Source organism: Carcharodon carcharias, chromosome 8, assembly GCF_017639515.1.
Source record: "Carcharodon carcharias isolate sCarCar2 chromosome 8, sCarCar2.pri, whole genome shotgun sequence".
NCBI lineage: Eukaryota > Metazoa > Chordata > Chondrichthyes > Lamniformes > Lamnidae > Carcharodon > Carcharodon carcharias.
This window is the reverse complement of record NC_054474.1, coordinates 98006727-98077879: the sequence shown is the minus strand read 5'-3', so window position 1 is coordinate 98077879 and position 71153 is coordinate 98006727.

Genomic DNA, 71153 nt, shown 5'->3' with positions numbered 1-71153 from the left:
TATCAATCTCTGCTCTGACTCCCAGCGCCTGCTCTTTTCAAATCTCCAATCTTATTCTCAGCTCCCACTCATTTTAAAACTCCACTCTGTCTCTCAGCTCCTGCACTTTTAAATATCCACTCTGAAACTCAGCTCCAGCTATTTTTAAATCTCCGCTCTGACTCTCATCACCCACTCTTTTTAAATCTCTGCTCTGACTCTCAGCTCCAACTCTTTTTAAATTTCCGCTCTGAATCTCAGCTACTGCTCTTTTTAAGTCTCGGCTCCGACTCTCATCTCCAGCAGTTTTAATTCTCCAATCTGACTCTCAGCTCTCCCTCTTTTTAAATCTCCGGTCTGACTCTCAGGTCTCCCTCTTTTTAAAAGTCCGCTCTGACTCTCAGCTGCCGCTCCCTTTAGATCTCTGCTCTAACTCTCAGCTACCACTATTTCTAAATCTCCGCTCTGACTCTCAGCTCCCGATGTCTTTTAATCTCTGGTCTGACTCTCAACTCCCACTCATTTTAAAACTCTGCTCTGACTCTCAGCTCTTCCTCTTTTTAAATCTCTGCTCCCACTCTCAGCTCCCGCTCTCTTTAAATCTCTGTTCTGACTCTCAGCTTCTACTCTTTTTAAATCTCCATTCTGACTCTCAGCTCGCATCATTTTTAAATCTCCACTCTGACTCTCAGCTTTCGCTCTATTTACATCTCCACACTGACTCAGCTCCTGCTCTTTTTAATCACTGCTCTATCTCTAAGCTGCAAGTCTTTTTAAATCTCCAATCTGACTCTCAGAAATCTTCTTTTAAATCTCCACTATGAATCTGTATCCCTGCTCTTTTTAAATCTACGCTCTGACTCTCAGCTCCCGCTCTTCAAAATCTCCACTCTGACTCCCAGCTACCACTTTATTTAAATCTCCGCTCTCACCCTCAGCTCCCGCTCTATTTAAATTTCCGCTCTGTCTCTCTGTCTCTGCTCTTTTCAAATGTCCGCTCTGACTGGCAGCTCCCGCTCTTTTTAAATCTCTGCTCTGACGTTCAGCTCCAGCTCTTTTTAAATCTCCATTCATACTCTCAATTCCCACTCTTTTTACCTCTCGGCTCTGACTCTCAGCTCCAACTCTTTTTAAATCTCCGCTCTGACTCTCAGCTCCTTTTTTTAAATCTCCGCTCGGACTCTCAGCTCCTGCAGTTTTTAATTCTGCGCTCTGACTCTCAGCTCTCCCTCTTTTTAAATCTTCGCTCTGACAGTCAATCCCTGCTCTCTTTTGATCACTGAACTAACTCTCAGCTCCGCTCTTTTTAAATCTCTGCTCAGGCTCTCAACTCTCCCTCTTTTTAAATCTCCGTTCTGACTTGCAGCTCCTGATCTCTTTAAATCTCTGGTCTGACGCTCAGCTCCCGCTCTTTTTAAATCTCCGCTCTGACTCTCAGCTCAGCTCTTTTTAAATCTCAGCTCTGACCCTCTGCAGCTGCTGTTTTTAAATCTCCGCTCTGACTCTCATTTGTCCCTCTTTTTAAAACTCCACTCTGACTCTCAGCTCCCGCTTTCTTTAGATCTCTGCTCTAACTCTCAGCTCCCGCACTTTGTAAATCTCCGCTCTGACTCTCAGCTCACATCATTTTAAAATCTCCACTCTGACCCTCAGCTCCCACTCATTTTAAAACTCTGCTATGACTCTCAGCACTTCCTCTTTTTAAATCTCTGCTCCCACTCTAAGCAACCGCTTTCTTTAGATCTCCGCTCTAACTCTCAGCTCCCGCTCTTTTTAAATCTCTGCTCTGATTCTCAGCTCCCACTCTTTTTAAATCTCCGCTCTGACTCTCAGCTCACATCATTTTAAAATCTCCGCTCTGACTCTCAGCTTTCGCTCTATTTACATCTCCACACTAACTCTCAGCTCCAGCTCTTTTTAATCACTGCTCTGTCTCTTAGCTCCCACTCTTTTTAAATCTGCAATCTGACTCTCAGAAATCTTCTTTTAAATCTACACTATGACTCTCTCTCCCTGCTCTTTTTAAATCTCCGCTCTGACTCTCAGCTCCTGCTCTTTTCAAATCTCCGCTCTGACTCTCAGCTGACACTCATTTTATTTCTCCGCTCTGACACTCTCTTCCTGCTCTTATTAAATCTCCACTCTTTCTCTCAGCTCGCGTTCTTTTCAAATCTCTGTTCTGACCCTCAGCTCTCACTCTTTTTAAATCTCTGCTCTGACTGTCAGCTGCCACTCTTTTTAAATCTCCGCTCTATCTCTCAGCTCCCACTCTTTTTAAATTTCCGCACTGACTCCCAGCTCACGCGATTTTTAAATCTCCGCTCTGACTCTCTCTTCTTGGTCTTTTTAAATCTCCGCTCTGACTGTCAGCTGCCACTCTTTTTAAATCTCCACTCTGACTCTCAGATCCTGCTCGGTTTAAATCTCTGCACTGATTCTCAGCACCCACTCTTTTTAAATCTACGCTCTGACTCTCAGCTTTCGCTCTTTTAAAATCTCCTCTCTGACTCCCAGCTTGCGCTCTTTTTAATTCTCCGCTCTGAATCTCAGCTCCTGCTCTTTTCAAATCTCCGCTCTGACTCTCAGCTCTTGCTCTTTTTAATTCTCCGCTCTGACTCTCAGCTGACACTCAGTTTAATTCTCCGCTCTGACTCTCTCTTCCTGCTCTTATTAAATCTCCACTCTTTCTCTCAGCTCGCGCTCTTTTCAAATCTCTGTTCTGACCCTCAGCTCTCACTCCTTTTAAAACTCCGCTCTGACTCCCAGCTCCCTTTTTTTTAAACTCTCCACTCTCACTGCACTTGCGCTTTTTAACTCTCGGCTCTGACGTTCAGCTCCTGCTCTTTTTAAATCACTGCTCTGACTTTCAGCTCCCACTCTATTTAAGTCTCTGCTCTGACCCTCAGTTCCCATTCTTTTTAAATCTCCGCTCTGATTCTCAACTCACGCTGTTTTAATTCTCCGCTCTGACTCTCGGCTCCGGCTCTTTTTAACTCTCTGCTCTGACTCCCAATTCCCTTTTTTTTTAAACTCTCCACTCTCACTCTCAGCTTTCACTCTTTTAAAATCTCCTCTCTGACTCCCAGCTTGCGCTCTTTTTAATTCTCCGCTCTGAATCTCAGCTCCTGCTCTTTTCAAATCTCCGCTCTGACTCTCAGCTCTTGCTCTTTTTAATTCTCCGCTCTGACTCTCAGCTGACACTCAGTTTAATTCTCCGCTCTGACTCTCTCGTCCTGCTCTTATTAAATCTCCACTCTTTCTCTCAGCTCGCGCTCTTTTCAAATCTCTGTTCTGACCCTCAGCTCTCACTCCTTTTAAAACTCCGCTCTGACTCCCAGCTCCCTTTTTTTTAAACTCTCCACTCTCACTCACTGCACTTGCTCTTTTTAAATCTCGGCTCTGACGTTCAGCTCCTGCTCTTTTTAAATCACTGCTCTGACTTTCAGCTCCCACTCTATTTAAGTCTCTGCTCTGACCCTCAGTTCCCATTCTTTTTAAATCTCCGCTCTGATTCTCAACTCACGCTGTTTTAATTCTCCGCTCTGACTCTCGGCTCCGGCTCTTTTTAACTCTCTGCTCTCACTTGCCGCTCTCGCTCTTTTTAAATCTCCTCTCTGACTCCCAACTCGCTTTTTTTTTAAACTCTCCGCTCTCACTCTCAGCTTTCGCTCTTTTTAAATCTCCGCTCTCACTCTCAGATCCTGCTCGTTTTAAATCTCCACACTGATTCTCAGCACCCACTCTTTTTAAATCTACGCTCTGACTCTCAGCTCTCGCTCTTTTTAAATCTCCACTCTGACTCTCAGCTCCACCTCTTTTCAAATCTCTGCTCTGACTCGCAGCTCTCCCTCTTTTTAATTCTCCGCTCTGACTCTCAGCTGACACTCATTTTAATTCTCCACTCTGACTCTCTCTTCCTGCTCTTATTAAATCTCCACTCTTTCTCTCAGCTCGCGCTCTTTTCAAATCTCTGTTCTGACCCTCAGCTCTCACTCTTTAAAAATCTTTGCTCTGACTGTCAGCTCCCACTCTTTTTATATCGCCGCTCTATCTCTCAGCTCCCACTCTTTTTAAATCTCCGCACTGACTCCCAGCTCACGCTATTTTTAAATCTCTGCTCTGACTCACTCTCCCTGCTCTTTTTATATCTCCGCTCTCAATCTCAGCTCCCGCTCTTTTTAAATCTCCGCTCTGATTCTCAGCACCTGCTCTTTTTAAATCTCCACTCTGACTCCCAGCTCACGCTATTTTTAAATCTCTGCTCTTACTCTCAGCTCCCGCTCTTTTAAAATCTCCGCCCTTACTGTCCACTCTCGCTCTTTTTTAATTTCCACTCTGACTCTCCCTTCATGCTCTTTTTAAATCTCCGTTCTGACTTTCAGCTCCTGCTCTTTTTAAATCTCTGCTCTGACATTCATCTCCCGCTCTTTTTAAAACTCCACTCTGACAATTAGCTCCTGCTCTTTTTAAATCTTTGCTCTGTTTCCCAGCTCTCACTCTTTTTAAATTTCCTCTCTGGCTCTAACTCCTGCTCTTTTCAAATCTCCACCCTGTTTTTCGTCAAATGCTCTTTTTACAACTCTGCTCTGACTCTCATCTCCTGCCCTTTTTAAATCTCCGCTCTGATGCTCAGCTCCCGCTCTATTTAAATCTCTGCTCTGACTTTCAGTTCCCACTCTTTTTAAATCAACGCCCTGACTCGCAGCTCTCGCTCTATTTAAATCTCCGCTCTGACTCTCATTCCGCGCTCTTTTTAAATATCCACTCTATCAGAACTTGCTCTTTTTAAATCTCCGCTCGGACTCACTCTCCATGCTCTTTTTAAATCTCCGCTCTCAGTCTCACCTCCCGCTATTTTTAAAACTCCGCTATGACTCTCAGCTCCCGCACTTTTTAAATCTCTGCCCTGATTCCCAGCTCTCGCTCTTTTTACATCTCCGCTCTGATTCTCAGCAACTGCTCTTTTTAAATCTCCACTCTGACTCTCAGCTCTCCCTCATTTTAAATCTCCATGCTGACTCTCCGCTTGTGCTCTTTTTAAATCTCCACTCTGACTCTCAGCTAATGCTCTATTTAAATCTCCACTATGATTCACAGCTCTCGCTCTTTTTAAATCTCTGCTCTGACTCTCAGAACTCGCTCTTTTCAAATCTCCACTATGACTCTCTTTCCCTGCTCTTTTCAAATATCCGTTCTGACTCTCAGCTCCTGCTGTTTTTAATCTCCGCTCTGACTCTGAGCTCCCGCTATTTTTAAATCTCTGCTCTCACTCTCCGCTCCTTTTTTTTTAACTCTCCGCTCCCACTCTCTGCTCTCGCTCTTTTTAAATCTCCGCTCTGACTCTCAGTTCAAGCTCTTTTTAAATCTCCGCTCTGACTCTCAGCTCTAGCTCTTTTTAAATCTCCACTCTTATCTCAGAACTCGCTCTTTTTATATCTCCACTATGACTCTCTCTCCCTGCTCCTTTTAAATCTCCGCTCTGACTCTCAGCTCCTACTCTTTTTAAATCTCCGCTCTCACTTTCCACTCTCGCTATTTTTAAATCTCGTCTCTGACTCCCAGCTCCCTTTTTTTTTTAAACTCTCCGCTCTCACTCACTGCAATTGCACTTTTTAAATCTCTGCTCTGACTCTCAGCACCTGCTCTTTTTAAATCTCCGCTCTGACTCTCAGCTCCTGCTCTTTTTAAATCTCCGCTCTGACTCTCAGCTCTCCCTCTTTTTAAATCTCCGCTCTGACTCACAGCTCATACTCATTTTAAATCTCCACTCTGACTCTCAGCTCGCGCTCTTTTAAATCTCCGCTCTCACTTTCTGCTCTCGCTCTTTTTAGATCTCCGCTCTCTCAGCTCCCGCTCTTTTTAAATCTCCGCTTTAACTCACAGCTCGCACTCATTTTAAATCTTCACTCTGACTCTCAGCTAACGCTCGATGTAAATCTCCGCTCTGACTCTCATCTCTCGCTCTTTTTAAATCTCTGCTCTGACTCTCAGAACTCACTCTTTTCAAATCTCCACTATGACTCTCTCTCCCTGCTCTTTTTAAATCTCCGTTCTGACTCTCAGCTCCTGCTGTTTTTAATCTCCGCTCTGACTCTGAGCTCCCGCTATTTTTAAATCTCTGCTCTCACTCTCCGCTCCCTTTTTTTTTTAACTCTCCGCTCCCACTCTCTGCTCTCGCTCTTTTTAAATCTCCGCTCTGACTCTCAGCTCCTGCTCTTTTTAAATCTCCACTCTGACTCTCAGTTCAAGCTCTTTTTAAATCTCCGCTCTGACTCTCAGCTCTCGCTCTTTTTAAATCTCCACTCTTATCTCAGAACTCGCTCTTTTTATATCTCCACTATGACTCTCTCTCCCTGCTCTTTTTAAATCTCCGCTCTGACTCTCAGCTCCCAATCTTTTTAAATCTCCGCTCTCACTTTCCACTCTCGCTATTTTTAAATCTCATCTCTGACTCCCAGCTCCCTTTTTTTTAAACTCTCCTCTCTCACTCACTGCATTTGCTCTTTTTAAATCTCTGCTCTGACTCTCAGCACCTGCTCTTTTTAAATCTCCGCTCTGACTCTCAGCTCATGCTCTTTTTAAATCTCCGCTCTGACTCTCAGCACTCCCTCTTTTTAAATCTCCGCTCTGACTCACAGCTCAAACTCATTTTAAATCTCCACTCTGACTCTCAGCTTGCGCTCTTTTAAATCTCCGCTCTCACTTTCCGCTCTCGCTCTTTTTAGATCTCCGCTCTGATTCTCAGCTCCTGCTCTTTTTAAATCTGCACTCTGACTCTCAGCCCTTGCTCTTTTGAATCTCCGCTCTCACTCTCAGATCCTGTTCGTTTTAAATCTCCGCACTGACTCTCAGCACCCGCTCTTTTTAAATCTCCGCTCTGACTCTCAGCTCTCGCTCCTTTAAAATCTCCACTCTGACTCCCAGCTCTCGCTCTTTTCAAATCTCTGCTCTGACTCTCAGCTCTTCCTCTTTTTAATTCTCCGCTCTGACTCTCAGCTGCCACTCGTTTTAATGCTCCACTCTGACTCTCTCTTCCTGCTCTTATTAAATCTCCACTCTGTCTCTCAGTTCGCGGTCTTTTCAATTCTCCGCTCTGACTCTCAGCTCTCACTCTTTTTAAATCACCGCTCTGACTGTCAGCTGCCACTCTTTTTAAATCTCCGCTCTATCTCTCAGCTCCCTCTCTTTTTAAATCTCCACTCTGACTCCCAGCTCACGATATTTTTAAATCTCCACTCTGATTCTCAGCTCCTGCTCTTTTTAAATCTCTGCTCTAACTCTCAGCTCCAGCTCTTTTTAAATCTTCACTCTGACTCTCTGTTCGTGCTCTTTTTCAATATCCACTCTATCAGAACTTGCTCTTTTTAAATCTCCGCTTGGACTCACTCTCCCTGCTCTTTTTAAATCTCCGCTCTCAGTCTTAGCTCCCGCTATTTTAAAATCTCTGCTCTGACTCTCAGCTCCTGCTCTTTTCAAATCTCTGCTCTGACTCTCAGCTCTCCCTCTTTTTAATTCTCCGCTCTGACTCTCAGCTGCTACTCATTTTAATTCTCCGCTCTGACTCTCTATTCCTGCTCTTATTAAATCTCCACTCTGTCTCTCAGTTCACGCTCTTTTCAATTCTCCGCTCTGACTCTCAGCTGCCACTCGTTTTAAATCTCCACTCTGACTCTCTCTTCATGCTCTTTTTCAATATCCACTCTATCAGAACTTGCTCTTTTTAATTCTCCGCTAGGACTCACACCCCCTGCTCTTTTTAAATCTCCGCTCTCAGTCTCAGCTCCCGCTATTTTTAAATCTCCGCTCTGACTCTCAGCTCCCACTCATTTTAAATCTCCACTCTGACTCTCAGCTTGTGCAGTTTTTAAATCTCCTCTCTGAATCTCAGCTAACGCTCTATGTAAATCGCCGTTCTGACTCTCAGCTCTCGCTCTTTTTAAATCTCCGCTCTGACTCTCAGAGCTCGCTCTTTTCAAATCTCCGCTCCTACTCTCAGAACTCACTCTTTTTTAAATCTCCACTATGACTCTCTCTCCCTGCTCTTTTTAAATCTCCTCTCTGACTCTCAGCTCCGGCTGTTTTACATCTCCACTCTAACTCTCAGCTCCCGCTCTTTTTAAATCTCCGCTCTCACTTTCCGCTCTCACTCTTTTTAAATCTCCGCTCTGACTCCCAACTCCCTTTTTTTTAAACTCTCCGCTCTGACGCTCTGCTCTTGCTATTTTTAAATCTTCGGTCTGGCTCTCAGCTCCTGCTCTTTTTAAATCCCTGCTCTGACTCTCAGCTCCCGCTCTTTTTAAATCTCGACTCTGACTCTCAGCTTTCGCTCTTTTTATATCTCCACTCTCACTCTCAGATCCTGCTCGTTTTAAATCTCCGCACTGATTCTCAGCACCCACTCTTTTTAAATCTCTGCTCAGATTCTCAGCTCCTACTCTTTTTAAATCTCTTCTCTGACTCTCAGCTCCTGCTCATTTTAAATCTCCGCTCTGACTCTCAGGTCTCCCTCTTTTTAAATCTTGGCTCTGACTCTCTGTTCGTGCTCTTTTTCAATATCCTGTCTATCAGAAATTTCTCTTTTTAAATCTCTGCTCGGATTCACTCTCCCTGCTCTTTTTAAAACTCCGCTCTCAGTCTCAGCTCCCACTATTTTTAAATCTACGCTCTGACTCTCAGCTCCGTCTCTTTTTAAATCTCTGTTCTGACTCCAAGCTCCCGCTCTTTTTAAATCTCCGCTCTGACTCACAGCTCCCACTCATTTTAAATCTCCACTCCGACTCTCAGCTTGCGCTCTTTTTAAATCTCCACTCTGACTCAGCTAACGATCTATGTAAATCTCCGCTCTGACTCCTAGCTCCCTTTTTTTTTAAACCCTCCGCTCTCACTCACTACACTTGCTCTTTTTAAATCTCCGCTCTGACTCTCAGCTCCTGCTCTTTTTAAATCTCTGCTCTGACTCTCAGCTCCTGCTCTTTTTAAATCACTGCTCTGACTTTCAGCTCCTGCTCTTTTTAAATCACTGCTCTGACTTTCAGCTCCCACTCTATTTAAATCTCTGCTCTGGCTCTCAGTTCCCATTCTTTTAAAATCTCCGCTCTGATTCTCAACTCACGCTGTTTTAAATCTCTACTCTAACTCTCAGCTCCGGCTCCTTTTAAATCTCTGCTCTCACTTGCCGCTTTCGCTCTTTTTAAATCTCCGCTCTGACTCTCAGCTTTCGCTCTTTTTAAATCTCCGCTCTCACTCTCAGATCCTGCTCATTTTAAATCTCCGCACTGATTATCAGCACCCACTCTATTTAAATCTACACTCTGACTCTCAGCTCTCGCTCTTTTAAAATCTCCACTCTGACTCCCAGCTCGCACTCTTTTTAATTCTCCGCTCCGACTGTCAGCTGACACTCGTTTTAATTCTCCGCTCTGACTCTCTCTTCCCGCTCTTATTAAATCTCCACTCTTTCTCATAGCTCGCGTTCTTTTCAAATCTCTGTTCTGACCCTCAGCTCTCACTCTATTTAAATCTCTGCTCTGACTGTAAGCTGCCACTCTTTTTAAATCTCCACTCTATCTCTCAGCTCCCACTCTTTTTAAATCTCCGCACTGACTCCCAGCTCACGCTATTATTAAATCTCTGCTCTAATTCTCAGCTCCTGCTCTTTTTAAATCTCTGCTCTGACTCTCAGCTCCTGCTCCTTTTAAATCTCCGCTCTGACTCTCAGATCTCCCTCTTTTAAATCTTGGCTCTGACTTTCAGCTCACTCTCTCTTTAGATCTCCACTCTAACTCTCAGCTCCTGCTCTTTTTAAATCTCCGCTCTGACTCTCAGCTCCTGCTCTTTTCAAATCTCTGCTCTGACTCTCACCTGACACTCGTTTTAATGCTCCGCTCTGACTCTCTCTTCCTGCTCTTATTAAACCTCCACTCTATTTCTCAGCTCGCGCTCTTTTCAAATCTCTGCTCTGACCTTCAGGTCTCACGCTGTTTAAATCACCGCTCTGACTCTCTCTTCCTGCTCTTTTTAAATCTCCGCTCTGACTGTCAGCTGCCACTCTTTTTAAATCTCCGCTCTATCTCTCAGAGCTCTCTCTTTTTAAATCTCCACTCTGACTTCCAGCTCACGCTATTTTTAAATCTCCGCTCGGATTCTCAGCTCCTGCTCTTTTTAAATCTCTGCTCTGACTCTCAGCTCCGGATCTTTTTAAATCTCTGCTCTGACTCTCATGTCTCCCTCTTTTCAAATCTTGGCTCTGACTTTCAGCTCAATCTCTCTTTAGATCTCTACTCTAACTCTCAGCTCCTGCTCTGACTCTGTTCGTGCTCTTTTTCAATATCCACTCTATCAGAACTTGCTCTTTTTCAAATCTCCGCTTGGACTCACTCTCCCTGCTGTTTTTAAATCTCCGCTCTGACACCCAGCTCCCTTTTTTTTAAACTCTCCTCTCTCACTCTATGCTCTTTCTCTTTTTAAGTCTCTGCTCTGACTTTCAGCTCCTGCTCTTTTTAAATCTCTGCTCTGACTTTCAACTTCCGCTCTATTTAAATCTCTGCTCTGACTCTCAGTTCCCATTCTTTTTAATTCTATGCTCTGACTCGCAGCTCTCGCTCTATTTAAATCTCCAACCTGACTCTCTAGTCGTGCTCTTTTTAAAATTCCACTCTATCAGAACTTGCTCTTTTTTAAATCTCCACTTGGACTCACTCTCCCTGCTGTTTTTAAATCTCCGCTCTGACCCTTAGCTCCCGCTCTTTTTAAATCTCCACTCTGACTCTCAGCTTTCGCCCTTTTTATATCTCCACTCTGACTATCAGCTCCTGCTCTTTTTAAATCTCCACTCTGACTCTCAGCTTTCGCTCTTTTTAAATCTCCGCTCTCACTCTCAGATCCTGCTCATTTTAAATCTCCGCACTGATTCTCAGCACCCACTCTTTTTAAATCTACGCTCTGACTCTCAGCTCTCGCTCTTTTAAAATCTCCACTCTAACTCCCATTCGCGCTCTTTTTAAATCTCCGCTCTGACTCTCAGCTCTCCCTCTTTTCAAATCTCCGCTCTGACTCCCAGCTCTCCCTCTTTTTAATTCTCCACTCTGACTGTCAGCTGACACTCATTTCAATTCTCCGCTCTGACTCTCTCTTCCTGCTCTTATTAAATCTCCACTCTTTCTCTCAGCTCGCGCTCTTTTCAAATCTCTGCTCTGACCCTCAGCTCTCACTCTTTTTAAATCTCGGCTCTGACTGTCAGCTGCCACTCTTTTTAAATCTCCGCTCTATCTCTCATCTCCCTCTCTTTTTAAATCTCCGCACTGACTCCCAGCTCATGCTATTTTTAAATCTCCGCTATGACTCTCTCTTCCTGCTCTTTTTAAATCTCCGCTCTGACTTTCAGCTGCCACTCTTTTTAAATCTCCACTCTATCTTTTTAAATCCTTGTTCTGACTCCCAGCTCTCACTCTTTATAAATTTCCTCTCTGACTCTAACTCCTGCTCTTTTTAAATCTCTGCTCTTACTCTCATCTCCCGCTCTTTTTAATTCTCCGCTCTGATGCTCAGCTCCTGCTCTATTTAAATCTCAGCTCTGACTCTCTTTTCGTGCTCTTTTTAAATATCCACTCTATCAGAACTTGCTCTTTTTAAATCTCCACTCTGACCTTCAGATCCTGCTCTTTCTAAATCTCTGCTCTGACTTTCATCTCCCCGTCTTTTTAAATCACCACTCTGAGACCCAGCTCAAACTAATTTTAAATCTCCACTCAGATTCTCAGCTCCTGCTCTTTTTAAATCTCTGCTCTGACTCTCAGGTCTCCCTCTTTTTAAATCTCGGCTCTCACTTTCACCTAACTCTCTCTTTGGATCTCCACTCTAACTCTCAGCTCCTGCTCTTTTCCAATCTCCGCTCTGTCTCTCTGTTTGTGCTCTTTTTCAATATCCACTCTATCAGAACTTGCTCTTTTTAAATCTCCGCTCGGACTCACTCTCCCTGCTCTTTTAAAAGCTCCGCTCTCAGTCTCAGCTACTGCTATTTTTAAATCTCTGCTCTGACTCTCAGCTCCTCCTCTTTTTAAATCTCCACTCTGACTCTTAGCTCCCGCTCTTTTTAAATCTCCACTCTGACTCTCAGTTTTCGCCCTATTTATATCTCCAGTCTGACTATTAGCTCCTGCTCTTTTTAAATCTCCACTCTGACTCTCAGCTTTCGCTCTTTTTAAATCTCCGCTCTCACTCTCAGATCCTGCTCATTTTAAATCTCCGCACTGATTCTCAGCACCCACTCTTCTTAAATCTACACTCTGACTCTCAGCTCTCGCTCTTTTAAAATCTCCACTCTAACTCTCAGCTCGCGCTCTTTTCAAATCTCCGCTCTGACTCTCAGCTCTCCCTCTTTTTAATTCTCCGCTCTGACTGTCAGCTGACACTCATTTTAATGCTCCGCTCTGACTCTCTCTTCCTGCTCTTATTAAATCTCCACTCTTTCTCTCAGCTCGCGCTCCTTTCAAATCTCTGCTCTGACCCTCAGCTCTCACTCTTTTTAAATCTCCGCTCTGACTTTCAGCTGCCACTCTTTTTAAATCTCTGCTCTATCTCTCAGCTCCCTCTCTTTTTAAATCTCCTCACTGACGCCCAGCTCACGCTATTTTTAAATCTCCGCTCTGACTCTCATCTCCCGCTCTTTTTTAATCTCCGCTCTGACTCTCAGCTCCTGCTCTTTTTAAATCTCTGCTCTTACTGTCCACTCTCGCTCTTTTTTAATCTCGGCACTGACTCTAATCTCCTGCTGTTTTTAAATCTCCACTCTGACTTTCAGCTCCTGCTCTTTTTAAATCTTTGCTCTGACTCCCAGCTCTCACTCTTTATAAATTTCCTCTCTGACTCTAACTCCTGCTCTTTTTAAATCTCCACCCTGTTTTTCGTCTCCTGCTCTTTTTAAATCTCTGCTCTTACTCTCATCTCCCGCTCTTTTTAATTCTCCGCTCTGATGCTCAGCTCCCACTCTATTCAAATATCTGCTCTGACTCTCAGTTCCCACTCTTTTTAAATCAACGCTCTGACTCGTAGCACTCGCTCTATTTAAATCCCGCTCTGACTCTCTTTTCGTGCTCTTTTTAAATATCCACTCTATCAGAACTTGCTCTTTTTAAATCTCCGCTCGGACTCACTCTCCCTACTCTTTTTAAATCTCCGCTCTCCGTCTCAGCTCCCGTTATTTTGAAATCTCCGCTTTGACTCTCAGCTCCTGCTCTTTTTAAGTCTCTGTTCTGACTCCCAGCTCCCGCTCTTTTTAAATCTCTGCTATTATTCTCAGCACCTGCTCTTTATAAATCTCAACTCTGACTCTCACCTCATGCTCTTTTTAACTCTCCGCTCTGACTCTCAGCTCCCGCTGTTTTTAATCTCCGCTCTGACTCTCAGCTCCCGCTGTTTTGAAATCTCTGCTCTCACTCTCCGCTCCCTTTCTTTTTAACTCTCCGCTCTCACTCTCAGCTCACGCCATTTTTAAATCTCCGCTCTGATTCTCAGCTCCTGCTCTTTTTAAATCTCTGCTCTGACTCTCAGCTCCTGATCTTTTTAAATCTCCGCTCTCCCTCTGTTCAAATCTTGGCTCTGACTTTCAGCTCAATCTCTCTTTAGATCTCCACTCCAACTCTCAGCTCCTGCTCTTTTTAAATCTCCGCTCTGACTCTCTGTTCGTGCTCTTTTTCACTATCCACTGTATCAGAACTTGCTCTTTTTAAATCTCCGCTCAGACTCACTCTTCCTGCTCTTTTTAAATCTCCGCTCTCAGTCTCAGCTCCCGCTATTGTTAAATCTCCGCTCTGACTCTCATCTCCCGCTCTTTTAAAAAATCTGTTCTGACTCCCAGCTCCCGCTCTTTTTAAATCTCCACTCTGACTTTCAGCTAACGCTCGATCTAAATCTCCGCTCTGACTCTCAGCTCTTGCTCTTTGTAAATCACCGCTCTGACTCTCAGAACTAGCTCTTTTCAAATCTCCACTATGACTCTCTCTCCCTTCTCTTTTTAAATCTCCACTCTGACTCTCAGCTTTCGCCCTTTTTATATCTCCACTCTGTCTATCAGCTCCTGCTCTTGTTAAATCTCGACTCTGACTCTCAGTTCTCGCTCTTTTCAAATCTCCACTCCTAGTCTCAGAACTCACACTTTTTAAATCTCCACTATGACTCTCTCTGCCTGCTCTTTTTAAATCTCCGCTCTGACACCCAGCTCCCTTTTTTTTAAACTCTCTGCTCTCACTCTCTGCTCTTGCTCTTTTTAAATCTCTGCTCTGACTTTCAGCTCCTGCTCTTTTTAAATCTCTGCTCTGACTTTCAACTCCCGCTCTATTTAAGTCTCTGCTCTGACTCTCAGTTCCCATTCTTTTTAATTCTACGCTCTGACTCGCAGCTCTCGCTCTATTTAAATCTCCACCCTGACTCTCTTGTCGTGCTCTTTTTAAATATCCACTCTATCAGAACTTGCTCTTTTTAAATCTTCACTCTGACTTTCAGATCCTGCTCTTTTTAAATCTCTGCTCTGACTTTCATCTCCCAGTCTTTTTAAATCTCCATTCTGACTCCCAGCTCACGCTATTTTTAAATCTCCGCTCAGATTCTCAACTCCTGCTCTTTTTAAATCTCTGCTCTGACTCTCTCTTCCTGCTCTTTATAAATCACCACTCTGACTGTCAGCTGCCACTCTTTTTAAATCTCTGCTCTATCTCTCAGAGCCCTCTCTTTTTAAATCTCCGCTCTGATTCTCAGCTCCTGCTCTTTTTAAATCTCTGCTCTGACTCTCTATTCGTGCTCTTTTTCAATATCCACTCTATCAGAACTTGCTCTTTTTTAAATCTCTGCTCGGGCTCACTCTCCCTGCTCTTTTTAAATCTCCGCTCTCAGTCTCAGCTCCCGTTATTGTTAAATCTCCGCTCTGACTCTCAGCTCCCGCTCTTTTTAAATCTCTGTTCTGACTCCCAGCTCCCGCTTTTTTTAAATCTCCACTCTGACTCTCTGCTAACGCTCGATGTAAATCTCTGCTCTGACTCTCAGCTCCCACTGTTTTTAATCTCCGCTCTGACTCTCTGCTAACGCTCGATGTAAATCTCTGCTCTGACTCTCAGCTCCCACTGTTTTTAATCTCCGCTCTGACTCTCAGCTCCCACTCTTTTTAAATCTCTGCTTTCACTTTCCACTCTCGCTCTTTTTAAATCTCCACTCTGACACCCAGCTCCCTTTTTTATAAACTCTCCGCTCTCACTCTCTGCTCTTGCTCTTTTTAAATCTCTGCTCTGACATTCAGCTCCTGCTCTTTTTAAATCTCTGCTCTGACTTTCAGCTTCCGATTTATTTAACTCTCTGCTCTGACTCTCAGTTCCCATTCTTTTTAATTCTACGCTCTGACTCGCAGCTCTTGCTCTACTTAAATCTCCACACTGACTCTCTTGTCGTGCTCTTTTTAAATATCCACTCTATCAGAACTTGCTCTTTTTAAATCTCCACTCTGACTTTCAGATCCTGCTCTTTTTAAATCTCTGCTCTGACTTTCATCTCCCAGTCTTTTTAAATCTCCACTCTGACTCCCAGCTCACGCTATTTTTAAATCTCTGCTCAGATTCTCAACTCCTGTTCTTTTTAAATCTCTGCTCTGACTCTCTCTTCCTGCTCTTTATAAATCACCGCTCTGACTGTCAGCTGCCACTCTTTTTAAATCTCCGCTCTATCTGTCAGAGCCCTCTCTTTTTAAATCTCCACTCTGACTTCTAGCTCCTGCTCTTTTTAAATCTCTGCTCTGATTCTCAGCTCCTGCTCTTTTTAAATCTCTGCTCTGACTCTCAGCTCCTGATCTTTTTAAATCTCCGCTCTGACTCTCAGCTCTCCCTCTTTTCAAATCTTGGCTCTGACTTTCAGCTCAATCTCTCTTTAGATCTCCACTCTTACTCTCAGCTCCTGCTCTTTTTAAATCTCCGCTCTGACTCTCTGTTCGTGCTCTTTTTCAATATCCACTCTCAGTCTCAGCTCCCGCTATTGTTAAATCTCTGCTCTGACTCTCAGCTAGCGCCCTTTTTAAATCTCTGTTCTGACTCCCAGCTCCCGCTCTTTTTAAATCACCACTCTGACACTCAGCTAACGCTCGATGTAAATCTCCGCTCTGACTCTCAGCTCTTCTCTTTGTAAATCACCGCTCTGACTCTCAGAACCAGCTCTTTTCAAATCTCCACTATGACTCTCTCTCCCTTCTCTTTTTAAATCTCCACTCTGACTTTCAGCTTTCACCCTTTTTATATCTCCACTCTCACTATCAGCTCCTGCTCTTGTTAAATCTCGACTCTGACTCTCAGCTCTCGCTCTTTTCAAAACTCCGCTCCTAGTCTCAGAACTCACACTTTTTAAATCTCCACTATGACTCTCTCTCCCTGCTCTTTTTAAATTTCCACTCTGACACCCAGCTCCCTTTTTTTTAAACTCTCTGCTCTCACTCTCTGCTCTTGGTCTTTTTAAATCTCCACTCTGACTTTCAGCTCCTGCTCTTTTTAAATCTCTGCTCTGACTTTCAGCTTCCGATTTATTTAAATCTCTGCTCTGACTCTCAGTTCCCATTCTTTTTAATTCTACGCTCTGACTCGCAGCTCTCGCTCTATTTAAACCTCCACCCTGACTCTCTTGTCGTGCTCTTTCTACATATCCACTCTATCAGAACTTGCTCTTTTTAAATCTCCACTCTGACTTTCAGATCCCCGTCTTTTTAAATCTCCACTCTGACACCCAGCTCACGCTATTTTTAAATCTCCGTTCAGATTCTCAACTCCTGCTCTTTTTAAATCTCCACTCTGACTCTTAGCTCCCGCTCTTTTTAAATCTCCACTCTGACTCTCAGCTTTCGCCCTTTTTATATCTCCACTCTGACTATCAGCTCCTGCTCTTTTTAAATCTCCACTCTGACTCTCAGCTTTCGCTCTTTTTAAATCTCCGCTCTCACTCTCAGATCCTGCTCATTTTAAATCTCCGCACTGATTCTCAGCACCCACTCTTTTTAAATCTACGCTCTGACTCTCAGCTCTCGCTCTTTTAAAATCTCCACTCTAACTCCCAGCTCGCGCTCTTTTTAAATCTCTGCTCATACTCTCAGCTCGCGCTCTTTTCAAATCTCCGCTCTGACTCTCAGCTGACACTCATTTTAATGCTCCGCTCTGACTCTCTCTTCCTGCTCTTATTAAATCTCCACTCTTTCTCTCAGCTCGCGCTCTTTTCAAATCTCTGCTCTGACCCTCAGCTCTCACTCTTTTTAAATCTCGGCTCTGACTGTCAGCTGCCACTCTTTTTAAATCTCCGCTCTATCTCTCATCTCCCTCTCTTTTTAAATCTCCGCACTGACTCCCAGCTCATGCTATTTTTAAATCTCCGCTATGACTCTCTCTTCCTGCTCTTTTTAAATCTCCGCTCTGACTTTCAGCTGCCACTCTTTTTAAATCTCCGCTCTATCTCTCAGCTCCCTCTCTTTTTAAATCTCCTCACTGACGCCCAGCTCACGCTATTTTTAAATCTCCGCTCTGACTCTCATCTCCCGCTCTTTTTTAATCTCCGCTCTGACTCTCAGCTCCTGCTCTTTTTAAATCTCTGCTCTTACTGTCCACTCTCGCTCTTTTTTAATCTCGGCACTGACTCTAATCTCCTGCTGTTTTTAAATCTCCACTCTGACTTTCAGCTCCTGCTCTTTTTAAATCTTTGCTCTGACTCCCAGCTCTCACTCTTTATAAATTTCCTCTCTGACTCTAACTCCTGCTCTTTTTAAATCTCCACCCTGTTTTTCATCTCCTGCTCTTTTTAAATCTCTGCTCTTACTCTCATCTCCCTGCTCTTTTTAATTCTCCGCTCTGATGCTCAGCTCCCACTCTATTCAAATATCTGCTCTGACTCTCAGTTCCCACTCTTTTTAAATCAACGCTCTGACTCGTAGCTCTCGCTCTATTTAAATCTCCGCTCTGACACTATTTTCGTGCTCTTTTTAAATATCCACTCTATCAGAAGTTGCTCTTTTTAAATCTCCGCTCGGACTCACTCTCCCTACTCTTTTTAAATCTCCGCTCTCCGTCTCAGCTCCCGTTATTTTGAAATCTCCGCTTTGACTCTCAGCTCCTGCTCTTTTTAAATCTCTGCTATGATTCTCAGTACCTGCTCTTTATAAATCTCAACTCTGACTCTCAGCTCATGCTCTTTTTAACTCTCCGCTCTGACTCTCAGCTCTCCCTCTTTTTAATCTCCGCTCTGACTCTCAGCTCCCGCTGTTTTGAAATCTCTGCTCTCACTCTCCGCTCCCTTTCTTTTTAACTCTCCGCTCTCACTCTCAGCTCACGCCATTTTTAAATCTCCGCTCTGATTCTCAGCTCCTGCTCTTTTTAAATCTCTGCTCTGACTCTCAGCTCCTGATCTTTTTAAATCTCCGCTCTGACTCTCAGCTCTCCCTCTTTTCAAATCTTGGCTCTGACTTTCAGCTCAATCTCTCTTTAGATCTCCACTCCAACTCTCAGCTCCTGCTCTTTTTAAATCTCCGCTCTGACTCTCTGTTCGTGCTCTTTTTCACTATCCACTGTATCAGAACTTGCTCTTTTTTAAATCTCCGCTCAGACTCACTGTCCCTGCTCTTTTTAAATCTCCGCTCTCAGTCTCAGCTCCCGCTATTGTTAAATCTCCGCTCTGACTCTCATCTCCCGCTCTTTTAAAAAATCTGTTCTGACTCCCAGCTCCCGCTCTTTTTAAATCTCCACTCTGACTTTAGCTAACGCTCGATCTAAATCTCCGCTCTGACTCTCAGCTCTTGCTCTTTGTAAATCACTGCTCTGACTCTCAGAACTAGCTCTTTTCAAATCTCCACTATGACTCTCTCTCCCTTCTCTTTTTAAATCTCCACTCTGACTCTCAGCTTTCACTCTTTTTATATCTCCACTCTGTCTATCAGCTCCTGCTCTTGTTAAATCTCAACTCTGACTCTCAGCTCTCGCTCTTTTCAAAACTCCGCTCCTAGTCTCAGAACTCACACTTTTTAAATCTCCACTATGACTCTCTCTGCCTGCTCTTTTTAAATTTCCACTCTGACACCCAGCTCCCTTTTTTTTAAACTCTCCGCTCTCACTCTCTGCTCTTGGTCTTTTTAAATCTCCACTCTGACTTTCAGCTCCTGCTCTTTTTAAATCTCTGCTCTGACTTTCAGCTTCCGATTTATTTAAATCTCTGCTCTGACTCTCAGTTCCCATTCTTTTTAATTCTACGCTCTGACTCGCAGCTCTCGCTCTATTTAAACCTCCACCCTGACTCTCTTGTCGTGCTCTTTCTACATATCCACTCTATCAGACCTTGCTCTTTTTAAATCTCCACTCTGACTTTCAGATCCCCGTCTTTTTAAATCTCCACTCTGACACCCAGCTCACGCTATTTTTAAATCTCCGTTCAGATTCTCAACTCCTGCTCTTTTTAAATCTCCACTCTGACTCTTAGCTCCCGCTCTTTTTAAATCTCCACTCTGACTCTCAGCTTTCGCCCTTTTTATATCTCCACTCTGACTATCAGCTCCTGCTCTTTTTAAATCTCCACTCTGACTCTCAGCTTTCGCTCTTTTTAAATCTCCGCTCTCACTCTCAGATCCTGCTCATTTTAAATCTCCGCACTGATTCTCAGCACCCACTCTTTTTAAATCTACGCTCTGACTCTCAGCTCGCGCTCTTTTTAAATCTCTGCTCTTACTCTCAGCTCGCGCTCTTTTCAAATCTCCGCTCTGACTCTCAGCTGACACTCATTTTAATGCTCCGCTCTGACTCTCTCTTCCTGCTCTTATTAAATCTCCACTCTTTCTCTCAGCTCGCGCTCCTTTCAAATCTCTGCTCTGACCCTCAGCTCTCACTCTTTTTAAATCTCGGCTCTGACTGTCAGCTGCCACTCTTTTTAAATCTCCGCTCTATCTCTCATCTCCCTCTCTTTTTAAATCTCCGCACTGACTCCCAGCTCATGCTATTTTTAAAACTCCGCTATGACTCTCTCTTCCTGCTCTTTTTAAATCTCCGCTCTGACTTTCAGCTGCCACTCTTTTTAAATCTCCGCTCTATCTCTCAGCTCCCTCTCTTTTTAAATCTCCTCACTGACGCCCAGCTCACGCTATTTTTAAATCTCCGCTCTGACTCTCATCTCCCGCTCTTTTTTAATCTCCGCTCTGACTCTCAGCTCCTGCTCTTTTTAATTCCCTGCTCTTACTGTCCATTCTCGCTCTTTTTTAATCTCGGCACTGACTCTAATCTCCTGCTGTTTTTAAATCTCCACTCTGACTTTCAGCTCCTGCTCTTTTTAAATCTTTGCTCTGACTCCCAGCTCTCACTCTTTATAAATTTCCTCTCTGACTCTAACTCCTGCTCTTTTTAAATCTCCACCCTGTTTTTCATCTCTTGCTCTTTTTAAATCTCTGCTCTTACTCTCATCTCCCTGCTCTTTTTAATTCTCCGCTCTGATGCTCAGCTCCCACTCTATTCAAATATCTGCTCTGACTCTCAGTTCCCACTCTTTTTAAATCAACGCTCTGACTCGTAGCTCTCGCTCTATTTAAATCTCCGCTCTGACACTATTTTCGTGCTCTTTTTAAATATCCACTCTATCAGAAGTTGCTCTTTTTAAATCTCCGCTCGGACTCACTCTCCCTACTCTTTTTAAATCTCCGCTCTCCGTCTCAGCTCCCGCTATTTTGAAATCTCCGCTTTGACTCTCAGCTCCTGCTCTTTTTAAATCTCTGCTATGATTCTCAGCACCTGCTCTTTATAAATCTCAACTCTGACTCTCAGCTCATGCTCTTTTTAACTCTCCGCTCTGACTCTCAGCTCTCCCTCTTTTTAATCTCCGCTCTGACTCTCAGCTCCCGCTGTTTTGAAATCTCTGCTCTCACTCTCCGCTCCCTTTCTTTTTAACTCTCCGCTCTCACTCTCAGCTCACGCCATTTTTAAATCTCCGCTCTGATTCTCAGCTCCTGCTCTTTTTAAATCTCTGCTCTGACTCTCAGCTCCTGATCTTTTTAAATCTCCGCTCTGACTCTCAGCTCTCCCTCTTTTCAAATCTTGGCTCTGACTTTCAGCTCAATCTCTCTTTAGATCTCCATTCCAACTCTCAGCTCCTGCTCTTTTTAAATCTCCGCTCTGACTCTCTGTTCGTGCTCTTTTTCACTATCCACTGTATCAGAACTTGCTCTTTTTTAAATCTCCGCTCAGACTCACTGTCCCTGCTCTTTTTAAATCTCCGCTCTCAGTCTCAGCTCCCGCTATTGTTAAATCTCCGCTCTGACTCTCATCTCCCGCTCTTTTAAAAAATCTGTTCTGACTCCCAGCTCCCGCTCTTTTTAAATCTCCACTCTGACTTTAGCTAACGCTCGATCTAAATCTCCGGTCTGACTCTCAGCTCTTGCTCTTTGTAAATCACCGCTCTGACTCTCAGAACTAGCTCTTTTCAAATCTCCACTATTACTCTCTCTCCCTTCTCTTTTTAAATCTCCACTCTGACTCTCAGCTTTCACTCTTTTTATATCTCCACTCTGTCTATCAGCTCCTGCTCTTGTTAAATCTCAACTCTGACTCTCAGCTCTCGCTCTTTTCAAAACTCCGCTCCTAGTCTCAGAACTCACACTTTTTAAATCTCCACTATGACACTCTCTCCCTGCTCTTTTTAAATTTCCACTCTGACACCCAGCTCCCTTTTTTTTAAACTCTCCGCTCTCACTCTCTGCTCTTGGTCTTTTTAAATCTCCACTCTGACTTTCAGCTCCTGCTCTTTTTAAATCTCTGCTCTGACTTTCAGCTTCCGATTTATTTAAATCTCTGCTCTGACTCTCAGTTCCCATTCTTTTTAATTCTACGCTCTGACTCGCAGCTCTCGCTCTATTTAAACCTCCACCCTGACTCTCTTGTCGTGCTCTTTCTACATATCCACTCTATCAGAACTTGCTCTTTTTAAATCTCCACTCTGACTTTCAGATCCCCGTCTTTTTAAATCTCCACTCTGACACCCAGCTCACGCTATTTTTAAATCTCCGTTCAGATTCTCAACTCCTGCTCTTTTTAAATCTCCACTCTGACTCTTAGCTCCCGCTCTTTTTAAATCTCCACTCTGACTCTCAGCTTTCGCCCTTTTTATATCTCCACTCTGACTATCAGCTCCTGCTCTTTTTAAATCTCCACTCTGACTCTCAGCTTTCGCTCTTTTTAAATCTCCGCTCTCACTCTCAGATCCTGCTCATTTTAAATCTCCGCACTGATTCTCAGCACCCACTCTTTTTAAATCTACGCTCTGACTCTCAGCTCTCGCTCTTTTAAAATCTCCACTCTAACTCCCAGCTCGCGCTCTTTTTAAATCTCTGCTCATACTCTCAGCTCGCGCTCTTTTCAAATCTCCGCTCTGACTCTCAGCTGACACTCATTTTAATGCTCCGCTCTGACTCTCTCTTCCTGCTCTTATTAAATCTCCACTCTTTCTCTCAGCTCGCGCTCCTTTCAAATCTCTGCTCTGACCCTCAGCTCTCACTCTTTTTAAATCTCGGCTCTGACTGTCAGCTGCCACTCTTTTTAAATCTCCGCTCTATCTCTCATCTCCCTCTCTTTTTAAATCTCCGCACTGACTCCCAGCTCATGCTATTTTTAAAACTCCGCTATGACTCTCTCTTCCTGCTCTTTTTAAATCTCCGCTCTGACTTTCAGCTGCCACTCTTTTTAAATCTCCTCTCTATCTCTCAGCTCCCTCTCTTTTTAAATCTCCTCACTGACGCCCAGCTCACGCTATTTTTAAATCTCCGCTCTGACTCTCATCTCCCGCTCTTTTTTAATCTCCGCTCTGACTCTCAGCTCCTGCTCTTTTTAAATCTCTGCTCTTACTGTCCACTCTCGCTCTTTTTTAATCTCGGCACTGACTCTAATCTCCTGCTGTTTTTAAATCTCCACTCTGACTTTCAGCTCCTGCTCTTTTTAAATCTTTGCTCTGACTCCCAGCTCTCACTCTTTATAACTTTCCTCTCTGGCTCTAACTCCTGCTCTTTTTAAATCTCCACCCTGTTTTTCATCTCCTGCTCTTTTTAAATCTCTGCTCTTACTCTCATCTCCCTGCTCTTTTTAATTCTCCGCTCTGATGCTCAGCTCCCACTCTATTCAAATATCTGCTCTGACTCTCAGTTCCCACTCTTTTTAAATCAACGCTCTGACTCGTAGCTCTCGCTCTATTTAAATCTCCGCTCTGACACTATTTTCGTGCTCTTTTTAAATATTCACTCTATCAGAAGTTGCTCTTTTTAAATCTCCGCTCGGACTCACTCTCCCTACTCTTTTTAAATCTCCGCTCTCCGTCTCAGCTCCCGCTATTTTGAAATCTCCGCTTTGACTCTCAGCTCCTGCTCTTTTTAAATCTCTGCTATGATTCTCAGCACCTGCTCTTTATAAATCTCAACTCTGACTCTCAGCTCATGCTCTTTTTAACTCTCCGCTCTGACTCTCAGCTCTCCCTCTTTTTAATCTCCGCTCTGACTCTCAGCTCCCGCTGTTTTGAAATCTCTGCTCTCACTCTCCGCTCCCTTTCTTTTTAACTCTCCGCTCTCACTCTCAGCTCACGCCATTTTTAAATCTCCGCTCTGATTCTCAGCTCCTGCTCTTTTTAAATCTCTGCTCTGACTCTCAGCTCCTGATCTTTTTAAATCTCCGCTCTGACTCTCAGCTCTCCCTCTTTCCAAATCTTGGCTCTGACTTTCAGCTCAATCTCTCTTTAGATCTCCACTCCAACTCTCAGCTCCTGCTCTTTTTAAATCTCCGCTCTGACTCTCTGTTCGTGCTCTTTTTCACTATCCACTGTATCAGAACTTGCTCTTTTTTAAATCTCCGCTCAGACTCACTGTCCCTGCTCTTTTTAAATCTCCGCTCTCAGTCTCTGCTCCCGCTATTGTTAAATCTCCGCTCTGACTCTCATCTCCCGCTCTTTTAAAAAATCTGTTCTGACTCCCAGCTCCCGCTCTTTTTAAATCTCCACTCTGACTTTCAGCTAACGCTCGATCTAAATCTCCGCTCTGACTCTCAGCTCTTGCTCTTTGTAAATCACCGCTCTGACTCTCAGAACTAGCTCTTTTCAAATCTCCACTATGACTCTCTCTCCCTTCTCTTTTTAAATCTCCACTCTGACTCTCAGCTTTCGCCCTTTTTATATCTCCACTCTGTCTATCAGCTCCTGCTCTTGTTAAATCTCGACTCTGACTCTCAGTTCTCGCTCTTTTCAAATCTCCACTCCTAGTCTCAGAACTCACACTTTTTAAATCTCCACTCTGACTCTCTCTGCCTGCTCTTTTTAAATCTCCGCTCTGACACCCAGCTCCCTTTTTTTTAAACTCTCTGCTCTCACTCTCTGCTCTTGCTCTTTTTAAATCTCTGCTCTGACTTTCAGCTCCTGCTCTTTTTAAATCTCTGCTCTGACTTTCAACTCCCGCTCTATTTAAGTCTCTGCTCTGACTCTCAGTTCCCATTCTTTTTAATTCTACGCTCTGACTCGCAGCTCTCGCTCTATTTAAATCTCCTCCTTGACTCTCTTTTCGTGCTCTTTTTAAATATCCACTCTATCAGAACTTGCTCTTTTTAAATCTCCACTCTGACTTTCAGATCCTGCTCTTTTTAAATCTCTGCTCTGACTTTCATCTCCCAGTCTTTTTAAGTCTCCACTCTGACTCCCAGCTCACGCTATTTTTAAATCTCCGCTCAGATTCTCAACTCCTGCTCTTTTTAAATCTCTGCTCTGACTCTCTCTTCCTGCTCTTTATAAATCACCACTCTAACTGTCAGCTGCCACTCTTTTTAAATCTCTGCTCTATCTCTCAGAGCCCTCTCTTTTTAAATCTCCACTCTGACTTTCAGCTCCTGCTCTTTTTAAATCTCTGCTCTGACTTTCAGCTTCCGATTTATTTAAATCTCTGCTCTGACTCTCAGTTCCCATTCTTTTTAATTCTACGCTCTGACTCGCAGCTCTCGCTCTATTTAAACCTCCACCCTGACTCTCTTGTCGTGCTCTTTCTACATATCCACTCTATCAGAACTTGCTCTTTTTAAATCTCCACTCTGACTTTCAGATCCCCGTCTTTTTAAATCTCCACTCTGACACCCAGCTCACGCTATTTTTAAATCTCCGTTCAGATTCTCAACTCCTGCTCTTTTTAAATCTCCACTCTGACTCTTAGCTCCCGCTCTTTTTAAATCTCCACTCTGACTCTCAGCTTTCGCCCTTTTTATATCTCCACTCTGACTATCAGCTCCTGCTCTTTTTAAATCTCCACTCTGACTCTCAGCTTTCGCTCTTTTTAAATCTCCGCTCTCACTCTCAGATCCTGCTCATTTTAAATCTCCGCACTGATTCTCAGCACCCACTCTTTTTAAATCTACGCTCTGACTCTCAGCTCTCGCTCTTTTAAAATCTCCACTCTAACTCCCAGCTCGCGCTCTTTTTAAATCTCTGCTCATACTCTCAGCTCGCGCTCTTTTCAAATCTCCGCTCTGACTCTCAGCTGACACTCATTTTAATGCTCCGCTCTGACTCTCTCTTCCTGCTCTTATTAAATCTCCACTCTTTCTCTCAGCTCGCGCTCCTTTCAAATCTCTGCTCTGACCCTCAGCTCTCACTCTTTTTAAATCTCGGCTCTGACTGTCAGCTGCCACTCTTTTTAAATCTCCGCTCTATCTCTCATCTCCCTCTCTTTTTAAATCTCCGCACTGACTCCCAGCTCATGCTATTTTTAAAACTCCGCTATGACTCTCTCTTCCTGCTCTTTTTAAATCTCCGCTCTGACTTTCAGCTGCCACTCTTTTTAAATCTCCTCTCCATCTCTCAGCTCCCTCTCTTTTTAAATCTCCTCACTGACGCCCAGCTCACGCTATTTTTAAATCTCCGCTCTGACTCTCATCTCCCGCTCTTTTTTAATCTCCGCTATGACTCTCAGCTCCTGCTCTTTTTAAATCTCTGCTCTTACTGTCCACTCTCGCTCTTTTTTAATCTCGGCACTGACTCTAATCTCCTGCTGTTTTTAAATCTCCACTCTGACTTTCAGCTCCTGCTCTTTTTAAATCTTTGCTCTGACTCCCAGCTCTCACTCTTTATAAATTTCCTCTCTGGCTCTAACTCCTGCTCTTTTTAAATCTCCACCCTGTTTTTCATCTCCTGCTCTTTTTAAATCTCTGCTCTTACTCTCATCTCCCTGCTCTTTTTAATTCTCCGCTCTGATGCTCAGCTCCCACTCTATTCAAATATCTGCTCTGACTCTCAGTTCCCACTCTTTTTAAATCAACGCTCTGACTCGTAGCTCTCGCTCTATTTAAATCTCCGCTCTGACACTATTTTCGTGCTCTTTTTAAATATTCACTCTATCAGAAGTTGCTCTTTTTAAATCTCCGCTCGGACTCACTCTCCCTACTCTTTTTAAATCTCCGCTCTCCGTCTCAGCTCCCGCTATTTTGAAATCTCCGCTTTGACTCTCAGCTCCTGCTCTTTTTAAATCTCTGCTATGATTCTCAGCACCTGCTCTTTATAAATCTCAACTCTGACTCTCAGCTCATGCTCTTTTTAACTCTCCGCTCTGACTCTCAGCTCTCCCTCTTTTTAATCTCCGCTCTGACTCTCAGCTCCCGCTGTTTTGAAATCTCTGCTCTCACTCTCCGCTCCCTTTCTTTTTAACTCTCCGCTCTCACTCTCAGCTCACGCCATTTTTAAATCTCCGCTCTGATTCTCAGCTCCTGCTCTTTTTAAATCTCTGCTCTGACTCTCAGCTCCTGATCTTTTTAAATCTCCGCTCTGACTCTCAGCTCTCCCTCTTTCCAAATCTTGGCTCTGACTTTCAGCTCAATCTCTCTTTAGATCTCCACTCCAACTCTCAGCACCTGCTCTTTTTAAATCTCCGCTCTGACTCTCTGTTCGTGCTCTTTTTCACTATCCACTGTATCAGAACTTGCTCTTTTTTAAATCTCCGCTCAGACTCACTGTCCCTGCTCTTTTTAAATCTCCGCTCTCAGTCTCTGCTCCCGCTATTGTTAAATCTCCGCTCTGACTCTCATCTCCCGCTCTTTTAAAAAATCTGTTCTGACTCCCAGCTCCCGCTCTTTTTAAATCTCCACTCTGACTTTCAGCTAACGCTCGATCTAAATCTCCGCTCTGACTCTCAGCTCTTGCTCTTTGTAAATCACCGCTCTGACTCTCAGAACTAGCTCTTTTCAAATCTCCACTATGACTCTCTCTCCCTTCTCTTTTTAAATCTCCACTCTGACTCTCAGCTTTCGCCCTTTTTATATCTCCACTCTGTCTATCAGCTCCTGCTCTTGTTAAATCTCGACTCTGACTCTCAGTTCTCGCTCTTTTCAAATCTCCACTCCTAGTCTCAGAACTCACACTTTTTAAATCTCCACTATGACTCTCTCTGCCTGCTCTTTTTAAATCTCCGCTCTGACACCCAGCTCCCTTTTTTTTAAACTCTCTGCTCTCACTCTCTGCTCTTGCTCTTTTTAAATCTCTGCTCTGACTTTCAGCTCCTGCTCTTTTTAAATCTCTGCTCTGACTTTCAACTCCCGCTCTATTTAAGTCTCTGCTCTGACTCTCAGTTCCCATTCTTTTTAATTCTACGCTCTGACTCGCAGCTCTCGCTCTATTTAAATCTCCTCCTTGACTCTCTTTTCGTGCTCTTTTTAAATATCCACTCTATCAGAACTTGCTCTTTTTAAATCTCCACTCTGACTTTCAGATCCTGCTCTTTTTAAATCTCTGCTCTGACTTTCATCTCCCAGTCTTTTTAAGTCTCCACTCTGACTCCCAGCTCACGCTATTTTTAAATCTCCGCTCAGATTCTCAACTCCTGCTCTTTTTAAATCTCTGCTCTGACTCTCTCTTCCTGCTCTTTATAAATCACCACTCTAACTGTCAGCTGCCACTCTTTTTAAATCTCTGCTCTATCTCTCAGAGCCCTCTCTTTTTAAATCTCCACTCTGACTTCCAGCTCACGCTATTTTTAAATCTCCGCTCTGATTCTCAGCTCCTGCTCTTTTTAAATCTCTGCTCTGACTCTCTATTCATTCTCTTTTTCAATATCCACTCTATCAGAACTTGCTCTTTTTTAAATCCCCGCTCGGACTCACTCTCCCTGCTATTTTTAAATCTCAGTCTCAGTCTCAGCTCCCGTTATTGTTAAATCTCCGCTCTGACTCTCAGCTCCCGCTCTTTTTAAATCTCTGTTCTGACTCCCAGCTCCCGCTCTTTTTAAATCTCCACTCTGACTCTCAGCTAACGCTCGATGTAAATCTCTGCTCTGACTCTCAGCTCCCACTGTTTTTAATCTCCGCTCTGACTCTCAGCTCCCACTCTTTTTAAATCTCTGCTTTCACTTTCCGCTCTCGCTCTTTTTAAATCTCCGCTCTGACACCCAGCTCCCTTTTTTATAAACTCTCCGCTCTCACTCTCTGCTCTTGCTCTTTTTAAATCTCTGCTCTGACTTTCAGCTTCCGATTTATTTAACTCTCTGCTCTGACTCTCAGTTCCCATTCTTTTTAATTCTACGCTCTGACTCGCAGCTCTTGCTCTATTTAAATCTCCACACTGACTCTCTTGTCGTGCTCTTTTTACATATCCACTCTATCAGAACTTGCTCTTTTTAAATCTCCACTCCAACTTTCAGCTCCTGTTCTTTTTAAATCTCTGCTCTGACTTTCATCTCCCAGTCTTTTTAAATCTCCACTCTGACTCCCAGCTCACGCTATTTTTAAATCTCTGCTCAGATTCTCAACTCCTGCTCTTTTTCAATCTCTGCTCTGACTCTCTCTTCCTGCTCTTTATAAATCACCGCTCTGACTGTCAGCTGCCACTCTTTTTAAATCTCCGCTCTATCTCTCAGAGCCCTCTCTTTTTAAATCTCCACTCTGACTTCTAGCTCACACTATTTTTAAATCTCTGCTCTGATTCTCAGCTCCTGCTCTTTTTAAATCTCCGCTCTGACTCTCAGGTCTCCCTCTTTTCAAATCTTGGCTCTGACTTTCAGCTCAATCTCTCTTTACATCTCCACTCTAACTCTCAGCTCCTGCTCTTTTTAAATCTCCGCTCTGACTCTCTGTTCGTGCTCTTTTTCAATATCCACTCTCAGTCTCAGCTCCCGCTATTGTTAAATCTCCGCTCTGACTCTCAGCTCCCGCTCTTTTTAAATCTCTGTTCTGAATCCCAGCTCCCGCTCTTTTTAAATCTCCACTCTGACTCTCAGCTAATGCTCGATGTAAATCTCTGCTCTGACTCTCAGCTCCCACTGTTTTTAATCTCCGCTCTGACTCTCAGCTCCCACTCCTTTTAAATATCTGCTCTGACTTTCAGCTCCTGCTCTTTTTAAATCTCTGCTCTGACTTTCAGCTTCCGATTTATTTAAATCTCTGCACTGACTCTCAGTTCCCATTTTTTTCAATTCTACGTTCTGACTCTCAGCTCTCGCTCTACTTAAATCTCCACGCTGACTCTCTTGTCGTTCTCTTTTTAAATATCCACTCTATCAGAACTTGCTATTTTTAAATCTCCACTCTGACTTTCAGATCCCCGTCTTTTTAAATCTCCACTCTGACTCCCAGCTCACGCTATTTTTAAATCTCTGCTCAGACTCTCAACTCCTGCTCTTTTTAAATCTATGCTCTGACTCTCTCTTCCTGCTCTTTTTAAATCTCCGCTCTGACTCTCAGCTCCCGCTCTTTTTTCAATCTCCGCTCTCACTTTCCGCTCTCGCTCATTTTAAATCTCCACTCTGACTCCCAGCTCCCTTTTTTTTAAACTCTCCGCTCTCACTCTCTGCACTTGCTCTTTTTAAATCTCTGCTCTGACTCTCAGCTCCTGCTCTTTTTAAATCTCTGCTCTGACTTTCAACTCCCGCTCTAATTAAATCTCTGCTCTGACTCTCAGTTCCCAATCTTTTTAAATCAACGCTCTGACTCGCAGCTCTCGCTCTATTTAAATCTCCTCCCTGACTCTCTTTTCGTGCTCTTTTTAAATATCCACTCTATAAGAACTTGCTCTTTTTAATTCTCCGCTCGGACTCATTCTCACTGCTCTTTTTAAATCTCCCCTCTCAGTCTCAGCTCCCGCTCTTTTTAAATCTACGCTCTGACTCTCAGCTCACGCTCCTTTAAAATCTCCACTCTGACTCCCAGCTCATGCTCTTTTTAATTCTCCACTCTGACTCCCAGCTCCTGCTCTTTTCAAATCTCTGCTCTGACTCTCAGCTCTCACTCTTTTTAATTCTCCACTCTGACTCTCAGCTGCCCTCGTTTTAATTCTCCGCTCTGACTCTCTGTTCCTGCTCTTATTAAATCTCCACTCTGTCTCTCAGTTCGCGCTCTTATCAATTCTCCGCTCTGACTCTCAGCTCTCACTCATTTTAAATCTCCGCTCTTATCTCAGAACTCGCTCTTTTTATATCTCCACTATGACTCTCTCTCCCTGCTCTTTTTAAATCTGCTCTCTGACTCTCAGCTCCCACTCATTTTAAAACTCCGCTCTCAATTTCCGCTCTCGCTCTTTTTAAATCTCCGCACTGACTCCCAGCTCCCCTTTTTTTTAACTCTCCGCTCTCACTCACTGCATTTGCTCTTTTTAAATCTCTGCTCTGACTTTCAGCTCCCGCTCTAATTAAATCTCTGCTCTGACACTCAGTTCCCACTCTTTTTAAATCAACGCTCTGACTCGCAGCTCTCGCTCTATTTAAATCTCCTCCCTGACTCTCTTTTCGTGCTCTTTTTAAATATCCACTCTATAAGAACTTGCTCTTTTTAAATCTCCGCTCAGACTCATTCTCACTGCTCTTTTTATATGTCCACTCTCAGTCTCAGCTCCCGCTCTTTTAAAATCTCCACTCTGATTCTCAGCTCATGCTCTTTTTAAATCTCTGCTCTGACTTTCATCTCCCGCTCTATTTAAATCTCCGTTCTAACTCCCAGCTCCCGCTCTTTTTAAATCACCACTCTGACTCTCAGCTAACGCTCGATGCAAATCTCAGCTCTGACTCTCAGCTCTCGCTCTTTTTAACTCTCCTCTCTGAATCTCAGCTCGCGCTGTTTTTAATCTCCGCTCTGACTCTCAGCTCCCGCTATTTTATATCTCCGCTCTGACTATCCGCTCCCTTTCTTTTTAACTCTCCGCTCTCACTCTCTGCTCTTGAACTTTTTAAAACTTCACTCTGACTCTCAGCTCATGCTCTTTTTAAATCTCCACTCTGACTCTCAGTTCACGCTCTTTTTAAATCTCTGCTCTGACTCTCAGCTCACGCTGTTTTTAATTTCCGCTCTGACTCTCAGCTCCCACTCTTTTTAAATCTCCGCTCTCAATTTCAGCTCCTGCTCTTTTTAAATCTCCACTCTCACTCTCAGCTCCCGTTCTTTTGAAATCTCCACTCGACTCACAGCAGTCTCTCTTTTTAAATCTCCACTCTGACTATCAGCTCCTGCTCTTTTTAAATCTCCACTCTGACTCTCAGCTTTCTCTCTTTTTAAATCTCCGCTCTCACTCTCAGATCCTGCTCGTTTTCAATCTCCGCACTGACTCTCAGCACCCACTCTTTTTAAATCTATGCTCTGAATCTCAGCTCTTGCTCTTTTAAAATCTCCACTCTGATTCCAAGCTCTCCCTCTTTTTAAATCTCCACTCTGACTCCCAGCTCCCTTTTTTTAAACTCTCCGCTCTCACTCTCTGCACTTGCTCTTTTTAAATCTCTGCTCTGACTCTCAGCTCCTGCTCTTTTTAAATCTCTGCTCTGACTTTCAGCGCCTGCTCTTTTTAAATCTCTGCTCTGACTTTCAACTCCCGCTCTAATTAAATCTCTGCTCTGACTCTCAGTTCCCACTCTTTTTAAATCAATGCTCTGACTCGCAGCTCTCGCTCTATTTAAATCTCCTCCCTGACTCTCCTTTCGTGCTCTTTTCAAATATCCACTCGATAAGAACTTGCTCTTTTTAATTCTCCGCTCGGACTCATTCTCACTGCTCTTTTTATATCTCCTCTCTCAGTCTCAGCTCCCGCTCTTTTTAAATCTACGCTCTGACTCTCAGCTCACGCTCCTTTAAAATCTCCACTCTGACTCCCAGCTCATGCTCTTTTTAATTCTCCACTCTGACTCCCAGCTCCTGCTCTTTTCAAATCTCTGCTCTGACTCTCAGCTCTCACTCTTTTTAAATCTCCGCTCTGACTCTCAGCTGCCCTCGTTTTAATTCTCCGCTCTGACTCTCTGTTCCTGCTCTTATTAAATCTCCACTCTGTCTCTCAGTTCGCGCTCTTATCAATTCTCCGCTCTGACTCTCAGCTCTCACTCATTTTAAATCTCCGCTCTTATCTCAGTAATCGCTCTTTTTATATCTTCACTATGACTCTCTCTCCCTGCTCTTTTTAAATCTGCTCTCTGACTCTCAGCTCCCACTCTTTTTAAAACTCCGCTCTCAATTTCCGCTCTCGCTCTTTTTAAATCTCCGCACTGACTCCCAGTCCATTTTTTTTTAACTCTCTGCTCTCACTCACTGCACTTGCTCTTTTTAAATCTCTGCTCTGACTTTCAGCTCCCGCTCTAATTAAATCTCTGCTCTGACACTCAGTTCCCACTCTTTTTAAATCAACGCTCTGACTCGCAGCTCTCGCTCTATTTAAATCTCCTCCCTGACTCTCTTTTCGTGCTCTTTTTAAATATCCACTCTATAAGAACTTGCTCTTTTTAAATCTCCGCTCGGACTCATTCTCACTGCTCTTTTTATATGTCCACTCTCAGTCTCAGCTCCCGCTCTTTTAAAATCTCCGCTCTTATTCGCAGCACCTGCTCTTTTTAAATCTCCACTCAGACTCTCAGCTCTTGATCTTTTTAAATCTCCGCTCTGACTCTCAGCTCTCCCTCTTTTTAAATCTCTGCTCTGACTCACAGCTCCCACGCATTTTAAATCTCCATTCTGACTCTCAGATTGCGCTCTTTTTAAATCTCCGCTCTGACTCTCAGCTAACGCTCTATGCAAATCTCAGCTCTGACTCTCAGCTCTCGCTCTTTTTAACTCTCCGCTCTGAATCTCAGCTCGCGCTGTTTTTAATCTCCGCTCTGACTCTCAGCTCCCGCTATTTTATATCTCCGCTCTGACTATCCGCTCCCTTTTTTTTTAACTCTCAGCTCTCACTCTCTGCTCTCGAACTTTTTAAATCTCCACTCTGACTCTCAGCTCATGCTCTTTTTAAATCTCCACTCTGACTCTCAGTTCACGCTCTTTTTAAATCTCCGCTCTGACTCTCAGCTCTCGCTATTTTATATCTCCGCTCTGACTATCCGCTCCCTTTTTTTTTAACTCTCCACTCTGACTCTCAGCTTTCTCTCTTTTTAAATCTCCGCTCTCACTCTCAGATCCTGCTCGTTTTCAATCTCCGCACTGACTCTCAGCACCCACTCTCTTTAAATCTATGCTCTGAATCTCAGCTCTCGCTCTTTTAAAATCTCCACTCTGATTCCAAGCTCTCCCTCTTTTTAATTCTCCGCTCTGACTCTCAGCTGCCACTCATTTTAATTCTCCGCTCTGACTCTCTCTTCCTGCTCTTATTAAATCTCCACTCTGTCTTTCAGTTCACGCTCTTTTTAAATCTTAGCTCTGAGTCTCTCTTCCTGCTCTTTTTAAATCACCGCTCTGACTGTCAGCTGCCACTCTTTTTAAATCTCCGCTCTATCTCTCAGCTCCCTCTCTTTTTGAATTTCCGCTCTGACTCCCAGCTCACCCTGTTTTTAATCTCCGCTCTGACTCGCAGCTCCCACTCTTTTTAAATCTCCGATCTCACTTTCCTATCTCGCTCTGTTTAAATCTCCACTCTGACTCCCAACTACCTTTTTTTTAAACTCTCCGCTCTCACTCTCTGCACTTGCTCTTTTTAAATCTCCACTCCTTCTCTCTCTTCCTGCTCTTTTTAAATCACCGCTCTGACTGTCAGCTGCCACTCTTTTTAAATCTCCACTCAATCTCTCAGCTTCCTCTCTTTTTAAATCTCCACTCAGACTCCCAGCTCATGCTATTTTTAAATCTCCGCTCTGATTCTCAGCTCCTGCTCTTTTTAAATCTCTGCTCTGACCCTCAGCTCCTGCTCTTTTTAAATCTCCGCTCTGACTCTCCGGTCACCCTCTTTTTAAATCTCGGCTCTGACTTTCAGCTCACTCTCTCTTTAGATCTCCACTCTAACTCTCAGCTCCTGCTATTTTTAAATCTCCGCTCTGACTCTCTGTTTGTGCACTTTTTCAATATCCACTCTATCAGAACTTGCTCTTTTTAAATCTCCGCTCGGACTCACTCTCCCTGTTCTTTTTAAATCTCCACTCACAGTCTCAGCTCTCACTATTTTTAAATCTCCACTCTGACTCTCAGCTCCCGTTCTTTTCAAATCTCTGTTCTGACTCCTAGCTCCCACTCTTTTTAAATCTCCACACTGACTCTCAGCTCCGGCTCTTTTTAAATCTCTGCTCTGAGTTTCAGCTCCTGCTCTTTTTAAATCTCCACTCTGACTCTTGGTTCACGCTCTTTTTAAATCTCTGCTCTGACTCTCAGCTCTTGGTCATTTTAAATCTCCTCTCTTATCTCAGAACCCGCTCTGTTTATATCTCCACTATGACTCTCTCTCCCTGCTCTTTTTAAATCTCCGCTCTGACTCTCAGCTCCCACTGTTTTTAATCTCCGCTCTGACTCCCAGCTCCAACTCTTTTTAAATCTCCGCTCTCACTTTCCTATCTCGCTCTTTTTAAATCTCCACTCTGACTCCCAGCTCCCTTTTTTTTAAACTCTCCGCTCTCACTCTCTGCACTTGCTCTTTTTAAATCTCCACTCTGACTCTCAACTCTTGCTCTTTTTAAATCTCTGCTCTGACTCTCTCTTCCTGCTCTTTATAAATCACCGCTCTGACTGTCAGCTGCCACTCTTTTTAAATCTCCGATCTCACTTTCCTATCTCGCTCTGTTTAAATCTCCGCTCTGACTCCCAACTCCCTTTTTTTTAAACTCTCCGCTCTCACTCTCTGCACTTGCTCTTTTTAAATCTCCGCTCTGACTCTCTCTTCCTGCTCTTTTTAAATCACCGCTCTGACTGTCAGCTGCCACTCTTTTTAAATCTCCGCTCTATCTCTCAGCTCCATCTCTTTTTAAATCTCCACTCAGACTCCCAGCTCATGCTATTTTTAAATCTCCGCTCTGATTCTCAGCTCCTGCTCTTTTTAAATCTCTGCTCTGACCCTCAGCTCCTGCTCTTTTTAAATCTCCGCTCTGACTCTCCGGTCACCCTCTTTTTAAATCTCGGCTCTGACTTTCAGCTCACTCTCTCTTTAGATCTCCACTCTAACACTCAGCTCCTGCTATTTTTAAATCTCCGCTCTGACTCTCTGTTCGTGCACTTTTTCAATATCCACTCTATCAGAACTTGCTCTTTTTAAATCTCCGCTCGGACTCACTCTCCCTGCTCTTTTTATATCTCCGCTCACAGTCTCAGCTCCCACTATTTTTAAATCTCCACTCTGACTCTCAGCTCCCATTCTTTTTAAATCTCTGTTCTGACTCCTAGCTCCCACTCTTTTTAAATCTCCACACTGACTCTCAGCTCCGGCTCTTTTTAAATCTCTGCTCTGTGTTTCAGCTCCTGCTCTTTTTAAATCTCCACTCTGACTCTCGGTTCACGCTCTTTTTAAATCTCCGCTCTGACTCTCAGCTCTTGGTCATTTTAAATCTCCGCTCTTATCTCAGAACCCGCTCTTTTTATATCTCCACTATGTTTCTCTCTCCCTGCTCTTTTTTAATCTCCGCTCTGACTCTCAGCTCCCGCTGTTTTTAATCTCCGCTCTGACTCCCAGCTCCGACTCTTTTTAAATCTCCGCTCTCACTTTCCTATCTCGCTCTTTTTAAATCTCCACTCTGACTCCCAGCTCCCTTTTTTTTAAACTCTCCGCTCTCACTCTCTGCACTTGCTCTTTTTAAATCTCCGCTCTGACTCTCAGCTCCTGCTCTTTTTAAATCTCTGCTTTGAATTTCAGCGCCTGCTCTTTTTAAATCTCTGCTCTGACTTTCAGTTCCCACTCTTTTTAAATCAACGCTCTGACTCGCATCTCTCGCTCTATTTAAATCTCCTCCCTGACTCTCTTTTCGTGCTCTTTTTAAATATCCAGTCTATCAGAACTTGCTCTTTTTAAATCTCTGCTCGGACTCATTCTCACTGCTCTTTTTATATCTCCACTCTCAGTCTCAGCTCCCGCTCTTTTAAAATCTCCGCTCTTATTCGCAGCACCTGCTCTTTTTAAATCTCCGCTCAGACTCTCAGCTCATGATCATTTTAAATCTCCGCTCTGACTCTCACCTCTCCCTCTTTTTAAATCTCTGCTCTGACTCACAGCTCCCACTCATTTTTAATCTCCATTCTGACTCTCAGATTGCGCTCTTTTTAAATCTCCACTCTGACTCTCAGCTAACGCTCGATGCAAATCTCAGCTCTGACTCTCAGCTCTCGCTCTTTTTAACTCTCCGCTCTGAATCTCAGCTCGCGCTGTTTTTAATCTCCGCTCTGACTCTCAGCTCCCGCTATTTTATATCTCCGCTCTGACTATCCGCTCCTTTTTTTTAACTCTCCGCTCTCACTCTCTGCTCTCGAACTTTTTAAATCTCCACTCTGACTCTCAGCTCATGCTCTTTTTAAATCTCCACTCTGACTCTCAGTTCACGCTCTTTTTAAATCTCTGCTCTGACTCTCAGCTCACGCTGTTTTTAATTTCAGCTCTGTCTCTCAGCTCCCACTCTTTTTAAATCTCCGCTCTCAATTTCAGCTCCTGCTCTTTTTAAATCTCCACTCTCACTCTCAGCTCCCGTTCTTTTGAAATCTCCACTCGACTCACAGCAGTCTCTCTTTTTAAATCTCCACTCTGACTATCAGCTCCTGCTCTTTTTAAATCTCCACTCTGACTCTCAGCTTTCTCTCTTTTTAAATCTCCGCTCACACTCTCAGATCCTGCTCGTTTTCAATCTCCGCACTGACTCTCAGCACCCACTCTTTTTAAATCTATGCTCTGAATCTCAGCTCTCGCTCTTTTAAAATCTCCACTCTGATTCCAAGCTCTCCCTCTTTTTAAATCTCCACTCTGACTCCCAGCTCCCTTTTTTTAAACTCTCCGCTCTCACTCTCTGCACTTGCTCTTTTTAAATCTCTGCTCTGACTCTCAGCTCCTGCTCTTTTTAAATCTCTGCTCTGACTTTCAGCGCCTGCTCTTTTTAAATCTCTGCTCTGACTTTCAACTCCCGCTCTAATTAAATCTCTGCTCTGACTCTCAGTTCCCACTCTTTTTAAATCAACGCTCTGACTCGCAGCTCTCGCTCTATTTAAATCTCCTCCCTGACTCTCTTTTCGTGCTCTTTTTAAATATCCACTCTATAAGAACTTGCTCTTTTTAAATCTCCGCTCGGACTCATTCTCACTGCTCTTTTTATATCTCCTCTCTCAGTCTCAGCTCCCGCTCTTTTTAAATCTACGCTCTGACTCTCAGCTCACGCTCCTTTAAAATCTCCACTCTGACTCCCAGCTCATGCTCTTTTTAATTCTCCACTCTGACTCCCAGCTCCTGCTCTTTTCAAATATCTGCTCTGACTCTCAGCTCTCACTCTTTTTAATTCTCCGCTCTGACTCTCAGCTGCCCTCGTTTTAATTCTCCGCTCTGACTCTCTGTTCCTGCTCTTATTAAATCTCCACTCTGTCTCTCAGTTCGCGCTCTTATCAATTCTCCGCTCTGACTCTCAGCTCTCACTCATTTTAAATCTCCGCTCTTATCTCAGAACTCGCTCTTTTTATATCTCCACTATGACTCTCTCTTCCTGCTCTTTTTAAATCGGCTCTCTGACTCTCAGCTCCCACTCTTTTTAAAACTCCGCTCTCAATTTCCGCTCTCGCTCTTTTTAAATCTCCGCACTGACTCCCAGTCCATTTTTTTTAACTCTCTGCTCTCACTCACTGCACTTGCTCTTTTTAAATCTCTGCTCTGACTTTCAGCTCCCGCTCTAATTAAATCTCTGCTCTGACACTCAGTTCCCACTCTTTTTAAATCAACGCTCTGACTCGCAGCTCTCGCTCTATTTAAATCTCCTCCCTGACTCTCTTTTCGTGCTCTTTTTAAATATCCACTCTATAAGAACTTGCTCTTTTTAAATCTCCACTCGGACTCATTCTCACTGCTCTTTTTATATGTCCACTCTCAGTCTCAGCTCCCGCTCTTTTTAAATCTCCACTCTGATTCTCACACCTGCTCTTTTTAAATCTCTGCTCTGACTTTCAGCTCCCGCTCTATTTAAATCTCTGCTCTGACTCTCAGTTCCCACTCTTTTTTAATCAACGCTCTGACTCGCAGCTCTCGCTCTATTTAAATCTCCACCCTGACTCTCTTGTCATGCTCTTTTTAAATAACCACTCTATCTGAACTTGCTCTTCTTAAATCTCTGCTCGGACTCACTCTCCCTGCTCTTTTTATATCTCCGCTATCAGTCTCAGCTCCCGCTCTTTTAAAATCTCCGCTCTTATTCGCAGCACCTGATCTTTTTAAATCTCCACCCTGACTCACAGCTCCCACGCATTTTAAATCTCCATTCTGACTCTCAGATTGCGCTCTTTTTAAATCTCCACTCTGAATCTCAGCTCGCGCTGTTTTTAATCTCCGATCTGACTCTCAGCTCCCGCTATTTTATATCTCCGCTCTGACTATGCGCTCCCTTTTTTTAACTCTCCGCTCTCACTCTCTGCTCTCGAACTTTTTAAATCTCCACTCTGACTCTCAGCTCATGCTCTTTTTAAATCTCCACTCTGACTCTCAGTTCACGCTCTTTTTAAATCTCCGCTCTGACTCTCAGCTCCCGCTATTTTATATCTCCGCTCTGACTATCCGCTCCCTTTTTTTTTAACTCTCCACTCTGACTCTCAGCTTTCTCTCTTTTTAAATCTCCGCTCTCACTCTCAGATCCTGCTCGTTTTCAATCTCCGCACTGACTCTCAGCACCCACTCTTTTTAAATCTATGCTCTGAATCTCAGCTCTCGCTCTTTTAAAATCTCCACTCTGATTCCAAGCTCTCCCTCTTTTTAATTCTCCGCTCTGACTCTCAGCTGCCACTCATTTTAATTCTCCGCTCTGACTCTCTCTTCCTGCTCTTATTAAATCTCCACTCTGTCTTTCAGTTCACGCTCTTTTTAAATCTCCGCTCTGAGTCTCTCTTCCTGCTCTTTTTAAATCACCGCTCTGACTGTCAGCTGCCACTCTTTTTAAATCTCCGCTCTATCTCTCAGCTCCCTCTCTTTTTGAATTTCCGCTCTGACTCCCAGCTCACCCTGTTTTTAATCTCCGCTCTGACTCGCAGCTCCCACTCTTTTTAAATCTCCGATCTCACTTTCCTATCTCGCTCTGTTTAAATCTCCGCTCTGACTCCCAACTACCTTTTTTTTAAACTCTCCGCTCTCACTCTCTGCACTTGCTCTTTTTAAATCTCCACTCTGACTCTCTCTTCCTGCTCTTTTTAAATCACCGCTCTGACTGTCAGCTGCCACTCTTTTTAAATCTCCACTCAATCTCTCAGCTTCCTCTCTTTTTAAATCTCCACTCAGACTCCCAGCTCATGCTATTTTTAAATCTCCGCTCTGATTCTCAGCTCCTGCTCTTTTTAAATCTCTGCTCTGACCCTCAGCTCCTGCTCTTTTTAAATCTCCGCTCTGACTCTCCGGTCACCCTCTTTTTAAATCTCGGCTCTGACTTTCAGCTCACTCTCTCTTTAGATCTCCACTCTAACTCTCAGCTCCTGCTATTTTTAAATCTCCGCTCTGACTCTCTGTTCGTGCACTTTTACAATATCCACTCTATCAGAACTTGCTCTTTTTAAATCTCCGCTCGGACTCACTCTCCCTGTTCTTTTTAAATCTCCACTCACAGTCTCAGCTCCCACTATTTTTAAATCTCCACTCTGACTCTCAGCTCCCGTTCTTTTTAAATCTCTGTTCTGACTCCTAGCTCCCACTCTTTTTAAATCTCCACACTGACTCTCAGCTCCGGCTCTTTTTAAATCTCTGCTCTGAGTTTCAGCTCCTGCTCTTTTTAAATCTCCACTCTGACTCTTGGTTCACGCTCTTTTTAAATCTCTGCTCTGACTCTCAGCTCTTGGTCATTTTAAATCTCCGCTCTTATCTCAGAACCCGCTCTTTTTATATCTCCACTATGACTCTCTCTCCCTGCTCTTTTTAAATCTCCGCTCTGACTCTCAGCTCCCACTGTTTTTAATCTCCGCTCTGACTCCCAGCTCCGACTCTTTTTAAATCTCCGCTCTCACTTTCCTATCTCGCTCTTTTTAAATCTCCACTCTGACTCCCAGCTCCCTTTTTTTTAAACTCTCCGCTCTCACTCTCTGCACTTGCTCTTTTTAAATCTCCGCTCTGACTCTCAGCTCCTGCTCTTTTTAAATCTCTGCTTTGAATTTCAGCGCCTGCTCCTTTTAAATCTCTGCCCTGACTTTCAGTTCCCACTCTTTTTAAATCAACGCTCTGACTCGCATCTCTCGCTCTATTTAAATCTCCTCCTTGACTCTCTTTTCGTGCTCTTTTTAAATATCCACTCTATCAGAACTTGCTCTTTTTAAATCTCTGCTCGGACTCATTCTCACTGCTCTTTTTATATCTCCACTCTCAGTCTCAGCTCCCGCTATTTTTAAATCTCCGCTCTGACTCTCAGCTCCTGCTCTTTTTAAATCTCTGCTTTGAATTTCAGCGCCTGCTCTTTTTAAATCTCTGCCCTGACTTTCAGTTCCCACTCTTTTTAAATCAACGCTCTGACTCGCATCTCTCGCTCTATTTAAATCTCCTCCTTGACTCTCTTTTCGTGCTCTTTTTAAATATCCACTCTATCAGAACTTGCTCTTTTTAAATCTCTGCTCGGACTCATTCTCACTGCTCTTTTTATATCTCCACTCTCAGTCTCAGCTCCCGCTATTTTTAAATCTCTGCTCTGATTCTCAGCACCTGCTCTTTTTAATCTCCACTCTCACTCTCAGCTCATGCTCTTTTTAAATCTCCGCTCTGACTCTCAACTCTCCCTCTTTTTAAATCTCCGCTCTGACTCACAGCTCCCACTCATTTTAAATCTCCACTCTGACTCTCAGCTTGCGCACTTTCTAAATCTCCACTCTGACTATCAGCTAACGCTCTATGTAAATCTCCGCTCTTATCTCAGAACTTACTCTTTTTGTATCTGCACTATGACTCTCTCTCCATCCTCTTTTTAAATCTGCGCTCTGACTCTCAGCTCCCGCTGTTTTTAATCTCCACTCTGACTCTCAGCTCCCACTCTTTTTAAATCTCCGCTCTCACTTTCCGCTCTCGCTCTTTTTAAATCTCTGCTCTGACTCCCAGCTCCCTTTTTTTAATCTCTTTGCTCTCACTCTCTGCACTTGCTCTTTTTACATCTCCGCTCTGACTCTCAGCTCCTGCTCTTTTTAAATCTCTGCTCTGACTTTCAGCGCCTGCTCTTTTTAAATCTCTGCTCTGACTTTCAGCTAATGCTCTTTTTAAATCTCTGCTCTGACTTTCAGCTCCCACTCTATTTAAATCTCTGCTCTGACTCTCAGTTTATACTCTTTTTAAATCAACGCTCTGGCTCGCAGCTCTCGCTCTATTTAAATGCTCTTTTGATATCTCCACTCTCAGTCTCAGCTCATGCTCTTTTTAAAACTCCGCTCTGATTCTCAGCACCTGCTCTTTTTAAATCTCCACTCTGACTCTCAGCTCATGCTCTTTTTAAATCTCTGCTCTGACTTTCAGCTCCCACTCTATTTAAATCTCTGCTCTGACTCTCAGTTTATACTCTTTTTAAATCAACGCTCTGACTCACAGCTCTCGCTCTATTTAAATCTCCACCCTGACTCTCTTGTCGTGCTCTTTTTAAATAACCACTCTATCTGAACTTGCTCTTCTTAAATCTCCGCTCGGACTCACTCTCCCTGCTCTTTTTATATCTCCGCTCTTATTCTCAGCACCTGCTCTTTTTAAATCTCCGCTCTGATTCTCAGCTCTTCCTCTTTTTAAATCTCCGCTCTGACTCACAGCTTCTGCTATTTTTAAATCTCCGCTCTGACTCTCTCTTCCTGCTCTTTTTAAATCACCGCTCTGACTGTCAGCAGCCACTCTTTTTAAATCTCTGCCCAATCTCTCAGCTCCATCTCTTTTTAAATCTCCACTTGACTCCCAGCTCACGCTATTTTTAAATCTCTGCTCTGATTCTCAGCTCCTGCTCTTTTTAAATCTCTGCACTGACTCTCAGCTCCCCCTCTTTTTAAATCTCCACTCTCACTTTCCGCTCTCGCTCTTTTTAAATCTCTGCTCTGACTCCCAGCTCCCTTTTTTTTAAACTCTTTGCTCTCACTCTCTGCACTTGCTCTTTTTACATCTCCGCTCTGATTCTCAGCTCCTGCTCTTTCTAAATCTCTGCTCTGACTTTCAGCGCCTGCTCTTTTTAAATCTCTGCTCTGACTTTCAGCTCATGCTCTTTTTAAATCTCTGTTCTGACTTTCAGCTCCCACTCTATTTAAATCTCTGCTCTAACTCTCAGTTTATACTCTTTTTAAATCAACGCTCTGACTCGCAGCTCTCGCTCTATTTAAATCTCCACCCTGACTCTCCGGTCTCTATCTTTTTAAATCTCGGCTCTGACTTTCAGCTCACTCTCTCTTTAGATCTCCACTCTAACTCTCAGCTCCTGCTATTTTTAAATCTTTGCTCTGACTCTCTGCTCGTGCTTCTTTTCAATATCCACTCTATCAAATATTGCTCTTTTTAAATGTCTGCTCGGACTCACTCTCCCTGCTCTTTTTAAATCTCCGCTCTCTGTTTCAGCTCCTGCTATTTTTAAATCTCCGCTCTGACTCTCAGCTCCCGGTCTTTTTAAATCTCTGTTCTGACTCCGAGCTCCCGCTCTTTTTAAATCGCCACTCTAACTCTCAGCTCCCGCTCTTTTTAAATCTCCGCTCTCACTTACCGCTCTTGCTCTTTTTAAATCTCTGCTCTGACTCCCAGCTCCTGCTCTTTTCAAATCTCTGCTCTGACTCTCAGCACACCCTCTTTTTAATTCTCCGCTCTGACTCTCAGCTGCCACTCATTTTAATTCTCCGCTCTGACTGTCTCTTCCTGCTCTTATTAAATCTCCATTCTGTCTCTCAGTTCGCGCTCTTTTCAATTCTCCGCTCCGACTTTCAGCTCTCACTCTTTTTAAATCTCCGCTCTGACTCTCTCTTCCTGTTCTTTTTAAATCACCGCTCTGACTGTCATCTCCCACTTTTGTTAACTCTCCGCTCTATCTCTCAGCTCCCTCTCTTTTTAAATCTCCACTCTCACTCCCAGCTCACGCTATTTTTAAATCTCCGCTCAGACTCTCAGCACCTGCTCTTTTTACATCTTCGCTCGGACTCTCAGATCTCCCTCTTTTTAAATCTCCGCTCTGACTCACAGCTCCCACTCTTTTTAAATCTCCATTCTGACTATGAGCTTGCGTTCTTTTTAAATCTCCACTCTGACTCTCAGCTAACGCTCTATTTAAATCTCCGCTCTGACTCTCAGCTCTCGCTCTTTTTAAATCTCCGCTCTGACTCTCAGTTCCGGCTGTTTTTAATCTCCGCTCTGGCTCTCAGCTCCCGCTAATGTTAAAACGCTGCTCTTACTCTCCGCTCCCTTTTTTTTTAACACTCCGCTCTCACTCTCTGTTCTTGCTCTTTTTAAATCTCCGATCTGACTCTCAGCTCCTGCTCTTTTTAAATCTCCGCTCTGAGTTTCAGCTCCTGCTCTTTTTAAATCTCCACTCTGACTCTCAGCTCTCGCTCTTTTTAAATCTCCGCTCTTATCTCAGAACTCGCTCTTTTTATATCTGCACTATGACTCTCTCTCCCTGCTCTTTTTAAATCTCCGCACTGACTCTCAGCTCCCGCTGTTTTTAATCTCCCCTCTGACTCTCAGCTCCCACTCTATTTAAATCTCCGCTCTCACTTTCCGCTCTCGCTCTTTAAATCTCCGCTCTGACTCCCAGCTGCCTTTTTTTTAAACTCTCCCCGCTCTCACTCTCTGCTCTTGCTCTTTTTAAATCTCCGCTCTGACTCTCAGCTCCTGCTCTTTTTAATTCTCCGCTCTGACTCCCAACTCCTGCTCTTTTCAAATCTCCGCCCTGACTCTCAGCTCACCCTCTTTTTAATTCTCCGCTCTGACTCTCAGCTGCCACTCGTTTTAATTCTCCGCTCTGACTCTCTCTTCCTGCTCTTATTAAATCTACACTCTGTCTCTCAGTTCGCGCTCTTTTCAATTCTCCGCTCTGACTCTCAGCTCTCACTCTTTTTAAATCTCCGCTCTGACTCTCTCTTCCTGTTCTTTTTAAATCACCGCTCTGTCAGCTGCCACTCTTTTTAAATCTCCGCTCTATCTCTCAGCTCCCTCTCTTTTTAAATCTCCACTCTGACTCCCAGCTCACGCTATTTTTAAGTCTCCGCTGTGATTCTCAGCACCAGCTCTTTTTAAATCTTCGCTCGGACTCTCAGATCTCCCTCTTTTTAAATCTCCGCTCTGACTCTCAGCACTCGCTCTTTTTAAATCTCCGCTCTGACTCTCAGCTCCGGCTGTTTTAAATCTCCGCTCTGACTCTCAGCTCCCGCTAATGTTAAAACTCTGCTCTCACTCTCCGCTCCCTTTTTTTCTAACACTCCATCTCACTCTCTGTTCTCGCTCTTTTTAAATCTCCGATCTGACTCTCAGCTCCTTCTCTTTTTAAATCTCCGCTCTTATCTCAGAACTCGCTCTTTTTATATCTCCACTATGAATCTCTCTCCCTGCTCTTTTTAAATCTCCGCTCTGACTCTCAGCTCCTGCTCTTTTCAAATTTCTGCTCTGACTTTCAGCTCCCACTCTAATTAAATCTCTGTTCTGACTCTCATTTCCCACTCTTTTTAAATCAACGTTCTGACTCACGCTCCCTGCTCTTTTTAAATCTCTGCTCTCAGTCTCAGCCCGCTATTTTTAAATCTCTGCTCTGACTCTCTCTTCCTGCTCTTTTTAAATCACCGCTCTGACTGTCAGCAGCCACTCTTTTTAAATCTCCGCCCAATCTCACAGCTCCGTCTCTTTTTAAATCTCCACTTGACTCCCAGCTCACGCTATTTTTAAATCTCCGCTCTGATTCTCAGCTCCTGCTCTTTTTAAATCTCTGCTCTGATTCTCAGCTCCTGCTCTTTTTAAATCTCCGCTCTCACTTTCCGCTCTCGCTCTTTTTAAATCTCCGCTCTGACTCCTAGCTACCTTTTTTTAAACTCTCCGCTCTCACTCTCTTCTCTAGCTCTTTTTAAATCTCTGCTCTGACTCTGAGCTCCTGCTCTTTTTAAATCTCTGCTCTGACTCTCAGCTCCTGCTCTTTTTAAATCTCTGCTCTGACTTTCAGCTCCCGCTCTATTTAAATCTCTGCTCTGACTCTCAGATCCTGGTCTTTTTAAATCTCTGCTCTGACTTTCAGCTCCTGCTCTTTTTAAATCTCTACTGACTCTCAGTTCACGCTCTTTTTAAATCTCGGCTGTGATTCTCAGCTCTCGATCTTTTTAAATCTCCGCTCTTTCTCTCAGAACTCGCTCTTTTTAAATCTCCACTATGACTCTCTCTCCCTGCTCTTTTTAAATCTCCACTCTCACTCTCAGCTCCCGCTGTTTTTAATCTCTGCTCGACTCTCAGCTCCCGCACTTTTAAAATCTCCGCTCTCACTTTCCGTTCTCGCTCTTTTTAAATCTCCACTCTGACTCCCAGCTCCCTTTTTTTTAAACTTTCCGCTCTCACTCTCTGCTCTTGCTTTTTTTAAATCTCGGCTCTGACTCTCAGCTCCTGTTCTTTTTAAATCTCTGCTCTGACTTTAAGCTCACGCTCTTTTTAAATCTCCGCTCTGACTCTCAGCTTGCGTCATTTTTAATTTCTGCTCTGACTCTCAGCTCCCTTTCTTTTTAAATCTCCGCTCTCACTTTCAGCTCCTGCTCTTTTTAAATCTCCACTCTGACTCACAGCTTTCTCTCTTTTTAATTCTCCACTCTGACTATCAGCTCCTGCTCTTTTTAAATCTCCGCTCTGAAACTCAGCTTTCGCTCTTTTTAAATCTCCGCTCTCACTCTCAGATCCTGCTCGTTTTCAATGACGCACTGACTCTCAGCACCCACTCTTTTTAAATCTATGCTCTGACTCTCAGCTCTCGCTCTTTTAAAATCTCCGCTCTGACTCTCAGCTCCTGCTGTTTTTAATCTCCGCTCTGACCATCAGCTCCTGCTACTTTTTAATATCCGCTCTCACTCTCCGCTCCCATTTTTTTAACTCTCCGCTCTCACTCTCTGCTCTTGCTCTTTTTAAATCTCCACTCTGTCTCTCAAGTCCTGCTCTTTTTAAATCTCCACTCTGACTCCCAGCTCTCGCTCTTTTTAAATCTCCGCTCTGACTCCCAGCTCCCGCACTTTTTAAATCTCCACTCTGAGTCACAGCTCGCACTCATTTTAAATCTCCACTCTGACTCACAGCTTGCGCTCTTTTTAAATCTCCACTCTGACTCTCAGCTAATGCTCGATGTAAATCTCCACTATGAATCGCAGCTCTCGCTCTTTTTAAATCTCCGCTCTGACTCTCAGAGCTAACTCTTTTCAGTTCACCACTATGACTCTCTCCCTGCTCATTTTAAATCTCCGCTCTGACTCTCAGCTCCTGCTGTTTTTAATCTCTGCTCTGACTATCAGCTCCTGCTACTTTTTAATCTCCGCTCTCACTCTCCGCTCCCATTTTTTTAATTCTCCGCTCGCTCTCTCTGCTCTTGCTCTTTTTAAATCTCCACTCTGACTCCCAGCTCTCGCTCTTTTTAAATCTCCGCTCTGACTCCCAGCTCCCGCACTTTTTAAATCTCCGCTCTTACTCTCAGAACTCGCTCTTTTTAAATCTCCACTATGGCTCTCTCCCCCTGCTCTTTTTAAATCTCCGCTCTGACTCTCTGCACCCGCTGTTTTTAATCTCCGCTCTGACTCTCAGCTCCCGCTCTTTTCAAATCTCCGCTCTCACTTCCCGCTCTCGCTCATTTTAAATCTCTGCTCTGACTACCAGCTCACTTTTTTTTAAACTCTCCGCTCTCACTCTCTGCTCTTGCTCTTTTTAAATCTCTGCTCTGACTTTCAGCTCCTACTCTTTTTAAATCTCCACTCTGACTCTCAGCTTTCGCTCTTTTTAAATCTCCGAACTCACTCTCAGATCCTGCTCGTTTTAAATCTCCGCACTGACTCTCAGCACCCACTCTTTTTAAATCACCACTCTGACTCTCAGTTCACGCTCTTTTCAAATCTCTGCTCTGACTCTCAGCTCCTGCTCTTTTTAAATCTCCACTCTGACTCTCAGCTCCTGCTCTTTTTAAATCTCCGCTCTGACTTTCAGCTCCTGTTCTTTTTAAATCTCTGCTCTCACTTTCAGCTCCTGCTCTTTTTAAATCTCCACTCTGACTCCCAGCTCCCGCTCTTTTTAAATCTCCACTCTGACTATCAGCTTTCGTTCTTTTTATATCTCCACTCTGACTATCAGCTCCTGCTCTTTTTAAATCTCCACTCTGACTCTCAGCTTTCGCTCTTTTTAAATTTCCGCTCTCACTCTCAGATCCTGCTCGTTTTAAATCTCCGCACTGACTCTCAGCACCCACTCTTTTTAAATCTCCACTCTGACTCTCAGTTCACGCTCTTTTTAAATCTCGGCTGTGATTCTCAGCTCTCGATCTTTTTAAATCTCCGCTCTTTCTCTCAGAACTCGCTCTTTTTAAATCTCCACTATGACTCTCTCTTCCTGCTCTTTTTAAATCTCACCTCTGACTCCCAGCTCCCTTTTTTTTAAACTCTCCGCTCACACTCTCTGCTCTTGCTCTTTTTAAATCTCCGCTCTGACTCTCAGCTCCTGCTCTTTTTAAATCTCTGCTCTGTCTTTCAGCTCCTGTTCTTTTTAAATCTCTGCTCTGACTTTCAGCTCCCGCTCTATTTAAATCTCCGCCCTGACACTCTTTTCATGCTCTTTATAAATATCCGCTCTATCAGAACTTGCTCTTCTTAAATCTCCGCTCGGACTCACTCTCCCTGCTCTTTTCATATCTCCGCTCTCAGTCCCAGCTCCCGCTATTTTTAAATCTCCGCTCTGATTCTCAGCTACTGCTCTTTTTAAATCTCTGCTTCTGACTTTCAGCTCCTGCTCTTTTTGAATCTCCACTCTGATTCTCAGCTTTCGCTCTTTTTAAATCTCCTCTCTCACTCTCAGATCTTGCTCATTTTAAATCTCCTCACTGACTCTCAGCACCCACTATTTTTAAATCTACGCTCTGACTCTCAGCTCTCGCTCTTTTAAAATCTCCTCTCTTACTCTCAGATCTTGCTCGTTTTAAATCTCCTCACTGACTCTCAGCAACCACTATTTTTAAATCTACGCTCTGACTCTCAGCTCTCGCTCTTTTAAAATCTACACTCTGACTTCCATCTCTCGCTCTTTTTAAATCTACACTCTGACTCCCATCTCCCGCTCTTTTTAAAACTCCGCTCTGACTGACAACTCCCACTCACTTTAAATCTCCACACTGACGCTCAGCTTGCGCTCTTTTTAAATCTCCACTCTGACTCTCAGTTCACGCTCTTTTTAAATCTCCGCTCTGACTCTCAGCTCTCGCTCTTTTTAAATCTCCGCTCTGAATTTCAGAACATCCCTCTTTTCAAATCTCCACTATGACTCTCTCTCCCTGCTCTTTTTAAATCTACGCTCTGACACTCAGCACCCACTGTTTTTAATCTCCGATCTGACTCTAAGCACCCGCTGTTTTTAATCTCCGCTCTGACTCTCAGCTCTCGCTCTTTTTAAATCTCCGCTCTTACTCTCAGAACTCGCTCTTTTTAAATCTCCACTATGGCTCCCTCTCCCTGCTCTTTTTAAATCTCCGCTCTGACTCTCAGCACCCACTGTTTTTAATCTCCGCTCTGACTCTCAGCTCCCGCTCTTTTCAAATCTCCGCTCTCACTTTCCGCTCTCGCTCATTTTAAATCTCTGCTCTGACTACCAGCTCACTTTTTTTTAAACTCTCCGCTCTCACTCTCTGCTCTTGCTCTTTTTAAATCTCTGCTCTGACTTTCAGCTCCAGCTCTTTTTAAATCTCCACTCTGACTCTCAGCTTTCGCTCTTTTTAAATCTCCGCTCTCACTCTCAGATCCTGCACGTTTTAAATCTCCGCACTGACTCTCAGCACCCACTCTTTTTAAATCACCACTCTGACTCTCAGTTCACGCTCTTTTCAAATCTCTGCTCTGACTCTCAGCTCCCGCTCTTTTTAAGTCTCCGCTCTGACTCTCAGCTCCTGCTCTTTTTAAATCTCCGCTCTGACTTTCAGCTCCTATTCTTTTTAAATCTCTGCTCTCACTTTCAGCTCCTGCTCTTTTTAAATCTCCACTCTGACTCCCAGCTCCTGCTCTTTTTAAATCTCCACTCTGACTATCAGTTTTCGTTCTTTTTATATCTCCACTCTGACTATCAGCTCCTGCTCTTTTTAAATCTCCACTCTGACTCTCAGCTTTCGCTCTTTTTAAATTTCCGCTCTCACTCTCAGATCCTGCTCGTTTTAAATCTCCGCACTGACTCTCAGCACCCACTCTTTTTAAATCTCCACTCTGACTCTCAGTTCACGCTCTTTTTAAATCTCGGCTGTGATTCTCAGCTCTCGATCTTTTTAAATCTCCGCTCTTTCTCTCAGAACTTGCTCTTTTTAAATCTCCACTATGACTCTCTCTCCCTGCTCTTTTTAAATCTCACCTCTGACTCCCAGCTCCCTTTTTTTTAAACTCTCCGCTCACACTCTCTGCTCTTGCTCTTTTTAAATCTCCGCTCTGACTCTCAGCTCCTGCTCTTTTTAAATCTCTGCTCTGACTTTCAGCTCCCGCTCTATTTAAATCTCCGCCCTGACTCTCTTTTCATGCTCTTTATAAATATCCGCTCTATCAGAACTTGCTCTTCTTAAATCTCCGCTCGGACTCACTCTCCCTGCTCTTTTCATATCTCCGCTCTCAGTCCCAGCTCCCGCTATTTTTAAATCTCCGCTCTGATTCTCAGCTACTGCTCTTTTTAAATCTCTGCTCTGACTTTCAGCTCCTGGTCTTTTTAAATCTCTGCTTCTGACTTTCAGCTCCTGCTCTTTTTGAATCTCCACTCTGATTCTCAGCTTTCGCTCTTTTTAAATCTCCTCTCTCACTCTCAGATCTTGCTCATTTTAAATCTCCTCACTGACTCTCAGCACCCACTATTTTTAAATCTACGCTCTGACTCTCAGCTCTCGCTCTTTTAAAATCTCCTCTCTTACTCTCAGATCTTGCTCGTTTTAAATCTCCTCACTGACTCTCAGCAACCACTATTTTTAAATCTACGCTCTGACTCTCAGCTCTCGCTCTTTTAAAATCTACACTCTGACTTCCATCTCTCGCTCTTTTTAAATCTCCACTCTGACTCTCAGTTCACGCTCTTTTTAAATCTCCGCTCTGACTCTTAGCTCTCGCTCTTTTTAAATCTCCGCTCTGAATTTCAGAACATCCCTCTTTTCAAATCTCCACTATGACTCTCTCTCCCTGCTCTTTTTAAATCTACGCTCTGACACTCAGCTCCCACTGTTTTTAATCTCCGATCTGACTCTAAGCACCTGCTGTTTTTAATCTCCGCTCTGACTCTCAGCTCTTGCTCTTTTTAAATCTCCGCTCTTACTCTCAGAACTCGCTCTTTTTAAATCTCCACTATGGCTCCCTCTCCCTGCTCTTTTTAAATCTCCGCTCTGACTCTCAGCACCCAATGTTTTTAATCTCCGCTCTGACACTCAGCTCCCGCTCTTTTCAAATCTCCGCTCTCACTTTCCGCTCTCGCTCATTTTAAATCTCTGCTCTGACTACCAGTTCACTTTTTTTTAAACTCTCCGCTCTCACTCTCTGCTCTTGATCTTTTTAAATCTCTGCTCTGACTCTCAGCTTTCGCTCTTTTTAAATCTCCGCTCTCAATCTCAGATCCTGCACGTTTTAAATCTCCGCATTGACTCTCAGCACCCACTCTTTTTAAATCACCACTCTGACTCTCAGTTCACGCTCTTTTTAAATCTCGGCTCGGACTCTCAGCTCTCGCTCATTTTAAATCTCCAGTATGACTCTCTCTCCCTGCTCTTTTCAAATCTCTGCTCTGACTCTCAGCTCCCGCTCTTTTTAAATCTACACTCTGACTTCCATCTCTCGCTGTTTTTAAATCTCCGCTCTGACTGACAACTCCCACTCATTTTAAATCTCCACACTGACGCTCAGCTTGTGCTCTTTTTAAAACTCCACTCTGACTCTCTCTCTCCCTGCTCTTTTTAAATCTACGCTCTGACACTCAGCTCCCACTGTTTTTAATCTCCGATCTGACTCCCAGCTCTCGCTCTTTTAAAATCTCCACTCTGACTCCCAGCTCTCACTCTTTTACATCTCTGCACTGACTCTCAGTCCCCATTCTTTTTAAATCTATGCTCTGACTCTCAGCTCTCGATCTTTTAAAATCTCCACTCTGACTCCCAGCTCTCACTCTTTTTAAATCTCCGCTCTGACTCCCAGCTCCCGCTCTTTTTTAATCTCCGCTCAAAGTCACAGCTCCCAATCATTTTAAATCTTCACTCTGACTCTCAGCTTGGGCTCTTTTTAATTCTCTACTCTGACTCTCATCTCTCGCTCTTTTTAAATCTCCGCTCTGACTCTCAGCTCCCGTTTTTTTTTAATCTCCGCTCTGACTCTCAGCTCCTGCTATTTTTAAATCTCCACTCTCACTCTCCGCTACCTTTTTTTTAACTCTCCTCTCTCACTATCTGCTCTCTCTCTGTTTAAATCTACACTCTGAATCTCAACTCCTGCTCTTTTTAAATCTCCACTCAGACTCTCAGCTCACGCTCTTTTTAAATCTCCGCTCTGACTCTTAGCTCCAATTATTTTTAAATCTCCTCTCTTACTCTCAGAACTCGCTCTTTTTAATTCTCCACTAAGACTCTCTCTCCCTCCTCTTTTTAACTCTTCACTCTGACTCGCAGTTCACGCTCTTTTTAAATCTCCGCTCTGATTCTCAACTCTCGCTCTTTTTAAATCTCCGCTCTTACTCTCAGAACTCCCTCTTTTTAAAACTCCACTATGAATCTCTCTCCCTGCTCTTTTTAAAACTCCGCTCTGACTCTCAGCTCCCGCTGTTTCTAATCTCCACTTTGACTCTCAGCTCCCGCTCTTTTTAAATCTCTGCTCTCACTTTCCGCTCTCGCTCTTTTTAAATCTTCGCTCTGACTCCGAGCTCACATTTTTTTTAAACTCTCCGCTCTCACTCTCTGCTCTTGCTCTCTTTCAATCTCCGCTCTGAATCTCAGCTCCTGCTCTTTTTAAATCTCTGTTCTTACTCTCAGAACTCACTCTTTTTAAATCTCCACTATGACTCTCTCTCCCTGTTCTTTTTAAAACTCCGCTCTGACTCTCAGCTCCCACTGCTTCTAATCTCCACTTTGACTCTCAGCTCCCGCTCTTTTTAAATCTCCGCTCTCACTTTCCGCTCTCGCTCTTTTTAAATCTTCGCTCTGACTCCGAGCTCGCATTTTTTTAAACTCTCTGCTCTCACTCTCTGCTCTTGTTCTTTTTAAATCTCCGCACTGAGTCTCAGCACCCACTCTTTTAAAATCTCCACTCTGACTCCCAGCTCTCACTCTTTATAAATCTCCGCACTGACTCTCTGCAACCATTCTTTTTAAATCTATGCTCTGACTCTCAGCTCTTGATCTTTTAAAATCTCCAATCTGACTCCCAGCTCTCACTCTTTAAATCTCCGCTCTGACTCCCAGCTCCCGGTCTTTTTAATTCTCCGCTCTAAGTCACAGCTCCCACTCATTTTAATTCTTCACTCTGACTCTCAGCTAACGCTCAATGTAAATCTCCGCTCTGACTCTCATCTCTCGCTCTTTTTAAATCTCCGCTCTGACTCTCAGCTCCTGCTCTTTTTAAATCTCAGCTCTTACTCTCAGAACTCGCTCCTTTTAAATCTCCACTATGAATCTCTCTCCCTGCTCCTTTTAAATCTCTGCTCTGACTCTCTGCTCGCGCTGTTTTTAACTTCTGCTCTGACTCTCAGCTCCCGCTCTTTTTAATTCTCCGCTCTCACTTTCCGCTCTCGCTCTTTTTAAATCTCCGCTCTGTCTCTCAGCTCCTGCTCTTTTTAAATCTCCAATCTGACACTCAGCTTTTGCGCTTTTTAAATCTCCGCTCTCACTCTCAGATCCTGCTCATTTTAAATCTCCGCACTGACTCTCAGTACCCAGTCTTTTTAGATCTATGCTCTGTCTCTCAGCTCCTGCTCTTTTTAAATCTCTGCTCTGACTTTCAGCTCCTGCTCTTTTTACATCTCCACTCTGACACTCAGCTTTTGCGCTTTTTAAATCTCCGCTCTCACTCTCAGATCCTGCTCATTTTAAATCTCCGCACTGACTCTCAGTACCCAGTCTTTTTAGATCTATGCTTTGACTCTCAGCTCTCGCTCTTTTAAAATCTCCACTCTGACTCCCTGCTCTCAGTCTTTTTACATCTCCGCACTGACTCTCAGCACCCACTCTTTTTAAATCTATGCTCTGACTCTCAGCTCTCGATCTTTTAAAATCTCCACTCTGACTCCCAGCTCTCACTCTTATTAAATCTCCACTCTAAGTCACAGCTCCCACTCATTTTAAATCTCCATTCTGACTCTCAGCTTGCGCTCTTTTTACTTCTCCACTCTGACTCTCAGCTAACGCTCGATGTAAATCTCCGCTCTGACTCTCATGTCTCGCTCTTTTTAAATCTCCTCCCTGACTCTCAGCTCCCGTTTTTTTTTTAATCTCCGCTCTGACTCTCAGCTCCTGCTCTTTTTAAATCTCCACTCAGACTCTCAGCTCACGCTCTTTTTAAATCTCCGCTCTGACTCTTAGCTCCAATTCTTTTTAAATCTCCTCTCTTACTCTCAGAACTCGCTCTTTTTAAATCTCCAATAAGACTCTCTCTCCCTGCTCTTTTTAACTCTTCACTCTGACTCTCAGTTCACGCTCTTTTTAAATCTCCGCTCTTACTCTCAACTCTCGCTCTTTTTAAATCTTCGCTCTTACACTCAGAACTCCCTCTTTTTAAAACTCCACTATGAATCTCTCTCCCTGCTCTTTTTAAATCTCCACTCTGACACTCAGCTTTGGCGCTTTTTAAATCTCCGCTCTCACTCTCAGATGCTGCTCGTTTTAAATCTCCGCACTGACTCTCATCACTCACTCTTTTTAAACCTATGCTCTGACTCTCAGCTCTCGATCTTTTAAAATCTCCACTCTGACTCCCAACTCCCGCTCTTTTTAAATCTCCGCTGTAAGTCACAGCTCCCACTCATTTTAATTCTCCACTCTGACTCTCTGCTAACGCTCGATGTAAATCTCCACTCTGACTCTCATCTCTCGCTCTTTTTAAATCTCCGCTCTGACTCTCAGCTCTCGAATTTTTTAAATCTCCGTTCTTACTCTCAGAACTCGCTCTTTTTAAATCTCCACTATGAATCTCTCTCCCTGCTCTTTTTAAATCTCCGCTCTGACTGTCAGCTCCCATTTTTTTTTTAATCTCCGCTCTGACTCTCAGCTCCTGCTCTTTTTAAATCTCTACTCAGACTATAAGTTCACGCTCTTTTTAAATCTCCGCTCCGACTCTTAGCTCCAACTCTTTTTAAATCTCCTCTCTTACACTCAGAACTCGCTATTTTTAAATCTCCACTAAGACTCTCTCTCCCTGCTCTTTTTAAAACTCCGCTCTGACTCTCAGTTCCCACTGTTTCTAATCTCCACTTTGACTCTCAGAACTCGCTCTTTTTAAATCTCCACTCTGACACTCAGCTTTTGCCCTTTTAAATCTCCGCTCTCACTCTCAGATACTGCTCGTTTTAAATCTCCGCACTGACTCTCAGCACCCACTCTTTTTAAATCTATGCTCTGACTCTCTGCTCGTGCTGTTTTTAACTTCTGCTTTGACTCTCAGCTCCCGCTCTTTTTAAATCTCCGCTCTCACTTTCCGCTCTCGCTCTTTTTAAATTTTCGCTTGACTCCGAGCGCACCTTTTTTTAAACTCTCCGCTCTCACTCTCAGATCTTGCTCTTTTTCAATCTCCGCTCTGACTCTCAGCACCTGCTCTTTTTAAATCTCTGTTCTTACTCTCGGAACTCGCTCTTTTTAAATCTCCACTCTGACACTCAGCTTTTGCGCTTTTTAAATCTCCACTCTCACACTTAGATCCTGCTCATTTTAACTCTTCGCACTGACTCTCAGCACCCATTCTTTTTAAATCTATGCTCTGACTCTCAGCTCTCGATCTTTTAAATTCTCCACTCTGACTCCCAGCTCTCACTCTTTTTATATCTCTGCACTGAATCTCTGCAACCATTCTTTTTAAATCTATGCTTTGACTCTCAGCTCTCGATCTTTTTAAATCTCAGCTCTTACTCTCAGAACTCGCTCTTATTAAATCTCCACTATGACTCTCTCGCATTGCTCTTTTTAACTCTTCACTCTGACTCTCATTTCATGCTCTTTTTAAATTCCGCTCTGACTCTCAACTCTCGCTCTTTTTAAATCTCCGCTCTTACTCTCAGAACTCCCTCTTTTTAAAACTCCACTATGAATCTCTCTCCCTGCTCTTTTTAAAACTCCGCTCCGACTCTCAGCTCCAGCTGTTTCTAATCTCCACTTTGACTCTCAGCTCCCGCTCTTTTTAAATCTCCGCTCTCACTTTCCGCTCTCGCTCTTTTTAAATCTTTGCTCTGAAGCCGAGCTCACATTTTTTTAAACTCTCTGCTCTCACTTTCTGCTCTTGCTCTTTTTCAATCTCCGCTCTGACTCTCAGCTCCTGCTTTTTTTAAATCTCTGTTCTTACTCTCAGAACTCGCTCTTTTTAAATCTCTGCACTGAATCTCTGCAACCATTCTTTTTAAATCTATGCTTTGACTCTCAGCTCTCGATCTTTTTAAATCTCAGCTCTTACTCTCAGAACTCGCTCTTTTTAAATCTCCACTATGACTCTCTCGCATTGCTCTTTTTAACTCTTCACTCTGACTCTCATTTCATGCTCTTTTTAAATTCCGCTCTGACTCTCAACTCTCGCTCTTTTTAAATCTCCGCTCTTACTCTCAGAACTCCCTCTTTTTAAAACTCCACTATGAATCTCTCTCCCTGCTCTTTTAAAAACTCCGCTCTGACTCTCAGCTCCAGCTGTTTCTAATCTCCACTTTGACTCTCAGCTCCCGCTCTTTTTAAATCTCCGCTCTCACTTTCCGCTCTCGCTCTTTTTAAATCTTTGCTCTGACTCCGAGCTCACATTTTTTTAAACTCTCTGCTCTCACTCTCTGCTCTTGCTCTTTTTCAATCTCCGCTCTGACTCTCAGCTCCTGCTTTTTTTAAATCTCTATTCTTACTCTCAGAACTCGCTCTTTTTAAAACTCCACTCTGACACTCAGCTTTGGCGCTTTTTAAATCTCCGCTCTCACTCTCAGATGCTGCTCGTTTTAAATCTCCGCACTGACTCTCATCACCCACTCTTTTTAAACCTATGCTCTGACTCTCAGCTCTCGATCTTTTAAAATCTCCACTCTGACTCCCAACTCCCGCTCTTTTTAAATCTCCGCTGTAAGTCACAGCTCCCACTCATTTTAATTCTCCACTCTGACTCTCTGCTAACGCTCGATGTAAATCTCCACTCTGACTCTCATCTCTCGCTCTTTTTAAATCTCCGCTCTGACTCTCAGCTCTCGAATTTTTTAAATCTCCGTTCTTACTCTCAGAACTCGCTCTTTTTAAATCTCCACTATGAATCTCTCTCCCTGCTCTTTTTAAATCTCCGCTCTGACTGTCAGCTCCCGTTTTTTTTTTAATCTCCGCTCTGACTCTCAGCTCCTGCTCTTTTTAAATCTCTACTCAGACTATCAGTTCACGTTCTTTTTAAATCTCCGCTCTGACTCTTAGCTTCAACTCTTTTTAAATCTCCTCTCTTACACTCAGAACTCGCTCTTTTTAAATCTCCACTAAGACTCTCTCTCCCTGCTCTTTTTAAAACTCCGCTCTGACTCTCAGCTCCCACTGTTTCTAATCTCCACTTTGACTCTCAGCTCCCGCTCTTTTTAAATCTCCGCTCTCACTTTCCGCTCTCGCTCTTTTTAAATTTTCGCTTGACTCCGAGCGCACCTTTTTTTAAACTCTCCGCTCTCACTCTCTGCTCTTGCTCTTTTTCAATCTCCGCTCTGACTCTCAGCACCTGCTCTTTTTAAATCTCTGTTCTTACTCTCGGAACTCGCTCTTCTTAAATCTCCACTCTGACACTCAGCTTTTGCCCTTTTAGATCTCCGCTCTCACTCTCAGATCCTGCTCGTTTTAAATCTCCGCACTGACTCTCAGCACCCACTTTTTTAAAATCTATGCTCTGACTCTCTGCTCGCGCTGTTTTTAACTTCTGCTTTGACTCTCAGCTCCCGCTCTTTTTAAATCTCCGCTCTCACTTTCCGCTCTCGCTCTTTTTAAATTTTCGCTTGACTCCGAGCGCACCTTTTTTTAAACTCTCCGCTCTCACTCTCAGATCTTGCTCTTTTTCAATCTCCGCTCTGACTCTCAGCACCTGCTCTTTTTAAATCTCTGTTCTTACTCTCGGAACTCGCTCTTTTTAAATCTCCACTCTCACACTTAGATCCTGCTCGTTTTAAATCTTCGCACTGACTCTCAGCACCCATTCTTTTTAAATCTATGCTCTGACTCTCAGCTCTCGATCTTTTAAATTCTCCACTCTGACTCCCAGCTCTCACTCTTTTTATATCTCTGCACTGAATCTCTGCAACCATTCTTTTTAAATCTATGCTTTGACTCTCAGCTCTCGATCTTTTTAAATCTCAGCTCTTACTCTCAGAACTCGCTCTTTTTAAATCTCCACTATGACTCTCTCGCATTGCTCTTTTTAACTCTTCACTCTGACTCTCATTTCATGCTCTTTTTAAATTCCGCTCTGACTCTCAACTCTCGCTCTTTTTAAATCTCGGCTCTTACTCTCAGAACTCCCTCTTTTTAAAACTCCACTATGAATCTCTCTCCCTGCTCTTTTTAAAACTCCGCTCCGACTCTCAGCTCCAGCTGTTTCTAATCTCCACTTTGACTCTCAGCTCCCGCTCTTTTTAAATCTCCGCTCTCACTTTCCGCTCTCGCTCTTTTTAAATCTTTGCTCTGACTCTGAGCTCACATTTTTTTAAACTCTCTGCTCTCACTTTCTGCTCTTGCTCTTTTTCAATCTCCGCTCTGACTCTCAGCTCCTGCTTTTTTAAAATCTCTGTTCTTACTCTCAGAACTCGCTCTTTTTAAATCTCTGCACTGAATCTCTGCAACCATTCTTTTTAAATCTATGCTTTGACTCTCAGCTCTCGATCTTTTTAAATCTCAGCTCTTACTCTCAGAACTCGCTCTTTTTAAATCTCCACTATGACTCTCTCGCATTGCTCTTTTTAACTCTTCACTCTGACTCTCATTTCATGCTCTTTTTAAATTCCGCTCTGACTCTCAACTCTCGCTCTTTTTAAATCTCCGCTCTTACTCTCAGAACTCCCTCTTTTTAAAACTCCACTATGAATCTCTCTCCCTGCTCTTTTAAAAACTCCGCTCTGACTCTCAGCTCCAGCTGTTTCTAATCTCCACTTTGACTCTCAGCTCCCGCTCTTTTTAAATCTCCGCTCTCGCTTTCCGCTCTCGCTCTTTTTAAATCTTTGCTCTGACTCCGAGCTCACATTTTTTTAAACTCTCTGCTCTCACTCTCTGCTCTTGCTCTTTTTCAATCTCCGCTCTGACTCTCATCTCCTGCTTTTTTTAAATCTCTGTTCTGACTCTCAGAACTCGCTCTTTTTAAATCTCCACTCTGACACTCAGCTTTTGCCCTTTTAAATCTCCGCTCTCACTCTCAGATACTGCTCGTTTTAAATCTCCGCACTGACTCTCATCACCCACTCTTTTTAAACCTATGCTCTGACTCTCAGCTCTCGATCTTTTAAAATCTCCACTCTGACTCCCAGCTCCCGCTCTTTTTAAATCTCCGCTGTAAGTCACAGCTCCCACTCATTTTAATTCTCCACTCTGACTCTCTGCTAACGCTCGATGTAAATCTCCACTCTGACTCTCATCTCTCGCTCTTTTTAAATCTCCGCTCTGACTCTCAGCTCTCGAATTTTTTAAATCTCCGTTCTTACTCTCAGAACTCGCTCTTTTTAAATCTCCACTATGAATCTCTCTCCCTGCTCTTTTTAAATCTCCGCTCTGACTGTCAGCTCCCGTTTTTTTTTAATCTCCGCTCTGACTCTCAGCTCCTGCTCTTTTTAAATCTCTACTCAGACTATCAGTTCACGTTCTTTTTAAATCTCCGCTCTGACTCTTAGCTTCAACTCTTTTTAAATCTCCTCTCTTACACTCAGAACTCGCTCTTTTTAAATCTCCACTAAGACTCTCTCTCCCTGCTCTTTTTAAAACTCCGCTCTGACTCTCAGCTCCCACTGTTTCTAATCTCCACTTTGACTCTCAGCTCCCGCTCTTTTTAAACTCTCCGCTCTCACTCTCTGCTCTTGCTCTTTTTCAATCTCCGCTCTGACTCTCAGCACCTGCTCTTTTTAAATCTCTGTTCTTACTCTCGGAACTCGCTCTTTTTAAATCTCCACTCTGACACTCAGCTTTTGCGCTTTTTAAATCTCCGCTCTCACACTTAGATCCTGCTCGTTTTAAGTCTTCGCACTGACTCTCAGCACCCATTCTTTTTAAATCTATGCTCTGACTCTCAGCTCTCGATCTTTTAAATTCTCCACTCTGACTCCCAGCTCTCACTCTTTTTATATCTCTGCACTGAATCTCTGCAACCATTCTTTTTAAATCTATGCTTTGACTCTCAGCTCTCGATCTTTTTAAATCTCAGCTCTTACTCTCAGAACTCGCTCTTTTTAAATCTCCACTATGACTCTCTCGCACTGCTCTTTTTAACTCTTCACTCTGACTCTCATTTCATGCTCTTTTTAAATTCCGCTCTGACTCTCAACTCACTCTTTTTAAATCTCCGCTCTTACTCTCAGAACTCCCTCTTTTTAAAACTCCACTATGAATCTCTCTCCCTGCTCTTTTAAAAACTCCGCTCTGACTCTCAGCTCCAGCTGTTTCTAATCTCCACTTTGACTCTCAGCTCCCGCTCTTTTTAAATCTCCGCTCTCACTTTCCGCTCTCGCTCTTTTTAAATATTTGCTCTGACTCCGAGCTCACATTTTTTTAAACTCTCCGCTCTCACTCTCAGATCCTGCTCGTTTTAAATCTCCGCACTGACTCTCAGCACCCACTCTTTTTAAATCTATGCTCTGACTCTCTGCTCGCGCTGTTTTTAACTTCTGCTTTGACTCTCAGCTCCCGCTCTTTTTAATTCTCCACTCTCACTTTCGCTCTCGCTCTTTTTAAATCTCTGCTCTGTCTCTCAGCTCCTGCTCTTTTTAAATCTCCAATCTGACACTCAGCTTTCGCGCTTTTTAAATCTCCGCTCTCACTCTCAGATCCTGCTCATTTTAAATCTCCGCACTGACTCTCAGAACCCACTCTTTTCAAATCTCCGCTCTGACTCTCAGCTCTCGATCTTTCAAAATCTCCACTCTGAATCCCAGCTCTCACTCTTTTTAAATCTCCGCTCTGACTCTCTGCTCGCGCTGTTTTTAACTTCTGCTCTGACTCTCAGCTCCCGCTCTTTTTAATTCTCCACTCTCACTTTCCGCTCTCACTCTTTTTAAATCTCCGCTCTGTCTCTCAGCTCCTGCTCTTTTTAAATCTCGGCTCTGACTTTCAGCTTCTGCTCTTTTTAAATCTCCACTCTGACACTCAGCTTTTGCGCTTTTTAAATCTCCGCTCTCACTCTCAGATCCTGCACCTTTTAAATCTCCGCACTGACTCTCAGCACCAACTCTTTTTACATCTATGCTTTGACTCTCAGCTCTCGCTCTTTTAAAATCTCCACTCTGACTCCCAGCTCTCACTCTTTTCAACATTTCCGCACTGACTCTCAGCACCCACTCTTTTTAAATCTATGCTCTGACTCTCAGCTCTCGATCTTTTAAAATCTCCACTCTGACTCTCAGCTCTCACTCTTTTTATATCTCCGCTCTGACTCTCAGAACTCACTCTTTTCAAATCTCCACTATGACTTTCTCTCCCTGCTCTTTTTAAATCTCCGCTCTGACTGTCAGCTCCCGTTTTTTTTTTAATCTCCGCTCTGACTCTCAGCTCCTGCTATTTTTAAATCTCCACTCTCACTCTCCGCTCCCTATTTTTTTAACTCTCCTCTCTCACTCTCTGCTCTCTCTCTGTTTAAATCTCCACTCTGAATCTCAACTCCTGCTATTTTTAAATCTCCACTCAGACTATCAGTTCACGTTCTTTTTAAATCTCCGCTCTGACTCTTAGCTCCAACTCTTTTTAAATCTCCTCTCTTACACTCAGAACTCGCTCTTTTTAAATCTCCACTAAGACTCTCTCTCCCTGCGCTTTTTAAAATCCGCTCTGACTCTCAGCTCCCACTGTTTCTAATCTCCACTTTGACTCACAGCTCCCGCTCTTTTTAAATCTCCGCTCTCACTTTCCGCTCTCGCTCTTTTTAAATTTTCGCTTGACTCCGAGCGCACCTTTTTTTAAACTCTCCGCTCTCACTCTCTGCTCTTGCTCTTTTTCAATCTCCGCTCTGACTCTCAGCACCTGCTCTTTTTAAATCTCTGTTCTTACTCTCGGAACTCGCTCTTTTTAAATCTCCACTCTGACACTCAGCTTTTGCGCTTTTTAAATCTCCGCTCTCACACTTAGATCCTGCTCGTTTTAAATCTGCGCACTGACTCTCAGCACCCATTCTTTTTAAATCTATGCTCTGACTCTCAGCTCTCGATCTTTTAAATTCTCCACTCTGACTCCCAGCTCTCACTCTTTTTATATCTCTGCACTGAATCTCTGCAACCATTCTTTTTAAATCTATGCTTTGACTCTCAGCTCTCGATCTTTTTAAATCTCAGCTCTTACTCTCAGAACTCGCTCTTTTTAAATCTCCACTATGACTCTCTCGCATTGCTCTTTTTAACTCTTCACTCTGACTCTCATTTCATGCTCTTTTTAAATTCCGCTCTGACTCTCAACTCTCGCTCTTTTTAAATCTCCGCTCTTACTCTCAGAACTCCCTCTTTTTAAAACTCCACTATGAATCTCTCTCCCTGCTCTTTTAAAAACTCCGCTCTGACTCTCAGCTCCAGCTGTTTCTAATCTCCACTTTGACTCTCAGCTCCCGCTCTTTTTAAATCTCCGCTCTCACTTTCCGCTCTCGCTCTTTTTAAATCTTTGCTCTGACTCCGAGCTCACATTTTTTTAAACTCTCTGCTCTCACTCTCTGCTCTTGCTCTTTTTCAATCTCCGCTCTGACTCTCAGCTCCGGCTTTTTTTAAATCTCTGTTCTGACTCTCAGAACTCGCTCTTTTTAAATCTCCACTCTGACACTCAGCTTTTGCCCTTTTAAATCTCCGCTCTCACTCTCAGATACTGCTCGTTTTAAATCTCCGCACTGACTCTCATCACCCACTCTTTTTAAACCTATGCTCTGACTCTCAGCTCTCGATCTTTTAAAATCTCCACTCTGACTCCCATCTCCCGCTCTTTTTAAATCTCCGCTGTAAGTCACAGCTCCCACTCATTTTAATTCTCCACTCTGACTCTCTGCTAACGCTCGATGTAAATCTCCACTCTGACTCTCATCTCTCGCTCTTTTTAAATCTCCGCTCTGACTCTCAGCTCTCGAATTTTTTAAATCTCCGTTCTTACTCTCAGAACTCGCTCTTTTTAAATCTCCACTATGAATTTCTCTCCCTGCTCTTTTTAAATCTCCGCTCTGACTGTCAGCTCCCGTTTTTTTTTAATCTCCGCTCTGACTCTCAGCTCCTGCTCTTTTTAAATCTCTACTCAGACTATCAGTTCACGTTCTTTTTAAATCTCCGCTCTGACTCTTAGCTCCAACTCTTTTTAAATCTCCTCTCTTACACTCAGAACTCGCTCTTTTTAAATCTCCACTAAGACTCTCTCTCCCTGCTCTTTTTAAAACTCCGCTCTGACTCTCAGCTCCCACTGTTTCTAATCTCCACTTTGACTCTCAGCTCCCGCTCTTTTTAAATCTCCGCTCTCACTTTCCGCTCTCGCTCTTTTTAAATTTTCGCTTGACTCTGAGCGCACCTTTTTTTAAACTCTCCACTCTCATTCTCTGCTCCTGCTCTTTTTCAATCTCTGCTCTGACTCTCAGCACCTGCTCTTTTTAAATCTCTGTTCTTACTCTCGGAACTCGCTCTTTTTAAATCTCCACTCTGACACTCAGCTTTTGCGCTTTTTAAATCTCCGCTCTCACACTTAGATCCTGCTCGTTTTAAATCTTCGCACTGACTCTCAGCACCCACTCTTTTTAAATCTATGCTCTGACTCTCAGCTCTCGATCTTTTAAATTCTCCACTCTGACTCCCAACTCTCACTCTTTTTATATCTCTGCACTGAATCTCTGCAACCATTCTTTTTAAATCTATGCTTTGACTCTCAGCTCTCGATATTTTTAAATCTCAGCTCTTACTCTCAGAACTCGCTCTTTTTAAATCTCCACTATGACTCTCCCGCATTGCTCTTTTTAACTCTTCACTCTGACTCTCATTTCATGCTCTTTTTAAATTCCGCTCTGACTCTCAACTCTCGCTCTTTTTAAATCTCCGCTCTTACTCTCAGAACTCCCTCTTTTTAAAACTCCACTATGAATCTCTCTCCCTGCTCTTTTAAAAACTCCGCTCTGACTCTCAGCTCCAGCTGTTTCTAATCTCCACTTTGACTCTCAGCTCCCGCTCTTTTTAAATCTCCGCTCTCACTTTCCGCTCTCGCTCTTTTTAAATCTTTGCTCTGACTCCGAGCTCACATTTTTTTAAACTCTCTGCTCTCACTCTCTGCTCTTGCTCTTTTTCAATCTCCGCTCTGACTCTCAGCTCCTGCTTTTTTAAAATCTCTGTTCTTACTCTCAGAACTCGCTCTTTTTAAATCTCCACTCTGACACTCAGCTTTTGCCCTTTTAAATCTCCGCTCTCACTCTCAGATACTGCTCGTTTTAAATCTCCGCACTGACTCTCATCACCCACTCTTTTTAAACCTATGCTCTGACTCTCAGCTCTCGATCTTTTAAAATCTCCACTCTGACTCCCATCTCCCGCTCTTTTTAAATCTCCGCTGTAAGTCACAGCTCCCACTCATTTTAATTCTCCACTCTGACTCTCTGCTAACGCTCGATGTAAATCTCCACTCTGACTCTCATCTTCGCTCTTTTTAAATCTCCGCTCTGACTCTCAGCTCTCGAATTTTTTAAATCTCCGTTCTTACTCTCAGAACTCGCTCTTTTTAAATCTCCACTATGAATCTCTCTCCCTGCTCTTTTTAAATCTCCGCTCTGACTGTCAGCTCCCATTTTTTTTAATCTCCGCTCTGACTCTCAGCTCCTGCTTATTTTTAAATCTCTACTCAGACTATCAGTTCACGTTCTTTTTAAATCTCCGCTCTGACTCTTAGCTCCAACTCTTTTTAAATCTCCTCTCTTACACTCAGAACTCGCTCTTTTTAAATCTCCACTAAGACTCTCTCTCCCTGCTCTTTTTAAAACTCCGCTCTGACTCTCAGCTCCCACTGTTTCTAATCTCCACTTTGACTCTCAGCTCCTGCTCTTTTTAAATCTCCGCTCTCACTTCCCGCTCTCGCTCTTTTTAAATTTTCGCTTGACTCCGAGCGCACCTTTTTTTAAACTCTCCGCTCTCACTCTCTGCTCTTGCTCTTTTTCAATCTCCGCTCTGACTCTCAGCACCTGCTCTTTTTAAAGCTCTGTTCTCACTCTCAGAACTCGCTCTTTTTAAATCTCCACTCTGACACTCAGCTTTTGCGCTTTTTAAATCTCCGCTCTCACACATAGATCCTGCTCGTTTTAAATCTTCGCACTGACTCTCAGCACCCATTCTTTTTAAATCTATGCTCTGACTCTCAGCTCTCGATCTTTTAAATTCTCCACTCTGACTCCCAGCTCTCACTCTTTTTATATCTCTGCACTGAATCTCTGCAACCATTCTTTTTAAATCTATGCTTTGACTCTCAGCTCTCGATCTTTTTAAATCTCAGCTCTTACTCTCAGAACTCGCTCTTATTAAATCTCCACTATGACTCTCTCGCATTGCTCTTTTTAACTCTTCACTCTGACTCTCATTTCATGCTCTTTTTAAATTCCGCTCTGACTCTCAACTCTCGCTCTTTTTAAATCTCCGCTCTTACTCTCAGAACTCCCTCTTTTTAAAACTCCACTATGAATCTCTCTCCCTGCTCTTTTTAAAACTCCGCTCCGACTCTCAGCTCCAGCTGTTTCTAATCTCCACTTTGACTCTCAGCTCCCGCTCTTTTTAAATCTCCGCTCTCACTTTCCGCTCTCGCTCTTTTTAAATCTTTGCTCTGACTCCGAGCTCACATTTTTTTAAACTCTCTGCTCTCACTCTCTGCTCTTGCTCTTTTTCAATCTCCGCTCTGACTCTCAGCTCCTGCTTTTTTTAAATCTCTGTTCTTACTCTCAGAACTCGCTCTTTTTAAATCTCCACTCTGACACTCAGCTTTTGCGCTTTTTAAATCTCCTCTCTCACTCTCAGATCCTGCTCATTTTAAATCTCCGCACTGACTCTCAGAACCCACTCTTTTCAAATCTCCGCTCTGACTCTCAGCTCTCGATCTTTCAAAATCTCCACTCTGAATCCCAGCTCTCACTCTTTTTAAATCTCCGCTCTGACTCTCTGCTCGCGCTGTTTTTAACTTCTGCTCTGACTCTCAGCTCCCGCTCTTTTTAATTCTCCACTCTCACTTTCCGCTCTCGCTCTTTTTAAATCTCCGCTCTGTCTCTCAGCTCCTGCTCTTTTTAAATCTCTGCTCTGACTTTCAGCTCCTGCTCTTTATAAATCTCCACTCTGACTATCAGCTCCTGCTCTTTTTAAATCTCCACTCTGACACTCAGCTTTTGCGCTTTTTAAATCTCCGCTCTCACTCTCAGATCCTGCTCCTTTTAAATCTCCGCACTGACTCTCAGCACCAACTCTTTTTACATCTATGCTTTGACTCTCAGCTCTCGCTCTTTTAAAATCTCCACTCTGACTCCCAGCTCTCAGTCTTTTTAACATTTCCGCACTGACTCTCAGCACCCACTCTTTTTAAATCTATGCTCTGACTCTCAGCTCTCGATCTTTTAAAATCTCCACTCTGACTCTCAGCTCTCACTCTTTTTATATCTCCGCTCTGACTCCCAGCTCCCGCTCGTTTTAAATCTCCGCTCTAAGTCACAGCTCCCACTCATTTTAAAACTCCACTCTGACTCTCATCTTGCGCTCTTTTTAATTCTCCACTCTGACTCTCAGCTAACGCTCCATGTAAATTTCCGCTCTGACTCTCATCTCTCGCTCTTTTTAAATCTCCGCTCTGACTCTCAGAACTCACTCATTTCAAATCTCCACTATGACTTTCTCTCCCTGCTCTTTTTAAATCTCCGCTCTGACTGTCAGCTCCCGTTTTTTTTTTAATCTCCGCTCTGACTCTCAGCTCCTGCTATTTTTAAATCTCCACTCTCACTCTCCGCTCCCTATTTTTTTAACTCTCCTCTCTCACTCTCTGCTCTCCCTCTGTTTAAATCTCCACTCTGAATCTCAACTCCTGCTATTTTTAAATCTCCACTCAGACTATCAGTTCACGCTCTTTTTAAATCTCCGCTCTGACTCTTAGCTCCAACTCTTTTTAAATCTCCTCTCTTACATTCAGAACTCGCTCTTTTTAAATCTCCACTAAGACTCTCTCGCCCTGCTCTTTTGAAAACTCCGCTCTGACTCTCAGCTCCCACTGTTTCTAATCTCCACTTTGACTCACAGCTCCCGCTCTTTTTAAATCTCCGCTCTCACTTTCCGCTCTCGCTCTTTTTAAATTTTCGCATGACTCCGAGCGCACTTTTTTTAAACTCTCCGCTCTCACTCTCTGCTCTTGCTCTTTTTCAATCTCCGCTCTGACTCTCAGCACCTGCTCTTTTTAAATCTCTGTTCTTACTCTCGGAACTCGCTCTTTTTAAATCTCCACTCTGACACTCAGCTTTTGCGCTTTTTAAATCTCCGCTCTCACACTTAGATCCTGCTCGTTTTAAATCTTCGCACTGACTCTCAGCACCCATTCTTTTTAAATCTATGCTCTGACTCTCAGCTCTCGATCTTTTAAATTCTCCACTCTGACTCCCAGCTCTCACTCTTTTTATATCTCTGCACTGAATCTCTGCAACCATTCTTTTTAAATCTATGCTTTGACTCTCAGCTCTCGATCTTTTTAAATCTCAGCTCTTACTCTCAGAACTCGCTCTTTTTAAATCTCCACTATGACTCTCTCGCATTGCTCTTTTTAACTCTTCACTCTGACTCTCATTTCATGCTCTTTTTAAATACCGCTCTGACTCTCAACTCTCGCTCTTTTTAAATCTCCGCTCTTACTCTCAGAACTCCCTCTTTTTAAAACTCCACTATGAATCTCTCTCCCTGCTCTTTTAAAAACTCCGCTCTGACTCTCAGCTCCAGCTGTTTCTAATCTCCACTTTGACTCTCAGCTCCCGCTCTTTTTAAATCTCCGCTCTCACTTTCCGCTCTCGCTCTTTTTAAATCTTTGCTCTGACTCCGAGCTCACATTTTTTTAAACTCTCTGCTCTCACTCTCTGCTCTTGCTCTTTTTCAATCTCCGCTCTGACTCTCAGCTCCTGCTTTTTTTAAATCTCTGTTCTTACTCTCAGAACTCGCTCTTTTTAAATCTCCACTCTGACACTCAGCTTTTGCCCTTTTAAATCTCCGCTCTCACTCTCAGATACTGCTCGTTTTAAATCTCCGCACTGACTCTCATCACCCACTCTTTTTAAACCTATGCTCTGACTCTCAGCTCTCGATCTTTTAAAATCTCCACTCTGACTCCCATCTCCCGCTCTTTTTAAATCTCCGCTGTAAGTCACAGCTCCCACTCATTTTAATTCTCCACTCTGACTCTCTGCTAACGCTCGATGTAAATCTCCACTCTGACTCTCATCTCTCGCTCTTTTTAAATCTCCGCTCTGACTCTCAGCTCTCGAATTTTTTAAATCTCCGTTCTTACTCTCAGAACTCGCTCTTTTTAAATCTCCACTATGAATCTCTCTCCCTGCTCTTTTTAAATCTCCGCTCTGACTGTCAGCTCCCGTTTTTTTTTAATCTCCGCTCTGACTCTCAGCTCCTGCTCTTTTTAAATCTCTACTCAGACTATCAGTTCACGTTCTTTTTAAATCTCCGCTCAGACTCTTAGCTCCAACTCTTTTTAAATCTCCTCTCTTACACTCAGAACTCGCTCTTTTTAAATCTCCACTAAGACTCTCTCTCCCTGCTCTTTTGAAAACTCCGCTCTGACTCTCAGCTCCCACTGTTTCTAATCTCCACTTTGACTCTCAGCTCCCTCTCTTTTTAAATCTCCGCTCTCACTTTCCGCTCTCGCTCTTTTTAAATTTTCGCATGACTCCGAGCGCACCTTTTTTTAAACTCTCCGCTCTCACTCTCTGCTCTTGCTCTTTTTCTATCTCCGCTCTGACTCTCAGCACCTGCTCTTTTTAAAGCTCTGTTCTTACTCTCGGAACTCGCTCTTTTTAAATCTCCACTCTGACACTCAGCTTTTGCGCTTTTTAAATCTCCGCTCTCACACTTAGATCCTGCTCGTTTTAAATCTTCGCACTGACTCTCAGCACCCATTCTTTTTAAATCTATGCTCTGACTCTCAGCTCTCGATCTTTTAAATTCTCCACTCTGACTCCCAGCTCTCACTCTTTTTATATCACTGCACTGAATCTCTGCAACCATTCTTTTTAAATCTATGCTTTGACTCTCAGCTCTCGATCTTTTTAAATCTCAGCTCTTACTCTCAGAACTCGCTCTTTTTAAATCTCCACTATGACTCTCTCGCATTGCTCTTTTTAACTCTTCACCATGACTCTCATTTCATGCTCTTTTTAAATACCGCTCTGACTCTCAACTCTCGCTCTTTTTAAATCTCCGCTCTTACTCTCAGAACTCCCTCTTTTTAAAACTCCACTATGAATCTCTCTCCCTGCTCTTTTTAAAACTCCGCTCTGACTCTCAGCTCCAGCTGTTTCTAATCTCCACTTTGACTCTCAGCTCCCGCTCTTTTTAAATCTCCGCTCTCACTTTCCGCTCTTGCTCTTTTTAAATCTTTGCTCTGACTCCGAGCTCACATTTTTTTAAACTCTCTGCTCTCACTCTCTGCTCTTGCGCTTTTTCAATCTCCGCTCTGACTCTCAGCTCCTGCTTTTTTTAAATCTCTGTTCTTACTCTCAGAACTCGCTCTTTTTAAATCTCCACTCTGACACTCAGCTTTTGCCCTTTTAAATCTCCGCTCTCACTCTCAGATACTGCTCGTTTTAAATCTCCGCACTGACTCTCAGCACCCACTCTTTTCAAATCTATGCTCTGACTCTCTGCTCGCGCTGTTTTTAACTTCTGCTTTGACTCTCAGCTCCCGCTCTTTTTAATTCTCCACTCTCACTTTCGCTCTCGCTCTTTTTAAATCTCTGCTCTGTCTCTCAGCTCCTGCTCTTTTTAAATCTCTGCTCTGACTCTCAGCTCCTGCTCTTTTTAAATCTCCACTCTGACACTCAGCTTTTGCGCTTTTTAAATCTCCTCTCTCACTCTCAGATCCTGCTCATTTTAAATCTCCGCACTGACTCTCAGAACCCACTCTTTTCAAATCTCCGCTCTGACTCTCAGCTCTCGATCTTTCAAAATCTCCACTCTGAATCCCAGCTCTCACTCTTTTTAAATCTCCGCTCTGACTCTCTGCTCGCGCTGTTTTTAACTTCTGCTCTGACTCTCAGCTCCCGCTCTTTTTAATTCTCCGCTCTGTTTCTCAGCTCGTGCTCTTTTTAAATCTCTGCTCTGACTTTCAGCTCCTGCTCTTTTTAAATCTCCACTCTGACTCTCAGCTTTTGCTCTTTTAAATCTCCACTCTGACTTCAGCTCCTGCTCTTTTTAAAACTCCACTCTGACACTCAGCTTTTGGGCTTTTTAAATCTCCGCTCTCACTCTCAGATCCTGCTCGTTTTAAATTTCCGCACTGACTCTCAGCACCCACTCTTTTTAAATCTATGCTCTGACTCTCAGCTCTCGATCTTTTAAAATCTCCACTCTGACTCCCAGCTCTCACTCTTTTTAAATCTCCACTCTGACTCCCAGCTCCCGCTCTTTTTAAATCGCCGCTCTAAGTCACAGCTCCCACTCATTTTAAATCTCCACTCTGACTCTCAGCTTGCGCTCTTTGTAATTCTCCACTCTGACTCTCAGCTAACGCTCGATGTAAATCTCTGCTCTGACTCTCATCTCTCGCTCTTTTTAAATCTGCACTCTGACTCTCAGAACCCACTCTTTTCAAATCTCCACTATGACTCTCTCTCCCTGCTCTTTTTAAATCTCTGCTCTGACTCTCAGCTCCCACTTTTTTTAATCTCCGCTCTGACTCTCAGCTCCTGCTATTTTTAAATCTCCGCTCTCACTCTCCGCTCCCTTTTTTTTAACTCTCCTCTCTCATTCTCTGCTCTCCCTCTGTTTAAATCTCCACTCTGAATCTCAACTCCTGCTCTTTTTAAATCTCCAATCTTACTCTTAACTCCAACTCTTTTTAAATCTCCTCTCTTACTCTCAGAACTCGCTCTTTTTAAATCTCCACTAAGACTCTCTCTCCCTGCTCTTTTTAACTCTTCACTCTGACCCTCAGTTCACGCTCTTTTTAAATCTCCGCTCTGACTCTCAACTCTCGCTCTTTTTAAATCTCCACACTTACTCTCAGAACTCCCTCTTTTTAAAACTCCACTATGAATCTCTCTCCCTGCTCTTTTTAAAACTCCGCT